Source organism: Xyrauchen texanus, chromosome 19 (assembly GCF_025860055.1).
Source record: "Xyrauchen texanus isolate HMW12.3.18 chromosome 19, RBS_HiC_50CHRs, whole genome shotgun sequence".
NCBI classification, from domain to species: Eukaryota; Metazoa; Chordata; class Actinopteri; order Cypriniformes; family Catostomidae; genus Xyrauchen; species Xyrauchen texanus.
Window position 1 is genome coordinate 24,197,753 of NC_068294.1, and position 72,089 is coordinate 24,269,841.

At 38.6% G+C, this 72,089-nt stretch overlaps 1 protein-coding gene across 3 annotated transcripts; it reads right to left on the bottom strand.

Annotated features, from left to right (window-relative positions):
• Positions 1-21,069: 21,069 nt before the first annotated feature.
• Positions 21,070-33,454, bottom strand: LOC127659562 (pituitary homeobox 2). Of its 3 annotated transcripts, none has more exons than XM_052149433.1 (4): positions 33,293-33,454; positions 29,371-29,439; positions 23,120-23,319; positions 21,070-22,225 (listed from the first exon to the last, which is right to left on the bottom strand). In XM_052149433.1, exons 1-4 carry the CDS (start codon positions 33,390-33,392, stop codon positions 21,674-21,676), a joined length of 921 nt encoding a protein of 306 aa, XP_052005393.1. In that variant the 5' UTR covers positions 33,393-33,454; the 3' UTR covers positions 21,070-21,673. The 3 variants fall into 3 exon arrangements, with proteins under 3 accessions (XP_052005393.1, XP_052005394.1, XP_052005391.1); XM_052149434.1 differs by lacking the exon at positions 33,293-33,454 and adding an exon at positions 31,507-31,852; XM_052149431.1 differs by lacking the exons at positions 29,371-29,439; positions 33,293-33,454 and adding an exon at positions 24,062-24,644.
• Between the last annotated feature and the right edge of the window lie 38,635 nt (positions 33,455-72,089).

The window sequence follows — 72,089 nt, forward strand, 5'->3', positions numbered from 1 at the left end:
ATTTATTAATAAATTCATTATAAGATAAAAAAATTCCCTTCTGCATCTAATAAATCTTGAATAAAAATAATGCCTTTGACATACCAATCACTTTTATAAAGAGACTTCCTATTGATAACTACAGACCTATTATTCAGAATAGTGGCATTGTGAGGGGTAAAGTTGTGGGTAAATATCATTTTCCAAAAAAGCAGTAGGCCTACCTGTTTATTAAAATTCCTTTGAAATATAATTTCAAAGGAATTTTAAATAAATCAATAGGCCTATTACTTCTTAACACGAACTCGGTTAGGAATGGTTAGGAATAATAATGTGGTTAGGAATGTATGTAGTTCTATGTATGTAGTTCCTTATTTATTTTTCCTTCCAGCAACATGCTAATGAAAGGGTGTCAGCAGCTATTCAGGCATCACAGTCTATCTATCGAGTAACTACCAGGTTGATACTGAAACGCAACGGTTTGGCGGGAGTTTGCAGTTTCATCATGGCGGAGGGAAGGTCTATAGCAGAGTTGCTCCGCGAATCGTTTGGAGAATCGTTAGAGCGAGATCATTTGCACAACTGTTTTAAGTCATACATTGTGTAAACTGGGTCCGTACATGTCAGTATTAAGTTATTTTGCGAATTTAACTCATCTTGTAATGTCTTGTGTTTGTACACAGATACAGAACACACCTGCCTCATCTCTGTTAACTTCTAAAGCGAGAAAAAAACAACACATGGAGGTATATACATCGATAAAGAGTTTTGTTTAGGTTTCTGTGATGTTTTATTTAATCAATGTAACTCTGATTTGTTTAAGATTATTGAGTACTGCTCATCAGCTCACTTCTAAAATGTGAAGAGAGGGGCTGCCTTTCTTTCTACATTTAAACTCCACCCTAATTGCAATAAAATATTACAAGTGACTTATTTGGAACACTATAGTCTACATATTGATAATATATGGTGAAGAGTTGTTTAAGGGAATGCACAGCTAGCTGGTCATTATAGCAAAGTAAACCCCAATCGTGTGATCCGGGAAGCAGAGGACATGAAATTGATAGATAATTTAGATTTTAGTTTAAAAAATGTTATTATTTGAGAAGGAAGAGGCCACGGACGGTTAAGTAACACTAAACCCCCGCGATTCTGTTCAATGTTCTGTTTATTTTGCCATAATGATCAGCTAATGCCTCCTACACACTACACAACTTTCAAAGACATCGGATCATGGTACCGTTCATATTACACAAATGTCTTGTCCCGGAAGTCGTAGCGTTTTCAAATTACATGACGAATTAGAGACAGGTGTGAACACATTACAAAATATTTACATTTACATTTATTAATTTGGCAGATGCTTTTATCCAAAGCGACTTACAAAAGAGGAAAACATAAGCGAATCATCTTAAGGAGACAGTGGTACGGAAAGTGCCATACTACAAAGTTTCCCTATCATCAGAATAGTATACAAAACAGATTTAAGTGCAACAAGAATTGTAAATAATATTTATTTAGGAAAAGATGTGTTTTTAGCCGTTTTTTGAAGATAGAGAGTGAGTCAGCTTCACGGATTGAGTTGGGAAGGTCATTCCACCAACGTGGTATGATGAAACTGAAAGTCCGGGAAAGTGTTTTGGAGCCTCTTTTTTTTGGTACGACAAGGCGATGTTCCTTAGCCGACCGCAGGCTTCTGGTGGGAACGTAGCTCTGCATAAATGTTTTTAGGTATGCTGGAGCAGACCCAGTGACTGTTTTGTATGCCAGCATCAGGGCCTTGAATTTAGTACGTGCATGAACCAGCAGCCAGTGGAGAGAGACAAAGAGTGGTGTAACATGTGCTCTCTTAGGTTAATTAAAGACCAGACGTGCTGCTGCATTCTGGATCATTTGGAGAGGTCTAATAGCACATGCAGGAAGGCCTGCAATGAGAGCGTTACATTAGTCCAGTGTAGTTAGGACAAGTGACTGAACGAGCAGTTGTGTGGCATGTACAGAGAGGAAGGGTCTTATCTTCCTGATATTGTAGAGTGTAAATCTACATGGTCTTGCAGTCTTTGAGATGTGGTCTGTGAAATTTAGCTCATCATCAGTGATTACCCCTAGATTTCTGACCGTTTTGGAAGGCGAAACTGTAGTTTGACAGCAGGGTTGGCTGGAAAGACAAGGAGTCCGGTCTTGGCTGGGTTGAGTTGCAGCAAATATTTCACTATTGACGAATCCACGAAGACTCTAGTTAGATTTTCAGTAGGAGGTACTTTTTCACATTGTAACCAATAAAATATATTATGCCTATAGGCGATTAAACACATCATATACTGAAATGCATAACATATGATCATGCATTTATTTTCGTATCCTCGAGTCCTCAATTAAGTTTCACATACGAAAACAAATGCTTGATCATATGTTAAGCATTTCAGAATATGATGTGTATGTTTTTAAAAATCTTGGTGAGTCAACCATATTGTTAAAGACATCAATATTTAAAAGATAGTGTGCCATATCTGTGCTGATTTTGGGAGAATTTAATAATATAAATTTAATAAATATTAATGACATAGGACTACCTTTTCATCATATCTATCTTTTTTCCAAGTGGCATTCCAGTTCAAAAGTAACAGTCAGTATCTGGTGTGGCCACCAGCTGCATTAAGTACTGCAGTGCATCTCCTCCACATGGACTACACCAGATTTGCCAGTTCTGGCTGTGAGATGTTACCCCACTCTTCCACCAAGGCACTTGCAAGTTCCCGGACATTTCTGGGGGGAATGGCCCTTGCCCTCACCCTCCGATCCAACAGGTCCCAGATGTGCTCAATGGGATTAAGATCCGGGCTCTTCGCTGCCATGGCAGAACACTAAAATTCCTATCTTGCAGGAAATCATGCACAGATGAGCAGCTCATCATACGGCTGTTGGCATTGTCATGCTGGAGGGTCATGTCAGGATGAGCCTGCAGGAAGGGTACCACACACGGGAGGAGGATGTCTTCCCTGTATTGCACAGTGTTGTGATTGCCTGCAATGTCCACAAGCTTAGTCCGATGATGCTGTGACACACCGGCCCAGACCACGACGGACCCTCCACCTCCAAATCAATCCTGCTTCAGAGTACAGGCCTCGGTGTAACGCTCTTTTCTTCAATGATAATAGCGAGTCTGACCATCACAACCTGGTGAGACAAAACCATGATTCGTCAGTGGAGAGCACTTCTTGCCAGTATTGTCTGGTCCAGCGAAGGTGGGTTTGTGTCCATAGGTGACATTGTTGCTGGTGATGTCTGGTAAGGACCTGCCTTACAACAGTCCAGCCTCTCTCAGACTATTGCGGACAGTTGGAGCACTGATGGAGGGATTGTGCGTTCCTGGTGTAACTCGGGCAGTTGTTGCCATCCTGTACCTGTTCCGCAGGTGTACTGAAACTGTGCAGGTGTTTTTACACTTGGTCTGCCACTGTGAGGACGATCAGCTGTCATTCCTGTCTCCCTGTAGCACTGTCTTAAGTGTCTCGCAGTACGGACATTGCAATGTATTTCACTGGCCACATCTGTAGTCCTCATGCTTCCATGCATCATGCCTAAGGCATATTCACGCAGATGAGCAGGGACCCTATGCATCTTTCTTTGGTGTTTTTCAGAGTCAGTAGAAAGGTCTCTTTAGTGTCCTAAGTTTTTATAACTGTGACCTTAATTGCCTAATGTCTGTAAGCTGTTAGTGTCTTTATGACCATTCCACATGTGAATGTTTATTAATTGTTTATGGTTCATTGAACAAGCATGGAAAACATTGTTTAAACCCTATACAATAAAGATCTGTAAAGATATTTGGATTTTTACAAAATTATCTTTAAAATACAATGTCCTGAAAAAGGGACGTTTCTTTTTTGCTGAGATTTTATAAATAAACTTTCCCCTGCAACTGCATACTCTTTGTCTACTATAAGGTGTGACGTTTGGCTTTTCAAATGAGCCTATTGACTGTTTTCAACAGGTTTCCAAAACATTCCCCCCATCTGCCATTGCACCAGATGCACAGTGTTTGAAATAAGCTTAAGAACAAGTAAAGATTGCCTTGCTGCTGATGAAACCTTAGTTTCAAAGGCTCCTGCATTTGGTTATTCAGTGCAGTATCATTCATTTCCTTTTTTCTTTTTTGTAGGCAATCACTCTGACCCACAAGTTTTCATGGAATTTATTTTCTGTGCCTTTCCTCAATTGAGAAAAGGTGGAGGATATGAGTTGATGAAAATTTCTGGAACAACACGAAACTGTGAACATGTCCAAATGATGGCTGCAATGTTAAATATTTCAAAGACCCACAGACCTACACAGGCCATGCCACCACCATGGAGGAATCTTTATCGCTCCACTTAAAATCTTGTAAGTCTTCAATAACTTGTCTCTGCTGTATTTGTCCATCCATCCATCTTCAACCGCTTATCCGAAGTTGGGTCACGGGGGCAGCAGCTCCAGCAGGGGGCCCCAAACTTCCCTATCCCGAGCCACATTAACCAGCTCTGACTGGGGGACCCTGAGGAATTCCCAGGCCAGTGTGGAGATATAATCTCTCCACCTAATCCTGGGTCTTCCCCAAGGCCTCCTCCCAGCTGGACGTGCCTGAAACACCTCCCTAGGGAGGCGGCCAGGGGGCATCCTTACCAGATGCCCAAACCACCTCAACTGACTCCTTTCGACGCAAAGGAGCAGCGGCTCTACTCCGCGCTCCTCACGGATGACTGAGCTCCTCAACCTATCTCTAAGGGAGAAGCCCACCACCCTTCTGAGGAAGCCCATTTCGGCCGCTTGTACTCGCGACCTAGTTCTTTCGGTCATGACCCAGCCTTCATGACCATAGGTGAGGGTAGGAACAAAAATTGACTGGTAGATCGAGAGCTTTGCCTTCCCGCTCAGCTCTCTTTTTGTGACAACTGTGCGATAGAGTGAGTGCAATACCGCCCCCGCTGCCCCGATTCTCCGGCCAACCTCCCGCTCCATTGTCCCCTCACTCGTGAACAAGACCCAGAGGTACTTGAACTCCTTCACTTGGGGCAATACCTCCTTCCCTACCTGGAGTACACACTCCATCGGTGTTCTGCTGAGAACCATGGCCTCAGATTTAGAGGCGCTAATCTTCATCCCAGCCGCTGTATTTGTATTACTAAAATTTCATGTGTAGCGGAACTGTATGCTGAGTGAGCTAATGTTGTGTAGGCATTCATTAAAAAAATGCTTTTTATTGCAAACTTGGTTCATTAATACATTCACCATTTAACCAAAATATGAGATTGAGACAGTCTTTTTGTTACATTGCAGTGTGAGAATCCTTTATGTATATATTTATATTTATTTTCTGTATTATTTGAGAGGATGTGTATTGTAATGCAGGTGTTGGTATTTAAATATTTATTATTAAATGTGTTGTTCTTGTATGTATGTGCATATGAACAGGAGTTCAGTGTACTGGAAAGGAATGGACTTAGTGGACCTCCACAACAGTGCATACACTGTGGAATGGAGTTTTCTTTTGCGGACATAAAATTGCACAGTGAATTGTTGGTAATTTACTATGTATGCATTTTGAAAACCTCTAAATAACATGGATTAGATTGGAAACGTTAAACCATACCGTTGCCATTCTCAATGTACATTGTAATTATTATATGGTTTTATCACACAGGAGCATTTTTAGGGGTCCAATCATGAAGTGCCAGAAACCCAATTGTTTTTTCAGTTGTCTCCATGATCAGTATTAGTGGAGAATAATACTTCTACTAAAATAATTGATAACTGATCATGGATAATTGCTGAAACCATAACTGTATTATTATTTTTTTCTGTGAGGGCTTCTGAGGAAGTTCATATAATATATCTTATAGATGAAGGGGCTTCAAGGAGTTCCACCAGTGCATCTGAGGCTTCAGTAAGTTTCATCTGTGCATCTCAGGCTCCAGGGAGTTTCATCAGTGCAGCTCAGGCTTCAGGCTTTCATCAGTGCATCTCAGGCTTCAGGGAGTTCCACAAGTGTATATCGGGCATCAGGGAGTTCCACAAATGCATCTCAGGCTTCAGGGAGTTCCACAAGTGCTTCTCGGGCTTCAGGAAGTTCCACAAGTGCATCTCAGGCTTCAGGGAATTTCATCAGTGCATCTCAGGCTTCAGGGAGTTCCACAAGTGCTTCTCAGGCTTCAGGAAGTTCCACAAGTGCATCTCAGGCTTCAGGGAATTTCATCAGTGCATCTCATGCTTCAGGGAGTTTCATCAGTGCATCTCAGGCTTCAGGGAGTTCCACAAGTGTATCTCAGGCTTCAGGGAGTTTCATCAGTGCTTCTCAGGCTTCAGGAAGTTCCACAAGTGCATCTCAGGCATCAGGGAGTTCCACAAGTGTATATCTGGCATTAGGGAGTTCCACAAGTGCATCTCAGGCTTCAGGGAGTTCCACAAGTGTATATCAGGCTTCAGGGAGTTCTACAAGTGTATCTCAGGATTCAGGGAGTTACAAAAGTGTATCTCAGGCTTCAGCGAGTTTCATCAGTGTATATCAGGCTTCAGGGCGTTCCAAAAAGTGCATCTCAGGCTTCAGGTAGTTTCACAAGTGTATATCTGGCATTAGGGAGTTCCACAAGTACATCTCAGGCTTCAGGGAGATCCACAAATTCTTCTCAGGATTCAGGAAGTTCCACAAGTGCATCTCAGGCTTCAGGGAGTTCTACAAGTACATCTCAGGCTTCAGGGAGTTCCACAAGTGCATCTTCATGGAGTTTCATCAGTGCATCTTAGACTTCAGGGAGTTTAATCAGTGCATCTGAGGCTTTAGGGAGTTTCATCAGTGCTTATCAGGCTTCAGGGAGTTCCACAAGTGTATCTCAGGCTTCAGGGAGTTTCACAAGTGTATATCAGGCTTCAGGGAGTTTCATCAGTGTATATCAGGCATCAGGGAGTTCCACAAGTGCATCTCAGGCTTCAGGGAGTTTCATCAGTGCATCTCAGACTTCAGGGAGTTCCACAAATTCTTTTCAGGATTCAGGGAGTTTCATCAGTGCATCTCAGGCTTCAGGGAGTTTCATCAGTGCGTCTTAGACTTCAGGGAGTTTCATCAGTCCATCTCAGGCTTCAGGGAGTTTCATCAGTGCATCTCAGGCTTCAGGGAGTTCCACCAGTGTGGCCTCCACTGGTGAGGCTTCAGGGAGATATATATTCAAGACAGGGAGGCAGATAGAGTTCAGGCATAGAAAATTATTTCATATAGTCAAAGTGGAGGTGCATCTGAGATGGCTTCAGATACTGTCGAGGAGTTGGGATTATTTAAATGTATTGTTTGATTTAGTAACTTGATATAAGTGGTTTTAATGCAGTTTAGCAGAGAACATACCCTACACATTTATGAAACAGGAAAACCACTTAGACTTCACATGGATGTCAGAGACACAGAAGAGGATTGTGAGAAGTCACTTCTGTCCTTTTACAAAATTTCCAACAGGGAATGGGCTTGTCCTCTCGAGTGTTTACTTTAAGGTAAAGTGTGCAGAGTATTTTTTTCCCCTGATCAAATGGAGTCTGAGGTTGGAGTGTTCCTTTTTTTTTCTTTGAATTTGAGTGTTACCTGTTTGATGAACAAAGTTTTTCTATTTCCCTTGTTTAATAGGTGATCCTGCAGTAGGTGAAGGAGTGAAAGACATTTCTTAACAACTATAATGTCTAAACTTCAGCATGGATTTCAACAATCTCTGTAAGTTCTACAACAGCTTTTGACACTTTATTGTTAATTAAAAATAGTTTAATTAACTTTTCGTTGACAAGTCCAAAGATTTAAACTATTATTTAAAAATGTGAAAAGATTAATGATCCCATGAAATAGTCTTTTATGCTCAGTGTTCTCTTGTGTTTCAGTGTGAACGCAAACTTGGGGTAGAGCATATCAAACGTTTAAAAAAAAAGAAATGTCAATAGCAGATGGGGGGGAATGTTTGGGAAACCTGTTGAAAACAGTAAATAGGCTAATTTGAAAAGTCAAACGCCACACCTTATAGTAGACAAAGAGTATGCAGTTGAAGGGGAAAGTTTATTTATATAATCTCAGCAAAAAAGAAACGTCCCTTTTTCAGGACATTGTACTTTAAAGATAATTTTTAAAAAATCCGTTATCCTAAGCCTGGCAAACCCAAACTTGACAGCTTATACTGATAATAAACTACATTTTTAAATATTTATATTTTTAATTTTAAAATAAATACAAAAACAAATAAAGATAGGTTAAGGGGATTTTGAGGCACAACATTCATGCATGCAGACCTGCCAGAATCAGAGGGTGATGAAAAAAGAAAACAAACTTGTATTTTTGTATTTCATTATATTGGTGTAAAGCAGTTAAAGGATGGGCAAGGAGGAGGCGAGAACGATATAATGATATAAATCATATTTTAATGAGAAACTGAAAAGACCACATAAACACACATGACGGACATGTCCGCTAACGATCTCTCTCTCCCGCACGGCCCTCTGCAGTCAGCCTTTAAACCTCACAGAGGCATAATTAGCCTAATACAGGACCGGTGTGTAGTATCACGACCCGGCCCCGCCCTCCGCCCTGCCACATTCCTCCCTCGTTCTCTCAGGCTGGGGAGCCCCCGGCCTGACTTACACCCCCTTTCCCTGGGGGAGGGCGCCTTCAGCTGTCTGCCGGCAGGTCATCCCCATCTACCTGGACGAGGGAGGGGACAAGGGGAGGGAAACAGAAATAATTAAAATGGGGGGTACTTCCTGTAACAGTGTAGTACCCCCCAAAAAACTGTAAAATTTAAAAGAGGATAAAGGCCAACGCAGAGCGACAGTGAGAGAGAGAGAGGAGAGAAAGATGAAAAGAAAAAATTCTTCTCACCAGTTCTCCGATATGCCGCAGCTTGTTCCTTGGCCACTCCTCCACCCTCTATCGGACGACAGCCGCGCCTCTCCGGGCGGATCCGAGGCAGTCCTCCAGCCCCTGGCGGACGGAACACCCCGCCGCGTTCTCGGGGAACAGAAGGGGTCTCCCCCGCCCCTGGCAGCGGTTCTCTCGCTCCAGGCGGTCACCAGTGAGCCCCTTCCCGCTCGGCGGCCTTAAACCCCGCCGCGTTTCAGCGGCCGGTAGGCGACTCCTGCGCCCCTGGCAGCGGCCCTGACCTCTCCAGGCGGTCGGCTAGGAGCCCCTTCTTCCCTCGCGGTCGGCGGCCATCCTCCTCGTTCAGGCGGCTGGGCTCCTCGTCCCCCGGCAGATGGCCGCGGCTGCTCCGTTGGGGTGGACGGCAGTGGCGAGAACTATATTACAGCGTATCCCTCCTCCTTCCTGGGTTTCGGCACCAGCGTAAAGGTATTCAATGGAAAGGAGGAGGCGAGAACCGGCTTTTCAATATAAATAATAGTTTTAATGATCAACTTAAAAGACAACACAAACACACACATGACGGACATGTCCGCTAACGATCTCTCTCTCCCGCACGGCCCTCTGCAGTCAGCCTTTAAACCTCACGGAGGCATAATTAGCCTAATACGGGACCAGGTGTGTAGTATCACGACCCGGCCCCGCCCTCCGCCCTGCCACAATTGGTAATATGCAGGTTTACTCAACTTTTTCCCCTCAATTAGTTCCTAGAGGTACACTGCTCTTTGAGGGTGAAGAGGGACATCTAGTCCCATCAACATCTTTGTTCCTCTTAGAAAGTGACCTGTTTGTTGTTGCCGGGTGCATGATCGGCCACTCATTCCTCCATGGTGGACCATGTTTAACTGGATTGAGTCCAGCTATTATACGTGTGTTGTTTGGAGGTTCACCAGAGACATCCACAATTGATATTAAGGACTGTGTAGATAGTGATATCCAAGAGGCCATTCAGCTGGTCAGCTTTTATATTGTGCACAAGAATATTTTTTTAAAACAATTAATGCATTTGCTACGTTTTAGATGGTGTCTTTGTTGATATTTAGCTGCAAGGCACTGCTGAACTGACAGAGGAGGAGGAGAGAACCATCACACAACTGGCTGTTTCCTGGGATCTGCCAGGAGTGACTCAGGAAAACAGACAGTGATTGATGGAAAAGATGGTTCTCCATGCTGTGAGTCTTTTTTTTTTTCCCCAACAGTGCCACATCTGTATACATGTAATTAGTTAATGTATATGTATTTTTAATGTATATGTATATTAATTGCTGCATTTGTTAGGTCATAAGACAAAACAGCCAAACCACAGAAGCTGCATTGTGGTTTGAAAGAAAAACTCATTTGGCCTCTGTTTATGGACAGGAGAGACACTATTCCCCTGCTTTTTCCCATTTGCTCAGACATGCTGTGCACTCCAAAAGTATGTGTGTGTAAATGTATATATTTACATATCTTCAATTTTATTGCATTAGTTTAGATTAAAGCTACATTTATTACAATAAATGTATTATGACATTTTTCTTTTACCATTTTAGTGAATAAACATTTCATAAATGTTCTCAATGTCAACTTTGTTGACATTGATTAAACTTGTCTGCCTTGATGTAAGTGATGTAGTGATTGGCAATTTTGTTTAAGATTCTGTACAAAATAGTCTGGCTGTCATTTGATGATTTAGATGATGACAAGGTTGTCTCACTTGAAGACATTTATCAGATTGTTGGCTTGCTTCATGATTACATAGAAAATGGAATGCATGAATGTGTTTTTGTTTTATTTCTATGATGGAGCACATTATTTGTAATTGATTAAATGTCTTTCTTTATAGCCCCTTCCAAAAGTTTGGGAGTTACTCAAGTTCTGGACTGGGTGGGAAGTACCACCTAAATCCCTAGACATTGCAGTTGCGAGTAAAGCTGACTTGCCTTAAGCATCAACATGCTTCTGTCTGTAGTAGAAATGAGTATGCAGTGACATGGCATTACAGTTAATCGTTTTTATTATCCATGAGTTTTGTCACATTGAAAAAAAAAATTGGCTTTGTTTAAAGTGTTTAAAATCTTGAAACAATGTTGTAGAAATGGCTATGCAGTTACATGTCATTAAACTTCAACACTTTTTTTCAGGGTTTTTATTGTTGTACAATGCTTTTTAAAGACAATAGTTGTTTCTACACAAAATATATATATAAAAAAAACTTTGAAAAAGAACTTTGTTCAAATAATCAAGGTTGCAGGATTGAATGTGCCAGCCAAACATCACTTCAGTCTATTATGAGGATGAACTGATGCCAACTCCAACCATAAGACATGGCATACTTCATATGACATTGCCTGAACCTTGGATAGACCTCATGAAATTACCAGCCGGTTGAACTGTGATGCACCTCACTGATCTCTGCCTGCATCACCTTGGTCTAATGATGGACTACACTCTTGAAATGGAATATACAGACTATCAATTAATTGCCAACAAAACCCTTCATCAGCCGATTAACACAGACAATGAATCTATGTGAACTTCTGCAGTTAATACAGGATGGACTTCAAAGATATTAGTCATTAATCTTACAGATCATACAAAATCTTTGTTTACACTTACTTAGTTTAAAAAATTTAAACCATGACATGCACTATACAACAGTACTATTTGCATTGTATTCATGATGTTAGCCAGATGGGAACTGGCCCCCAAAATGATTCTGGTTTCTCCCAAGGTTATTTTTCTCCATCTTATGGAGTTTTTTGTTCCTTGCCACATTCGCTTTTGACATGCTCACTGGGTTTCTAAATACAATTATTATTTAATTACTTATTTTTAAACACAATTCACAATCATATTTTATCAAACTACATAATGATGACTAACACATTATAGATATTACAGTTTATCTTCTGTTAATGCATGATTTTCTGTAAAGCTGCTTTGAAACAATGTGTGTTGTGAAAGGCGCTATACAAATAAAATTACTTGACTCTAGAATATTGCATTTTAATTTAGCATTCTCTGTATTAAGGCTACTGAATGTGTGTATATGTCCAATACACTGGTAAAAGATGCTTCTGGGTTTGGCAACCTCTCAAATTCTTCTTGTCAATGGGCATTGAAGTTGCACTTCAGGGATGAGGACACCTTGTTGATGAGGACTGTATGGACCTGCACAGTCAATGTCATAGTCAGGGTCAACCTAATAGAACAAACATTTAAAATATTACTGTATAAAAGTTGGGCACATATCAGGCTGTGAGGTGCATGGCTGATACAGTAATAGAGGTGGTTGGTAAATACAGTTCACTATAGCATGTCTGCCATACAGTATTTATTGACATATATATATAGTATAACAGTTTCCACTCCTTGCCTTTTAGTTTTAGATATATATGCAGTATGTACACATGACAAGCTGTAGACACACCAAAACGTTAAATTGTTAATTCAAGGATATAAAAAAAAAAAAAAAAACAATATTAGTAAGGTAAACCAGAGAAAGGTATTCCACCAGTCGACATGTCCAGAGTTGGTAAGGTGATTGATTGCCATCCATTCTGAGTCTATGGTGATTCCAAGCATCTTTGAAGAAGTGTATGTGTCTGTATGTGTGGAAGAAAGCTCCAGTGCAGTGCATACAGGTGAACGTCATTTGGGTTTAGTAGGCCCTCTTGCTCCAGGTTGTAAAATGTGTAGAAAAGATCAAGCATCCCTCCAAAAACATCTCCACAACTTTTCTATCCTGAAAAGAAGTTTTGAATTAACAGATTATCACAGATGTCTAAGAGGGTCCACCAATTATTGTTTGATCTCAAATTGTTGAAAAAATAAATAAAAATGTGTTGACTTCAAATGAAGTAAAAATTCTGTAAAATAATATGTGATATATTTAATAATTTTATGAAGAAATCAGGGGGAAATCTGGGGTGAAAAATGAAAATAGATATGCAATATTTTATTACTTTATGAAGATCAGGGGGAAATATGGGGGCAAAGTGAATATAGATATGATATATTTAATAATTTTGGGGGAAATCTGGGGGACAAAATTTATGTAGATATGATATATTTAATTATTTTATGAAGAAATCAGGGGGAAATCTGGGGGGGGCAAAGTGAATATAGATATGATATATTTAATAATTTTAGGGGGAAATGTAGGGGGCAAAATGAATATAGATATGATATATTTAATTATTTTATGAAGAAATCTGGGGGACAAAGTGAATACCATCACCAATGTCATGTTTTTATTTTGCCTTTGTGATGTTTCCAGCAACTGATTTGTACCTTGCATCCGGAATTGTATTTTATAACATTAAAATGTATATCAACCTGACATGAAAGTTTGCAAAGTAGTATATCATTATCATGCAATCTCACTGTCTCTCAGATTGGACGTGAGATCTGTGGTCACTTACAATGTGCTTACTTGGGTATACATGTATGCTGTTTTCTTTCCCCTACACAGTGTACTCATGACTACGAAAGGGGTAATCTCGTGAATATTAGACAGCACAGACACAAAACATGGTATATCAAGTACTGTAAAGGGGCTCAACCTTATCTTATACCATTCTATAACGAAGTGTCCTCTCGCAAACTGAAAATAACTCTTTTTTTTTTTTTTTTCAGGTGCTGTTAAATTGTACAATAAATAAGCCTCGATTGCACTTATGGGAACAGGCACGTCCAGTTACACCTCTGCTGACACCTGTGTGTCTTAGAAGTAGAGCAGCCTGTACCAAATTTTCGAGGACAAATGGATCTACATCCACGTAAAATGTAGCTGCTAGCTGACCTAAGTCGTCCATACATGCATCCACTCTGAAGAGTATATAATCAGATAATGTACTTCTATTTTCAACAGTCTCGGCGAGACTTTGTAAGTCTCTGGTTATTACTAGCCTGATTTCGTCCATCTGTCCTAACGTTAATGCGCAGGCGCAGGGCAGGCAAACAATCAAGAGCAGCATGTTTACAGCAATGATGTTTGATTGACATCCTCTCATTAGCTAAATAAATACCGAAATACATTCAGAAATATATGAACGATTAAGGGAATGATTATTTTATTTATTTGTTTATCTGCTCGCACATTTAATAATTGATATATTTATGCAGGAATATGTGGATTCATACGATCATCTATTTATTTATTTGTGTATTTATTAATTGCTTTTGTAGGTTTCGTCCTCCATACACATGCTAAGGGGTAACCGAGAGTTGTTAGGTTCGAGAGAGCAGTATTGTAATTTTACAGGTTGATTGCAGGTTACAATGTTTTAAATAGTGTTACATTTGTGCGTCATAAAATGGATAAATCTCCACTTTTAATTTGATTAGTTTGACTGCCCTCTGTTGGATGTGAAGGAGCATAACATTTTATAATTTCGCTTCAGGCATTTATGTTTTGGTCAGATGTGTGTGGTGGAGCTCTATATATTATGGTGGGAGGTATTAGATAAATGGAGTAATAAACACAATACGGTCAAACTTCTAAAAATGACACATTGTTCCGAAAATTTATTAAAATCTTTTGAACTGCGTTGGTAAGTGAAAAATAAAATTACAGGCGCGCACGTAGGCCTACGTACGCACGCACGCACGCGCACACACACTTTTTCAAAAATAATATTACATATGTATGTTTATTTTGCTTAATTGTCTTGCAAGGGAAAAACGTCATGGGCAGTAGGCGGAACTAACTTAAAAGCGCTAATCCCAACGCAGTCATCTTGATTAATATTAAGGAGCCCAACAGACTGCCAGGCAATTTACCTGAAACAAAACGTGGACAAAGAAGTAATCGTTGACTAGTGTAAGTTTACTGTTGTTAAACAAATGAAAACGTTATCATTTTAGTCAATTTTAGCAAGTTTTAAGTCTCTGGTCTCTTTATTGTTAGTCTTTTTCACTGAAACACTGAATGACCTGCATCATGTATTGTAGGCTACAACCACCAGCCAAATATGTGTGACAACAATAATCTAATGTCATAGTACCTAAACAATTATATTGTTATATTGACCATTTGTTTGGCCATTATATTGCATATCTATTTTAGAAAAGAAGAAGAAAAAATAAGATTCAGTGGCCAAGTCACCAGTGTAGACAGAGAGGTGACACAAGCTTCTGAAAATTTTCAGGTAAGATAATATTTGACACAGACATGTTTTTGTGCTTTGATTCTTTGCTTCTGGCTGACTGGACCAATGTTTGAAATGTCTGACAGTCAGTAAATTATATGATAATTATTTAGTTTATTATGAACATTTTCATTCATACATGGTTTCTACATTTAAGTTGCAATTATTAAAGTTCTATTGTAAAAAATCTGACGTTTCTTAAAAGTTCAGTTGATATGCTTTCTTTCAAAGTATATCACATTCCTAAAAACATAAAACATATCGTAAAAAAAAAATCTACAATTCTTTAAAACTGTCTTATTGTGAAGAGATGTGGATGAGATTTAGAATGTGCCCCACTAATTCCAATAAAATGTATGTGAAGGAGAGGCAGACAGGTAGTCTCAGTCTGCATACACACTGACACTCACATTCACATCATATTATGACATCAGACAAGCATTAATAGCATCATTAGTAACCTAGACGCATGTAATGACACATAAACCACAGCAGGTCAGAGCGGCCTGCTGTATGGTAATCAAAAATCACGGCTAAACAGCACCTGCTGCAGTATTAAGTTTGAAAATCAGTTTACAAGCTACACTGCCAAGGTATCATAGAGAGGCAGAGCTGATGGAGGGAGACATGACAGTCTGCCTAACTCCTCACCCCTTGGCCTTGTGTGTCTTACACTTCTACATGAACAGAGCTGGTAATGTTGATCAGCTCACGTTATCTTTCCACTGAGATCACAGGACTTTGGTGTGCAAACTGCGGAATGTAATGAGGATGATGTTTGTAAAAGAATCGCAGCAGATTTCTTTCACTGCTTCATTAGGCTGCCTGTGGGTTCAAACATATCTCCCCTTATGAAAGATTAAAATATCAGACAAAGGCTGATGCATTAACATGAACCTTACACTTTTTGTTGGAACATCTTGCATCTGAGCATTTTGTCTTTGATTTGTAAACCATAACTTCTTTTATATATTTCCTGATGCCATTGATATAGAGTATTTCTTTACCACCTAGTCAGTTGTGTAGTTAAGTGCTGTTACACTTGTTTTGCTTGAAGCTTAATGCTTTTCACCAGACATATTTTTGAAAGTGGATGAGGTTGAGAGAGCTGGAGTTTCTTGTTATTGTTCACAGTGAGTTTTGCAATGCTGTCTTTCATTGTCTTTGTACCTTTACCTTAATTCTTCATGCACTGCAGACAACACTTATACAAAACTTCCAAAACAAATGTTTAAGTGTGCTATTCAAAAGTTTGTATGGCAAGCGAAAGATTTACAGAACAATAGAGAAAAGGGTGGATAAATCTTTATAAATAGTTCCATCATAAAAAGTTCATTTCAAGAAATGTTCACTTTAAACAAAATATTTTTACAATATATTTATATAAAATGTACATTTGTGACTTATTATATTTGTTATTTTACCCTGGCATTAATAATAATTTTAAAAACACTACCGATAGTCAACACTGCTGCGATGGGGTTCTATACACAGCTGGTGGAGGACTGGCAGTAAATTTGGCATCTTTTCACTACTGTAATCCATATCTCACAATTTTGTTTTCTTTTGGAAAGTGTTGGAAATGTAATATTTGATTTTTTATTTTGCTTTTGGAGCAAATGGGAATGCAAAGCTATCATTTGCATTAACCATTCACCTCTAGAAATGTTAGATTTGATTTGAATGTGCTTTTAATGTTGCGTCCTGACAATATTATTAGCTTCATCATAATTACTATTGTTATTACAGTATGCAGCTTGCCTCTCTGTATCTAAAAAGTAAAATCCTCTTGCATAGGCATCAAATAGGCTCTAGAGCACAATGTTACATCATTACCCTTCTATCTCAAGCTGCTAATTTCAATGTTAAAGAAAAAGGTTGCATTAGGGACTTTTAAATGTTACCATCTTTCTAATTCCACAAACATCTGTGCTGCGTTACAGTTTCCATTGTGCAGATGTGCTCACTGTGTGTAATTCCTCATCAGTTTTAGAGTGAGAACATTTAAGATGTTTCTTTTTAATATAAGTTGAGAAAGCAGGAAATGTTTGAGTCATGATGGTTTACTCCATCTCTTTTCATTCACACGCTCCCACACTAGCACACGCCTGAGGCCAGAGGAGCCATCCTGCCCTCTCTCTCAGCTCATCAAAGACAGGGGCCATGTCAGATACACACACAAAGAAGAACACTCAAACATGTCAAGGGATAGGATATATACACAGACACACACAATATCTGGCACATCCTAAGAAAGGTTTATACACACTTTGACCCACTAAACACAAGCAACTCAGAAGAAAGGGTAGATATACATGTTAGCAATATGCCAGAACATTTTCAGAACACAAAAATAACAGACCTATGCACACAAAGCACTGTAAGAGAGAAGAAGCATGTTTACAGATGCAGGTACAGACACATAGATACAGTATAGTATGTAATGTACAGCATAGAAACAAGTTTACTTCTTTCACTGAATTGTCTGATTGTAACTCCAGGCATGACACGTGATATTTTCCATACACCCCTCCACACCCATAATCCTCATATTCTCTTTAACCATTTAAGCTCACCCCGTTGATGTTTGCTTATTCTTAAGAACACCTCACACTCAGTCATTGTGTCTGCACATACACAAGAGACTGGAAAGATCTACAGTCATTTTTGGTGCAACAGTGTGTGACTTCTACTTTATTAAGATTAATTTTCCAATAACATTAACATTGTAAGACTGTTAATTGGAAACAGAGAGATGCATTTCTATAACCTTTTAGCTATAGGCATCCTAAATGTCTACTTAATTTATTCTTATCCTGCTGTTAATTAATTGTAGTACAATACAAATAACTTTGCCTACAGGAAAGCACGTCTTTGTCATTTATGGGATTCGTAATGGTGTATTCCTCAAAATTGGACAAAAAAAGAAAAATAAATTACTTATTTCTTTACTTTCTTTTTTTTTTATCCACTGCCAGCGGGTTTTCAGTCACTCAACTCAGTAGGCACTACTATTCTAGCGCAACGAAATTAGCTAGTCAGTATTGCAAATTCCGAATGTGTTGCAGGTCAAACGGTGTTATTTTTCACGGAGAACTTAGTAAGCGCGAGAATGCACGAGGTCATTTAACCCCGACCTCGCGCTTAAAATTCTCCCATCTGATTGGACGGTCTGTGCTTTTGCCGCGATTGAGTGATAACAACAACGTTGTCCAGTTTATCAGTATAAAAGCTTGACTTCGATATAAAAACTTTGATTCGACAAACAAGGGTTAATAAAACGGGTGTATATTAAGCAGGTTAACAAGGCCGTTTGCTTTAACCAGAAGGTATATTGGCATGTAGTATTGGCAAGATGTGCGAATTAAATTGTATCTGATAAAATGGCATTGAATATCGTATCCTTGTAATATTACTAAACAGATGTTCTTATTACTTTTGGTTCACCGACGGTCTATCCAAATCATGAAAGCATTTATACGGGTAGTCATCGTAAACGTATTGTAATTCTAGCATAGCGTTTGTTTATTGATCCATCCATTCGTATGACACATTATAGTAGCCCCTACATATTTATTTAGCTGTCAGTTTATTTGTGAGTGTTTGACATGCCCAGATTTATTATACATTGCTGGATTGCGAAAAGCATGATTGGACTTGGTAAAGTTACAATTCGGAGTAGTGTTATGCGGCTGTTGGCTATTTCTCAACATGAAATAGCTACTGGGAAATATTAAACATGGTCTCCCATACAATTGATTGCAAACACGATATGAACGCTCTAATTGTTTTTTTTTTTTTTTTTTTTATGGCTTAACATTGCCAGTTTGATAACTAACTGGTGTTTTGTTTTTGTAAAACTCAGTTACACCAACAAAAGAAAACTAATGACGAGATAGCGCTTCAGGCATTTGAATGGCATAATTACCCATTATGGAAATGAGAAATTACACATATTGTCTATATTATTACAGTAGCCTACTAAAAATTACAATTTGTGTGATACAATGTGGGTCCAGCAAACCGTTAAAGGTAGCATAGCTGCATATGGAACACAAAATGTTGTATGCTATTCTATGTCAATATTTTACATATTGCCGAAAAGACAAACACACTAAGTGTTGTGGTAATTACTCTGGACAAAATAAATAGGCTAGAAATTTAATACATCATTTTAAACAGTCTCGAACCACTCACAGCGCTTGATACAGTAAACAAACCATTTAACAAGTAACCGTGGTGGTAGCTAATCCATTACAGTAGTTTTTTGCGTGTATTCGATTCAAGCCTAAATAAAAGAAATCTCTGCACCAACGAGTAGCCTTTTTGAATAAACATTCTATGGCTCACAAAGTCAAAGTGAAAGGTAATTTTGTAGCACACAAAATAAACAAGAAGACGGCAAAACAACAGTGCGCAGCAGAGCTAGGCTAATAAAGAAAACCTGAATTACAAATGAATGCTATCTTTTGGCTCTTCTCTCAGTCATGCAAGGGCATGTTTTTCGTTTGCTGTATAATTCCCATTTAAATGCCTTACCTTTATGCAGTCTTCAAAAGAATAGAGGGAGCAGCTTTCCCGGCTCTATTTAGGCCGACTGAAGGGTTTCTCTCTGGAGTTGTCTAGTGTATAGCTCCCCGCTCACAGTGTTTATTGAGATGTGTATTGGGACCACAGACCGTGATGTTGCTGGGAATGAATAATTTAGGCCTGGTTAGATTAAGAGCTCTTCACTGGAAGGCTCTGGGGTTTACCTGAAAAGGGATGATTTATGGTCTGTTGGTTTTAGACAAAAGTTGTTGTTTTAATGCAGACGCGTGAAATTTATCAGGAGGGTTACCTTTGGCCCAACAACTGCATACGTATGTTAAGTAACTGCAATCTAGTTGCATTTAATTTGACAATGTCCTGTATTGTTCTAGCTGTCTCATTAATCATCACCATAAACGCATTCAATGTAGGCCCTACACGCTAAACAGCACGCCTCGTTCCAACCTTTGGAGTTTAACACAACTTAAGTGAATGTTCATTCATTCTGTTCTGTACGCGCTGCGACATGACTTTCTTGGATGGATACACACTCACACACACACCTCTGTCTCTGTTGCATAGGCTACATGTCTTTGTTTTGATTGCTCTTCTATAATTGAGATTGCTTTTGTGCTATATAAGTATTTTACCCGTTAGTCATGCTTCAGTGCATGCAGTTAATGATGGACGACAACGGCCAAAAACTGTCGAGAGCTAACAACTGTGGCGGGGTTAATATTTAATTTAAATTTTAAGAGAATAAGACCTGCTTATTAAAAAGAAGTGTATATTTGTTTGTTTTTTAATCGGAGAGGCAGTTTTCCCCTCAAGGCTCTACTCGTTTTACTTATCAACTGTCAAGCTTTTTTTTAATACCCTACAGTACAGATGTTATGATCTTCCTTTGTTTACAATTCAGTCAAGTCAGTTGACACCGAGTGTCGCGATCACTTCTAATTATATGCGAAAGCATACTTTCAAACTGATACACAAATGCACAGTATTGTTTGCACAGTGGGATAGTATATGCTATTATTACAAATAATCCATCATTCATATGAGGTATGAACCTCTATTTTTGTCCACACGATCGGATGTCTTGGTGTTACTATGAAGGTAATACTGAATCGTCATATATCACTTCAAATTATACGAGATCATCTGGCAGTTGGCTTAGTGATGTGTGGTCCAGTCCGTCCTGATCTCTTTTGCAATGTTATTTCAAGCGTCAGTGATCACTGAAGGGCCCAGCCTGCAGTCAGTCTTGTATATTCGACATTTCACCCTCCTCATCGGACTGCACATGCCTCGCTTATGTGTATTAGATATACACCCCCCGCCCACACACACACACACACACACACAAACTGGCTACACACAATTAAGCAAAAAAAGTGTGCCTTTCGCTTATAGCGCCACTGCTTTCTTCCAGAGGCGAAGCCATGACGACAATGGAATAATTGTCAAGAAAACGTGTTGAAATGTTTTAGAACAATATATTTACTTCCATTAAATAAAGCACAATAGTTTATTTTTGGGATGTTGAAAAACGAAACAAAAGTTCCGTAACAAATAAGATACACAGAGCAAAACCAAGTTCATTTCGCAGAAACATTTGCGTATTATTACCCAGGGTTGCTATTCTAGTTCTATATTCACACAGACATAATAATAACTTTATAATGTAACACACGACTGGTGCGTTTAGTATGTACATTCTCTTGTTCGCAAGCAATGTTCCGGTGCGTTTTTCCACATGCTGTTAAACTGAATTCTTGAAAATGTTCAAGAGTTGGAGCTTTTGCCTCAACAAATTGGAGATGATATTGAGAGATATATATATATATACAACTGTTAATTACTGTCCAAAGATCGAAACGTCAAAATAAACGAGCTTTTTTGTTGTTAAATATTCTGGTATCCCAAGCTCTACACTGATTAGTGTAGGCCTACAGCACAAGATTAGAAACGGCATAATTGCGCCCGTTTCCGCTTGACATTCCATCACAGGATTTGATGCATTTTTCAGTGGTTTATTTTTCTAGTGTTCTTTAAACAAAAAGTGTAGTCTCTCGTTCCTGGGATTCGGGATTGTGAACTCTACAATCGTCTCTCACACCGGTCTATCCACTGCGTATTGGCAAGCGCTGAGGTTGGAGGCCGGGTTCTGCACACTCGCGTATCCAAAACTCGAGTGCTGCTTGGCTTTCAGTCTCAGACTGGCAAGACTGGAGTTACAAGTGTCCCGGTAAACATACGGAGGTGTCGGTGGGGCATAAGGACACGCCGGTGTTGGAACTCCAGAATTTAGCGAGGGGTTGCTGAGGTTGTTCAAGTTATTGAGGCTGTTTAAGCTTGATCCGGGGACAGACGGAACCATACTAGAGGACATGCTCATTGAAGAGATGGAGTTAGGTGGAGAGAACATGGTCTGAGACGACAGTGGATTGACGTTCATTGTATTGAAAAAGGGGAAGCTTTTTGTTGACAGGGAGGCCGATGTGAGCCCTTTTGCAGCCCAGTTGTTGTACGTATAGCTGGGATACATGTCATCGTAGGGCTGCATAAGTCCATTAAATTGCGGTCCGAAACCATTTTTACACAGCTCTGCCTGTTGATTCCTCTCCCTTTTTCTCCATTTTGCCCGTCGGTTCTTAAACCACACCTTTAAAAATATAGGAAAAATTATATTAATAAATAGCATATGCATCTGATGGTCACTTTCAAATAAGTTAGAAAAGTCAGAAAAACAAGAAAAGCGATTATTAGAAGTTTTCGGATGTGTAATTGTGGACATTAGGATAGATCACCAACAGGAGTTCGCTACTGGTGGGTTTGTTTTTGGTAGATAAACTGAACCCCACACCACCCATCATTATGGGTGGTGTGGGGTTCAGTTCGGATCCCAAGTCGCTGTTTATCAGTCACCCAGAATCTTGTCTGATTCCCCAGGAATCCGATGGGTGGTGTGGGGTTCAGTTCGGATCCCAAGTCGCTGTTTATCAGTCACCCAGAATCTTGTCTGATTCCCAAGGAATCCCAATACACATCCAGTCTGACAGCGGTCAATTGGCCGCCCGACTTTACAAATGTGTATTCTCCCTAAACGGAGACACATTAACCTTAAGGATACAACACGAGAATGACAATCACAAAATACAAGCTTGACACCTCTTTAACAGCAACTGCGGGACTCCATTAAGGCCTGTTAGCACTAAGGCGTCACTTGTGTTGATTGCAAACAATGTTTACCACCCATAATTAGACTTTTAGCAAACAGTGAACGATTTGTTATGTTGTCCGAACAAGTTATATTTAGCTAGTTAGTTATATGTATACTAACATCACGCAGTTTTAGCCTATATCTATATTAGACTATAATAAAATATAATAGGCCCTATATTAAATATTTATATAGCCTAATGTTATTAAATATTAGAATTAGTATGCATGATGGTACAAACATGTCTGGAGGGATATAACACGGTACAAAAGCAAGATCAAGTTTGCTTACATATTTAGAGCACATATTATTTCATTGTAATTTCATCAAACTTACCCTGACTCTGGCCTCCGTTAAATTTGTCCAAACGGCGATCTCCTCTCTAGTGGACATGTCCGGATAGCGGTTCCGTTGAAAAGTGGCCTCCAGTTCCTGGAGCTGTTGGCTAGTAAAATGGGTTCGTTGCCGCCTCTGTCTCTTCTTTTTTGATGGGTCATCAGACGAATCTTCGTTTTTACTCTGTCCCTTCTCTTTCTCTGCAATGGAAAGTTAAATAATATTTTAACAAGCAAGATGGGACGAGAAAGATGTTTTAGCCTCAGGTTTCAAGTTTTGATACGTTGGATGGGTCTGTTTGAGGAAAAATAGTAGGCCTAGTAGACTAACTATAGGTCTAATTAAATTTACAATGTTTGAAATCATTGTAGCATGGAAACTACTGATAGGGCTTAAATAAATTAATTGGCGGCGATTAGCAAGACAAAATTCTGAACTAGATAATCTAGTTTATTTTATTCTAAACTGAGGTGATTTTCTAAAAAGTTTTTCCAGCAAGACCAATATTAAATATCCACGCGCACGATTGAAATACGATTAGAGCTCATTAATTACATTAAACGCAATATGTATTTTCCAACATACTATGGATGGACACTTGAGAGTTTTGAAATGTTTTTATTGTTCTAAACAAAACGCTATTGTTACCGAGTAAACATTTATGAGAAGCCCGCGTTTTCAGACAATTCAAGTACTAAATAAAGCACTGTCAATTGGCATGACTAATGTAAGCTATAAAACCCAATGATTCAAGCGGCTAACTGTCGGTTCGATTTCTTGATAGGCTATATTTTCATGCCACGGACTGTCTGCAACTTCCCCCTGCTTTACATTGAAAATATATTTGAACGGAGGCTTTTTTTGAAGGCGGAAGACGAAACGATTGCCGACACCAAACTGAGACATTTTAGTTAAATGTCTCTTCAAAGGACCAGGGCTTACCTACAGACTCTGGACTGGAGGTGTCAGATACTGTGTGTACCTCCAGCCTGTGTTTTGAATCCCCAGACCGCTGAAGCGGTTGAAGACTAGAGGCCATCGTAAGCGGCGTGTGTTTACTCCCGGTTATGTGGTGATTGTGGTGATGGTGGTCCAAACTCAACGGATCCTTCATAGAGGTCATAGATAACGCAAGCGATTTATATAGGGTTCGTAAACAGCTATAGCTTCCTCTGCGAAAATCACAAAAAATGTAGACCGAAATGAACACGGGAAAAATAAAATAATTGTGTCCAGTGTAGTGAAGTGTCGGCAAGCGTTGTCAGGGTTAACTGGAACTGTGCTCCTTTCTCATTTGAATCACTCAAAACGGCACTCCTTAAACGACTTTAATCGTTTTAAAATAGACCCAGTGCTGAAGAAAGTAAGTTTTTTTTTTTCTTAGTTTCGGCTACGGAAAATGTATCTCAGTTTAATTCCGAGAGCTCCAATGAGAGCCAGAGTGACAGGCACAGGTAGCCTATGTTATATCCACTTGCATACACACACTCTCCTGCGCACCACAGCACTCCTCTTCATTTCAGCTCTCCCTCTACCCGTCCAACCGAGCTGCTCTATGCGTCCTGACGTCACACAGAGACCGCCCACAATCTGACGGAACATCTACATTTTCAGCTTTTATAACCACTAAAAGACGACCATAAGATATGAGAAAATATGCAGCCTGTGCAAGTTTGCGATGCTTTATTATTTTTCATAAAGACATGCAAAGAGAGTAACAAAGTGCATCCACAAGTAAATTAGCTTACTTGGCTTCCGATAAGGCTAAATGGATTTATGAGCATGGTTCCTAAAATCCATGAGAGGACACCGACGCTTTAAACATCATTCAAAACATGATGGTTAAACTTTTTGTCAGCAGGTATTATCAGAACACAGCGTTTTATTAACGTTGCAACTCAAGCAGAAATTTGTGTCCAAATAAAATAATCCCACAAGCAAGTAGCAGGACTATGTAAATAAGGAAACTCAGTAGGCCTACTCATAATGGCGTTCTCGGAGATGCTCTTTTAAATTCGAAGGATCAGATTTTGACACTTTTAATTGCAGGATTGGGGATCAAAGATCTAGTTACACATTCCTTTAAGATATAAAAAATGCGGTAGGCTTTATTACCCATTATAAATTATATCTATTGAATATATTTCCACACAATTTGATCATTGCTTTCATCTTATCAATTATTTTAGGGACTGAGAGCACTTTGGCTAGGTAAATCTCCGCGCATCGTCATTATTTCGCGTGAGTGAGCTCCCACTTTTATTTTCTGATTACATTTAATCTGATAAAACGCTAATTTGCTTAAGCATTTTCAACTGGCATCTTTAATGACTCCAGGCTTCTTCACTCTATTATGGTAAGTTCAGTCCGACGGGAACAATGCATTGCAACTCATAAGTCCTGTACTAAGACTAAAAACAGTCATTCTGTGACTGTAAACAAAATTAATTTATAGAAAAAAAGATTTCCCCACCATCGTGTTTTCAAAATTATAAAATTTAAATTGATCTATTAACATAATATTATCACAGGAGAAAATAATCGATGAAAGTATGCTTTTGGTTGGTTTTCTTCTAGAATTCTAGAAATGGAATATTAATAAATGCATAGGCTAATAATAGCAGTTAGTAAAAGAAGCGGCTGATTGCGATATCGTGCGTTCATTTGTACATAATATTGAAATGGTATTAAACATTGTAGTTATTGAAATAACTATTGAAAGCTGCCCCTTTTTCTTTGTACACTCCAGAAAAAAATTCTTAAGGTTCACGATATCCATTCAGATTTTGACTGCTAGTTCTGTGGACATGGCACTACCAGTGTGGTCCTAATTAGGTCCTGTAAAATGCCCTGAAACTCACTTAAAGGTCAGACTTAAGAACAACCCTGAACCAAATAGTAAAGACGCAGTGAGGTCAACATAGTCTCATGAGAATTCGTCACAATATCGGGTGGTGAGGTCCCTTCACTCACTTTAGAATGCTTATGAAAGTAACCCGGCAGATTGCTAATATATGATCCTGAAATCGACAAGCCCTGTATGAACACGTCTTATTTTGTATGATTATGACGTCGTATTCAATGCATAGCTATGCGCATAGCCACTGCACATGATTAAAGATCGGTTTTCGATCTGATTCACACTTGCCGTTCAGTTTTCTTTATTAATTTTTTGTGACATGGCTTCCACTTTGAGAAAATACCTGTTTTTCAGCAACCACGAGAAAGTCGATCTTAATAGCTAGATCGTTTTGATCAGTTCGTCTGGACCTGAGGTATCATAAAATGACAATAATATCCAATATTAATAATAATATAAATGAGAAAATGTCTTAAGTACGTACATATTAAATGTGCGCATCGAAATCTCCTAGGTAGTAAAAGTGGCCGAGCTCATTCTTGTTAAATATACGTATAGGTTTGGACTAGATTATTGTTCTGTATTTATTCTGGACCCTCAAAATGCTTCAGAGCGTTCCCCTGCCTGCTGTGGATTACTGGCCATGGTGCGCCACAGAGCCATTAATTACCAATTCAGTCAATATACGGGAGACGACAAAGCTTTTTCCATAGGATTAAGAGGACATTAGATTCTTCCATTAGTATATTCCTCCTCACGAGGAGGCTTTCATTACACATTTACTTTCCCCCCGAGTCTATCTAACAACCGCTGCATATATTACCGCTCAGGAGACGAGATTGTCAGTAATCAAGTCACTCGAGTGTCTTTTCACTCTTACTTTGCTGTTTGGATTGTATGCCCACTTTCTCCTGTATCTCTTACTCTCTGATGCATCCGTTCTATTCAAGTATAAAATCGTTCATACTAAATGACAACATATAGGCTCCCAAATATGATCAAATTACAATTAATTTATCTTATTAAGTAAAGAAATTTGAATGGGGGGGGGAAGCATGCATGCATGTATTAAACATTACTACAGAATGAATTAACAAAATATTATTCATACATGACAAAGGACGTCTTCTCTGATAAACCTTTTTCAAATTATTATTTCTTAAATTAAACTTACAGGCAGCACCAAACTACATCAGTCCTGACGGATCTCCTTAAGCCACTAATAATATATTGATGACACTTTATACTTCCATTTGCCATTAACAAACATATACTGTAGGTATGATTCATTATTAACAGATTAGTAGCTAGTTCATCAACATTTAAATCTTACAAGTTAAACTTTCATGACATTCATAATTACATTAATGTATTTTTCAGTTTTAACTACAATGCGTTGTATTCTGCAATTAAGCTTTTAATGGGTTATTCATGAGTTGCACAATGTTAATATAATTTATATGACATAACCTACCACAAAGAAGCAAATTTGAGTCTGTATGTGCTGTTTAAAAAAAAAAATGTATTGTTTTTCTATGAAAATATTTGCCAGATCAGTGGTTCACAACCTTTTTACCTTGAAGCCCCCTCTACTTGTATATAGTGTTTCACCGCCATGGATGCGCGCTCTCTCTCTTCGCTCTCTATGTGTTTGCTCGTGCGCGCGCGCGCGAGAGAGAGCGCTATCATCGATGGCCATGAGAAATGCAAAATTACGATTATAATACAATGATCTGTGGGAACGGGCATTGCCACGGATTTTACGTAACCGCGATTGACATGATACTTGATACATTTCTAGCGGTCTACATTTCTACTGGTCTATTACACATTGACGCAAGAGCCATGCAGTTGCTTGATGGTCTTCTTTAAAGCATCAACAAGGTATGAAGTTTTAAGAGGTTTTCACAGCCTTGCAGTGCGTGGTTATTATGTTATAATATTTTTATGATAATTGAAGATCCTAGAAAAAACCCCACAAGCACGCTGCATTAGAAGCAGAATACTGTACATTTGGTGCGTCATCCTCATACAGTTGTGCAAAGAGGCTGTTCTTGGTAGTTATATTTTTTTAAATATATTTTTTTATGTTTAAGGTTTTGCTTATCGAGTTAGATGATGACGATGCTGTTTACTGTTATCGCGTATATTAAGAATTCGCACATATTTCTCAGAATCTTGTGTGTGAGCACGAGATTAATCCGTCATTCAAAACGCAGACCGTGATATTGACACATAAATACAAGCAAGAAACTCCGCTTAAACTATCTTCATGTGGTATATTTCTCCCTCGGTCTCTGCGTGTGCGTGAATGAAAGAGATCGAGTGCGAGGACAGCACCCATGCGAGTAAAAAGGCGCTTATAAAATGCAAAAATAATTAAATAACTCTTTTTAAATTATTTGGTATATGAGGGATGATACATTTGGATACGTTTTAATTCTGATGGTAGACTGCAATAATAAGTTCATAACTTGGGGCGTTAGATCAGTTGTTAATCGCGCCAGTGCACCCAAATAATTTTCTGCATTTGCAAGCAGTAATTTTCAATCGCAAATGCAAGTAAAACGCTCGCACTGTAGAGTGCGAAATCATACGAAATAGCCAACTCGTAAAATATGTACGAATTTTCATGAGATCGGGTAGAGCACTGATTATTGTAAATGATTCACGAAAGTCACCGTGTCTTTATTATATTTACTAAAATAAAAATGCAAACATTTATATTTTTGACTTCATCTGGGGGGTCCCTAATGCCCCAACCCCTCACCGAGCACTGTTTAATATTGTCTGTGTATGGCAATATTACTGGGAACTTAATTTTAATCTACTGGTTCTACTGAATTGCAATTTAAACATTTAATATGCATTAAAGTCTCAGTGAATATGTGAACCATTGGTTGGCAGTATTTCATTTAGGAATCATAAATACCCCTACTAGCATGTTAAAAAATCTGATCAGTATTTTGTTTGAACGTATTCATGGTACTTTAAAGTTGTCCCCATTCTAATCACAGACTATGAAAATTATAAAACTACACAGTCCCTGAGGAGCTGGTATATGCGGTAGCAGGAAGAGGCTCACTCACCCATGTATGATTCTGTCCTACCACCAGATGTCAATCTTTGACTATAAACGTCTAACGGTTCCGCTTTCCCCGGAACCAGTCATTTGTCAAACACCATAGGTGTTTGCTCACGCTTTACTTATACCGTAAGCTACTTGCGATAACTGGGCGGAAAAACATGGGCCTATATATTATACTGACCAGACAATACTCACTGTAAGTAGCTAGGAGGTTAATTAAACCAAATAAACCATGAATTATCCCAGACCTTCTCCTCAGACCTAAAAAGCGGGGTGCCTTGTCATTCGCCAATGCCTTCTTACCTAATTGGGCACACGTTGATGCAAGTTTGCGGCAGTGGGAGTCCATTTGACAGATTATGTGTTGAGCCCCTGTGCAAAAAAAATAAAAAATAAAAAATAAGAGAGAGAGAGAGAGAGAGAAAGACGTTTAACAACATATATAAAACGTTTATATTGGAATGATCATATTTGTAGAACAACTTTGGTCTGTTGAGTAGATTGCCTGCTCAGTTTTCAAATGTCACATACTGTAGACTATGTCCTTCACTTTATAAAGGTTATGAAAATGACTGGTCGGATGGGCCTCTCAGTAATGATATATTTCAAATCCATTGGCATATATTGGATATTTCCTGCCTGTAATGGGATGTGCACATTCCTCATCGTTTGTTTTGAAATCCCTTAACGCTTGCTTCGAGTCCCTCCTAATTAAGACCCGTGCCTCCAAACGCACACGAAAACAACGCACAAAGAGGAGACGCGCGTGTGTGTTTGTCAGTGAATAAAGAAAGACCAGTTTGAGCGCGAGAAGTTGAGTGATTCCGCTGTAAAATCAGGGGATTAGTGTCTGATTGAGATGTCTGTAGGATGGATATTACAAAATTCATTATCGCAGCTCTATACTAACCCGATATGAAGTAACACAGATGGGCCTTTATTAGCCCAGGCTTCGGCTGTTTGCTTATGATAATTTCCGACTGAAATTTGCATGCAATCCTGCTGTTAACCGTTTTCCCTCTCAATTTTTCTCTTTCCGAAAGCAACGCTTTGCCTTAGCCCTCCCCTTCTATATCACCTGCCTCGCATCTGTCTTTAGTCTAAGGCCTGAGATCGTGGAAATTTAATTTACGCCCAGAAAATGCGTAACTTGAGGGAGAAAATCATTCATCAAAATACTATTTTAAGATGTAGCAAATTTTTAAAGTAGGCTAACCAAATTATTTGCAATTTAAAGTAGCCTATAAAATGACCAACTAAAGTTGCTACAGTTTTCTTCCGTTCTAACTTTCCTGAGTGTAATGAGGCTTTGCGCTCCGTTTTCATTTAATTTAATTTAAAAAAATGTACTTCTATATCGATTTGATTAAAAAGACATATTTGATTAAAAAGAGATAGGTTTTTTTTATAGAGCAAATTGCAAGGTACACAAATATTTTGTGAGTTGAACAGCAAATTTTGAGTTGGATTAATGCTGCCTCAGTTACTTATTTATTTGATTATTAATGTAATTTGATTCATTATAGGGAATTATTTAAATTCTATTTTATAACGAGAAAGGAAAAGTCCCGCATTCTGTGGCATGCAAAAACATTCAATATATATTGATAAAGAGACGCTTCGGTCTCAGGCACTTACATTTTATGTTATAACAACAACTGATCCAATAATAATAATAATTATTATAATTATAATAAATATAATAATAATAATCCTAAATGTATGTATTTATTTATTTTTGCTAATTTTGTTCCTGTGATTAATTGGAACAAATTAAGCTCTTTTGTTTTCATGTAGGCTAATGTCGGTAATAGAACCAAAGCTCACACTTTAGTGTTGTTTTGTGAGTGTGTGTGTGTGTGTGTGTGTGTGTGTGTGTGTGTGTGTGTGTGTGTGTGTGCGTGTTTTAAGATGAGATACGTTTAAATTACATTTATTGTTCTTAAGTATAAAACAAAAATAAGACAGGCGCTTCTTCAAATTATGGTTAATTAGTAAGCTACTTAAATATACTTTTGTATTGTATTGGTTAAGATTTTCAATTATTATTCAATTTATTTAAATTCTTAATAATTAATTCAGTTAAATGTTTTATCGCAAGTGTCAATAGACATAAGAATAGTGTTGTGTATTTAAAATCACCGGCCGGACAGGCCGTTTTGGTAGAAGATTTCTGTTCATGCCAACTAATCATATTTGTATTAATGTTAATTATACGCTCGAACTATGAAGTTTTCTTTGCATCATTTGGCTCACATTGTTAAATATACATATCATTATCAACAGCAAAGTTAAGGTGTAACCTGCCAAAACATCACTTATCGTGGCTCACCATCTAACAACACTAAATCTGAAGTTCACCCATGGCTTGCAACCCTGAGGTGGAACGAATTCCTTCACTTGCATTATCTCACATTCAAGGGTGTCATGTGCACTTACAGTAGTTGTTGAAAAGCGGCGTTTTGCGGCCGTCCCAATCTTGATTTTCTTTTTTAAAAGATTAATTCCACACCTCTGAACAAGCTTATCTTTACTCTTGAGGATGTCCGGGTGCATAAACTGTTGCTACCAGGTCCAAAACGAACGTAACCTCTTCCCCTGCTTAGATCTCTGTGTTCTTTCAAATAACACGAAAACATGCATATATTACCTTCAACCTAGGTTGTCACGCGCTACAAACTACTAAGTTACTTTAGTTGCTCATATTGTCTGCCGAGCCTCCACGACTGCAACTTTTTTTCCCTCACAAAGACGCAGAGAGTGGTGCATTTCCCCCTCTCTCACGAGCCTAGACTGTCAGCGCGTGGGCGTGAGTCAGAGTTTGTGTGTATAAGCGCGTGCGTGTGCATGCGTGCTACAGTGGGTGTGTTTGTATGCTCAACCGACACGTAGAGTGTGTGAAAGGGGTGAACTTAGTGATGTGGGAAGTCTGTTCGCTGAGTATAGATATTTCAAATATAAATTAACCAGTAAAATAGGAATAAGTTAATTCAACGAACGAGTTAAATCCGAAGAACGCTAAAATAGGTATCGAATAAAGATTTTAATTCTTTCTTGTTTTTGTTTTACCTTTTTAACTAGCTGTCAATGCATTTCAAAGTGATTCTATATAGATATTATGCTGAAGCATAAATCTACCAACTGAAATGAGTTGCAAAAAATGAAATGAGATCTTAAAAGAAAAAGGAAGCTAGTTTAAAGTGCTTAAATTTTCTGTCTTTTCCATATATATATATATAGAGTCTATTGGACAAACAATTTAGTTTTTTGGAGTCATATAATAATAATAGCCTAATTATAATAATTAGTAACGTGTTTATAAATAAGGGAGCAATTCAACTGAATTAGATCTATTTGTACTAATAGCTGTAGCAAAAAACTATTTGGGCTAGATAGTCTTTTGACTTCGCGTGAGAAGGCCAGCTATGCTGATGTGACGATGACCAGCTACCGTAGGCCTATAGTAGCCTAATGTTGAGTTTGATTTATTTAATTTATACCACCAAGTCTGCAGTTATTTAAAATACCATATATTCTGTTGAAGTGTTTGTGTTTATGGGTGTGCTTTCTCGGTGTCGGTCAGGCCTAGAAATTAAGTGAACAGCTGGCTTGGATGCAAATGATCTTTAAAGATCCGCGTGCAATTTCCATCCGCACCTCACGCTAGCAAAGCAGACCGGACGAAGGTTTCACGCGCCTAATCCGTTTTTTACATTTTGGGTCATACATCCATTAAGCGAGTAATTAATGCGCCTGGCCACGAGGGAATTCTCAAGCCCGTGTAGACTCAGAGGAACTCGCGCGTCTTGTGTTGGAACACCCCACTCACCCTGTCACAGCTTTAGGCCTGCGTGTCTGAAAATGACATGCACGTTTATCTATAATTCTGCATGCTGACAGCTGTTATTATCTAGCTACCTCGTGTATTGAATTATAGATAAAAACATACCCACCGCTTGACTTTATTGTTACAAATAAAATAGCTACTAAATGTATTTTTAACACTATTTTCTAGACTCTTATTAGAGTTGTATTTTTTCTGAATATATTTTAATAATGAAAATGATTTGCCACATCTATGGTGTTTTCTCTCGTCCTTATTTTCAGCTGTAAAAAGCGCAGAAGCATCGTAAATCTGCTTTACCATGCGCCTGATGTCCATCTCTACTGTCTTGTGTCAAAACAGCGGTTCTGTGGGAGAGATGCTTCCTTGCAACGGTCTTACCCTCATCTGGCAGCAGCCGGAGCCTTCGCGTTCTCACGCTGAAAAAGACTGCAAAGGAAAGCCCAAAGTTCAGAAAAAGGGGTCGCTCGAAGATCTTCATGCCTCGGGGGCAGACCGGCGGCTTCTTTTCATTTCTGGCTCGTTATCGATTCCCTGTTGTCATCTTTGGCGTCGTAGAAGGACACTTGAAAGAATATCTGACAAGGCTCTGATGTGCAGTCTTAAGTGACCCGAGCAAACTCTGTTTAAAGACCTTACAGCCACGTAAACCTCTCCACTGCAAGATGGTTGACACTGATGTGGTGATGCATATAATCATTTTATATGCAATATATTGGTCTAGACACATGATTAAGTGTAAAAAAAAAACAACAACTATTGAGTGATTTGAGCATGCATCAAATAGATGGTACTTGCTGCAGCCAATTAGTACAAATGCTCATCATCCAATATTCAGTATACCATACAGAAATGTAATATATGGCAAAATATGTAAACACACACACACACATATAAAATGTATGTTCTTAGTTGGGTTTCACTTATAGAGGATAAGTCACATAATTGTACATATATGCAATGTATATATTTGTATAAATGTATCATATATATTTTCCCAAATATTAGTGGAATTTGTATATGTACTGTACATATATGCCCAAAGTACTATAAATGTAAATGACCATATATCACATTTCTGTGTGGATTAATTTATATATATCAGTAAAGGGACTACATTGCATAACACTTTTTTCAACTTTTGCTTAGGAGCAGCATGCTTAATTCTTGCCTCTTGAGGGGTTGAGGTGTGTGAAATGCAGTTTCTTTAGTAACTGAAAGCTTATGCCAATGATCGTTTATTTAAGTAACGATTTAAAACAGTTGACAGAATATATCTCATCGCCTAGTAAAACAATTATTGGTTTTCATCATATTCCTCAGTGCAATGCCATGATTTGACTAATATTGGAAATGGACAGAAGGTGTGAAAGATCTATTTCCATCACAGTTTAGAACCTCTGACATGCTTGGTAATTGCTTCAGTATAACAAATTATTTTGCATGGTTCACTTTGGATTCATTAAGGGTGAACAGAGTTTCACACAAGGAATCAATTAAATATGACTTAGTGGCTATGTCAGGCTATGTGCCCAATAAATAATTGGATGTTTCATTATGATGGCATTCAACACATAAGTTCATTTTGCTCATCCAGAAAACTGCTCTGTTGTCAAATACAGTCTGACAGATTATCGGTGTAACCCAGATTATAATCGCAGTGTTGCAACAAGATATATACTCCCATATAGTCAGTGTAAATGGTGGATGTCATACACTGCTGTCTTGTTCACACAGTGTTTTTATTATATTTCCATAGTTATGCACACAAGGCTGCAAACCATTCAACAAATACATTTATATACTGCTAATATGTTAGACCAGAAGTATTGGCATAAAACAGACTTTATTGTGGAGAATATATTTCTGGAGGGGAGGGATGGAAAAGTGGAAGATGAGGAAGGATGGAAATGCAGAGAGAGTTAGGGAGTTAGAAGCAGCAATAGGAAAGAAAGTCTCATATTTTTAGAAAATAACTTAATTTGTAAGATTAGCTAATAGTCAAAAGAGCCCCTGTGTAGCCCGATGGATGTTTTTCTGACAGTTCTTGAAATAGTTAAAATGTTTTAAAAATTAGCCTCCACTGTTCACCATTTTCACAGTGTGAGAATAGACTGTAAAGCATACGATGCCATCACAGACATATACATTATGGTTAAAATGTACTGTCATGATCAGGCCTGTGAAGGACAAATATGGCATCATCAGTACATACACAGATAAACATAGGCACACGCACACACGCACAACACACTTAACCCAACAAGGTTGAAACATATATTAAAAAAAACACTCAACTTTTTGTCTAGGGACTATATTGTGTTATTGTCTCATTTACCATGATAGCAAAAACTATCACTGATGTAAAATGGTTTTGAATGCTAAATGATTTAATATCTTCTAGTTTTGTCTAATGATTGAAGATTTTTCAGTTTGTATATGTATATGACATAAAATAAAAAAAATCTCCATATATAATACATACAGTGATGTTGAAATAAGCACTGTATTTAGCTGCTCAGGTGTATATTTTATCTTGACAAAAAATATAAATGTGAAAACATGATCTTAATAACCGATGCAGGGGGACCAATAAACAGCGCGAGTGAGCTTTCTGATCGCTGACAGGAATGGTTATCTGCGGTGATGCCCCTGGGTTGCCAGAGGGAAAATTGTCCAAGAATGAAATGGAGGTAATGAGACAAACATGATGGACGCCAGCACCCGGTCATCAGCTGAAGAGATCAGATGGTTACTGAATCATTGACAACCCCTGCTCAGGTGTTCCTCAAACCTACACTAGAGTCAGCTTAGTGTTTAATTAGTCCACTGTGGCTGAGAAAGAGAGACAGTGTCAAATGTAAAGAGAAAAAGAGTGAAAGGTCATATTATCCATATATAAAATGCAAGCTTCTTTTTTAACTTGATGCTTTTATACTGCAAATATTTCAGAATTATCACACCATGTTACCTTACCATCATCCAGGGTTCTCCAGAGGTACTTATGATCTTTGGGACAAACAAATCAGCTCAGATTTACTATTTGTCTGTGCACTAATCCTTGGGTGAGACATGGTGTGAGTGTTTGTGTATGAAGGGTAGAGAGACCGTCTCTTTGTAGGGGGTTGCTTAATCCAGTCCCTATGTGAAACTGTTGACATTTGTGCCTTTTTTCCCCCTTCATTATGTGCCTGTGCCTGTTTTTTGCTGGATTAGCCCCAAATCTCCCATGCAGCACATTCTGCATGCCACTAGTTTAACTTCATCAATAATAGATGAAGAGATTGTAATCTGAAAACATAAAAGAAAGTGATAGAAAGAGAGCAAGATAGGTGCTCTCTAACTGTGCAGTTTTTATTTTAAGTCTACCTGTAAATTGATGGTAGCGACTACAATCATTTCTTCAGGCTATAGTTTTTGTCAATCGATACTTGCAATATGGCAGTGGAAGTGACTGTGGACAGTGTGATGGGTGGCAGGAGGGAAAGTGGGGTGTGTGCTCATGTGTGTGTTCACGTTTGTCAGTGTGTATCTTGCCTGTGTGTGCTGCACAGTTTCTCATTGATTGTGTTTACTCAAGCTTCTCATTGCTGACTATTACTGGAGACAGGGAGACACGCCCTGCCCTGATGCAAGGATAAAGGGGATTAATACACACACACACACACACACACACACACACACACACACACACACACACACACACACACACACACACACACATGCACTTTAAATGTCTGATTTCAGTCAAGCTAAGCAGTAATTCATCTTTTTAAAACTTTATGTAAATGTGTTAGTTCAGCTGAAATTGTACCAGTCCTTGTTTTTGGGAAATCAAACTTACAGACCTAAATAATGAGATTCTTTCTAGCAAGAAACACTCATACTGTACATGTAAATGTATATCACCCAACATCAATCTTTGCAGTTGTAATAAATGTCTTCCTAATAAAACAAGTAGAAAAACATTTTCATAATCTTACGTGGACTATTTTCAGACATTCCTTCATAAAATACAATAAAAGAGCGTAACAGATGCATTCAATCTCATGTGGATTTCATTTATAGAATGAGGCAGAAAACATGATTTTTATTGAATATGCAGCCAGAAGCAGATGACAGGTACAGATACAGAACTGTTTAAGTATACAGTAGAGAATAGAGACAACAAACATACTGTATAAAAATACCAGCGATTGCTAGGAAAATATAGACAAACCATATATTTTCTTAAAGGAATAGTTCTCCCAAAAATGAGAATTCTCTCATTATTCACTTACCCTAATGCCATCCCAGATGTGTATGACTCTTTCTTCAGTAGAACACAAATGAAGATATTTAGAAGAAGATAGAGCTCTGTCAGGTCCTTATAAGAGAAGTACATGGGTGCCAGCACTTTAATGGTCCAAAAGTCATATTTAGGCAGCATAAAAGTAATTCATGTGACTCCAGTCAATGAACGAATGCCTTCTGAAGTGAATTGATAGGTTTATGTAAGAAACAAGATGATAATTATAATGTTTTAGAATTATTTTTGTATAAAGCTAATTATAATAACTTTAGACTGAACCTAACCCTGACAGAAAACCTTTTGCTTTTTTAACATTCATTAATTTTATTATTGGCTTATTTTTCCAAATGTTGATATCCCAAAATGTCCCCAATGGTAGTTTTGTCCAATTTAGCTCACTTTGGTACAAATGCATAAAGAGTCTCAGTCTACGGCATTCTCAGTCTTAACTTTTAGATATTTAGTACAAATAGGCATTGGTCACTAAGAGTAGATTAGGTTATGATGATTCCACAAGACTCATGTACCTCAGCCATCAAAGCCACTTTACTATGGATCAAAGCCTTTGTGCTTGTGTATATGTGCGTGTATTGTGTGTGCGAGATTCAGCAGAGGCCAGGGTTAAGCATCATTCAGACTTTAATCTAGCATGCACTGCTCCTCTGAGCCTGTTCATTGTTGGTATGATGTTTCACTTACAAACATCACCACAATGCGTTTGAAATGTCTAACATACTTGTGTGCTAGTAGTGAAATTGTTTTAAACTTTGCATAATGGTGAAAGGATATTTCAGTAAAATATTGTTATCAGAACTATTTTACTTATGTGTTCGATTGCTTTTACAATTATTATATTTTAAAGTCGGCATGAAATTAAAATTCAAACCCATCTATTTTCTAAATGCATGTTAATGATCTAATTGTGAATGATTCATCCATGCATATGTTTTTTTTGATCTTGTAATCTTTAATCAAAGTGTAATAACTCGATCTTCTGGTGAAACGACAGACTTCTCTCTGGTGACATATGCAGGGCTTCTCCAATCATTTAGTCCGTTTAAACCATGCTCCTTTCCTATAAATACCTTTTTTTAGATTTGCACTACGTGTGTGTATGTGGGTATGTATGAAGGTGAGTGTATGTACGTATATGTATAATTATTTATTTTTTATTATTCTTTTTTTTTTGTTTTGTTTTTAATTATCTATATCTTGTTGCTGTTTTTGTATTGTTGAAAACTAGAAGCTCCTGTCACCAAGACGAATTCCTTGTATGTGTAAGCATACTTGGCAATAAAGCTGATTCTAATTCTAAGGTCTATCTTCAAAACTATCTATCGTTCCTTAACCCAAACTTCCTTGGTTACAGGTCAGCAGGCTTGAATTTACATTTCGAATGAGGAGGAATAATGGTGAATTTGCGGTTTTGTTTGAGACATTACACGTCTGAATTGCTGAAATGATCACTAATGAATACAATGCTTTGGATGCCTCTGCATTTTATTTTTATTTTTTAATGCAGTTAACTTGGGATGCACAGCACGAGCAGTGTTGGTTGTAATGCATTATTAAGTAATTAATTTTGTAATTAAAGGACTTTTTCATTGAAAAGTAAAGTAAGGTATTACTCTTAAATTTTCAGTAATTTAATTACAGTTACTTCTGATGTAATTGCGTTAAATACTCTATAGACTGTAGAACAATTCTATATACAACAATAGTTAATTTAAAATAGAAATGTAACTTCTAACGTTAAACTATATGTTTTCTAATTTAACGCTGCCCCCTTAAATTCTTTGGCCAGTTCATTAATAATTTATAAATTTTATATGATTTATTTGAAAGAATTACAATTCTTAAAATTAAAAGTTTCATGTCTAACCTTGTATTTTTCATCTGGTCGAGGTTGAGGGTTTTAGAAAGTAAATAGTAATAAGTAATGCAATTACTTTTCATACAGAGTAATTAGTACAGTAATCGAATTACACTGTAGAAGATGTAATTAGTAGTTAGTAATTAATACTGAGCATGAGTAAGTGTTTTGTTTTCCTTTATATTCAGTGTATTGTGATTCAAAACGTTAAAATATGGTTATCTTTTACTCTTTTTTTTACTCATGGTATTACTCACTCTTCGTAAGCAAAAACCATGATGTTCTTGTGTGTTTATGTTGTCAGTTTGATAATAAATGTGTTTAGATTGCTGCTTAATTTCACCGATAACCAGCTCTGAATCTAGCACCAAGTGGTAGAGGTGTGTGAAAACTTGCATTCAGACCTGCCTCCATTCTGCTATGCAACGGCCATATTTTCCACAATCCAATTAACCACCAATGTATAAACTAAAATACCCACCCTTAATTTTTTTCTTGTTCGATAAGCTGTTTCACTTATCATAATATGTCACAATACGGAAGTAAAGTTGGTCGCAACTTCCATTTCATGCTGCTTTAAAAGGGAATTACTACTACTAGTTATAACAGACATCGCATAAAACAAAACACAGCACAGCATAAACAACAGCAAAATCAATCCAAGCTTCCTCTGTGATCTCTATGAATGGTCATCTTTATGACAGATGTCTCTGTTAACCCCTCAGATCTGCACTCGATCCCATGACTAAGTCCTATCTGAAAAAGGGAAGTGCAACAGGAGCAGCATAGAGATCCACAAAGCCACTATTAATATCAGAACCTGAGAAGTTTTTCTTGGCACATAAACAGGGTGCTGCCCACTTAGGACACAAGCTTGTGTATTTGCATTTAGTAGTGTTCCTGCATGATTTGCCATGCAAGTAGACCCATTGGTAACCCTATATCCACTAAGATATCTTATTTAATGCAAAACTCACCTGTAAATATAAATAATAAACTGTATAGAATTCTCGCCTTTTTCTTAGTACATATTGCAGTTAAGTTTCCTCAAGTAATTATCATCGGTGTAAAGGGGCAACCATCAAAAATTTAAAATATTGAAGGCACAGCAGTGCCATTTAATGCACGGCAAATGCATTGAAAGTTTATAGATGTAATGCATGGACTGCAACGGGCATCATACATTCAATTCTGACTTTCTGTGATTTGTTGAGTGCCACATAGTTCTAAATAAATGCCTAATGGGCCAAGCTTCGTCATTGTAATAATTTACTTTGATGGCAAGTGCCGACCTTGTAAATTTATTTTAAAATAAAGTGTTTCCAAGAGGTCTTGATGGTACTTTGATCTTCCGCATGACAAGTAACCCCTGGTATGTACCAAATGCAGCCAACCATCAGGAGGGATCTCCAAAGTTGCTATACAAACACTCCCTAAAATTTTAACATTTTCAGTTATTTTAACTCCAGTCGAATTGCTTAAACTGATTTATTCGGAAACAACAATATATATTATATTTAAATGCTAGCATGTACTAATATTCCAGTACCCTGGCATAAGCCCCATTATACTAAATTAAAGACAAGCGCCATCTCCCATCAGACATTTTTGCATCAGTTTAGATATGTTTACCATCTCCAGTGGTGTGACCGGGAGCATGTTGCCTCAGAGTGTGGGATACCCAAGTTCTTGTTTTGCATTGAAACTAGGAATTAATCAGGTTGGCATATTGAGTGACGACCACAATTTAGATGTTCCAGTTTCTCTCTAAGTTTGCATTTTTACTCCACAGATGGTTAGGTTTAGGGTTGGGGTTTGGGGTAGAGTTAATAAAATACAGGTATGCTTCCTCTTCACGGTATTAAATCCTTTACAGCTAAAAATAACTCTCTTTACAACTCGCTTTTGGCGCCCCTCTGTGGGCATTTCACCCAGAAACTGGAGCCCACATTAGCACTAATGTGCAAAAACACATTCCACTTCGGCCACTGGGGGCAGTGCTAATAAATTCTGTCACCATCAACTGATTTTAGTCACCCTACTGGTTCCGTATTGACTGTGAGATCAGTCTATGTCACCCTTTAATTATTTAAAGCAATTCTTTTTAATAGGACATTCTGGGCTACAAAAGCCACATCTGCCTTTCAATAAGTGGACATGGAGACTGAAGAGAGAACTTTGCAAAGCTTCTTCCTGATTGGTGGATGGCAACATGATGTTCAAGGCTACTTTGAGTGTTCAGTCTGCTCCCTGTGTGTGGCAATACTATGCTAACAGTAACAGTTCTGCTACTGTACAAGTGCCCTTCAAAAATGACATATGCAATTCAAGGTGTTTGGAAGTGCACATACCAAACATATATTTTTGTCTGTGACACAAAGTCAAACTGTACTGCTAAAGAGGACAAAAGCCACTCTGATTGTGTGTCCCTAATATCACACACACGCTTACACAGCAGTTATTTGTCAAAGGACATTTAGACTTATCACCTTCTCAAAAGCTCTCAGAAGATTCACACATGCAGTTGCTATAGACAAAATCCAGCTTCATAAAATTACAATATGGATGAATTATATCTGTTTTAGGTTAATCTGTGTAGAAAATGACTTCATTTTGCATGTCTGGAACAGGGTGAAAGGTTTTGTCTCTGACCACAGTCACCCCCAGTGGGACTTAATTGTGTGTCCATTCTCTTATGTGATGAATATTTACCCTGACAAGAAAGAAATTCCATTATTGTCATTATTTGTTCTTATTGCCTCACATTCCTGTAGCGTGAGTCTATGCAGCAGACAAGCCTTTGAAATCACCTTGTGTATCTTGACAGAGTTATCTGGACTCTGACATTGAGGGGTATTTGAGAGGAGGATGCTCTCTGATATTTCTGGCCTCGGCTCACTGTACTTATGTTGCAGATGAATAGCTCTCTACTGATTTTAAGAGGAAAAAAAGTCACATTTTCACCCTTACCCAAATTTAGGCTATAGTAATTTAAACGCCTAATTAAAAAGTCAGTTCTCAATGCACATTTCTGTTTGTATCTTTTTTAAGAGATGACTGCAAAATAAATCTATATGCCCTTTACACAACAAAAATGCTTCACACAAGTTTTTCCAAATAAAATTTGAATAACATTGGATTTTTTTTCTCTCCAAATATATTGGTGTGTGTATGTGTGCGTGCATAAATTTGTTTCTTTCTTGATGTTTCAGTTCCACATAAAAATCTATATTACCACAGGCCACATGTCCCTAGTTTTGTGGCTTGTAAGTGGAAATCCTTTAGGTTGTGGTAGGTTTGGCTGGGCTGCTGTGTGCTGGATAACCTCTGACCCCTCTCGCAGGGGTTGATTACTGAAGGATGGAGGCCAGTTGTGACACCAGCAGGGTAACTTTAGAGCCCTGAACCAGCTGCCTCAGCACAATCACACCCAGAGAAGGGGCCAATCGATCCAGTATTCCCAGTCCTTCTTTATGCAACCTGGTCTTATAGTAAAAAAATACTATTACTTCATTTTTGCAAAATCACTATTACATTCACTGTTCTGCATTTTGATTATGGATTTCTGATTAAATAAACACTAGAGGCACTACATCAATCAGTTTTATTCACACTCACAAAAATCATGAGTAAAATAGCAAACACTATTGGTTAGGTTTAGATGTAGCATTTAGGGTAGGGACATCAGTCTTGCTAATTTCAAAATAGAAAAAAATCATCATCTCACTGTTGCAGGGCAGAGGGTGGGGCCGGGTCGTGATTCTGCCCACCCGGCCCCTAATCAGGCTAATCAAGCCTCAGAGAGGAATAAAGGCAGACAGAGAGAGAGAGAGATTCACGGACAGCTGTCTGACACCATTGTGTGTTTGTCTTTTTGTTTCAGTTTTATTTAAAACTATTATTTATATTGTCAAGCCGGTTCTCGCCGCCTCCTTTCCCTTAATCCCTTTACGCTGGTACCGAAACCCAGGAAGGAGGAGGGATGCGTCGTAGTAGAGTCCTCGCCACTACCATCCACCCCAACGGAGCAGCCACGGCCATCTGCCAGGGGACAGAGGAGCCTGCCCATGGAGGCTTGGCTGTCGTCCATTGAGTAAGTGTTTTTTTTTCTCTTTCTCCTCTCTCTCTCCCACTGCTGCTCCGTGTTAGCCTTTCCTTCTCTTTTTAAAAATGTTTTGTTAATTTGGCACGATCGTCGTTAAGGCGTGTAGGTGCCACACTTTTATATGTTTCCCTCCCCTTGTCCCTTCCCTCATCCAGGTAGACGGGGATGACCTGCCGGTAGATGGGGCGGAAGGCACACCCCTCACCAGGGAAAGAGGGAGGGGGAGGTGTACGTCATGCCTGGGGCTCCCTGGCCTGAGAGAACGAGTGAGGAATGTGTCAAGGTGGAGGGCGGGGCCGGGTCGTGATTCAACACACCCGGCCCCTAATCAAGCTAATTAGACCTTGAGAGGGATAAAGGCCGACCGAAGACGGCAGTGCGACAGGGAGAGAGAGATTTACGGGCAGCTGTCCGACACCTGTGTGTGTGTGTTTGTGTGTGTGTTTGTCTTTTTGTTTGAGTTTTGTATTAAACTATTATTTATGTCAAGCTGGTTCTCACCTCCTCCTTTCCATTAATCCCTTTAGACTCACAATTGCTTTTTTTGACACTGTTGGTTAGGATTCTGTCAAAATTTTAGGTTAGGGGATTTCTTCATTTAAAGAGCATTAACTTTAACCTTTCCACACATGAGTTTCTCCTGTACTGATGAATCACCCAGTGAATTCTTTAATGCCCGCTCTAATAAAAAAAAAAAAAAAATCTTATTTTACACTTCACTGCACTGAAGGATATATTATATATTATCAAACATATAATGTGTTTTTTTTTTTAGATGTTTATAATGATTTATTATGATAGATAAGATGTGATCGTGAATGCGCTTGCCATCTATGCGTGAGACCATATTGTTTACATTGCAATTCAGCATGGTCTTCTGATTTGGTCTTATCATAGAAGCATAGAAGGTTCTAACACTCTAGCCCTTCCACTTCCCCAGCACCAGAAGTGGTTAGAGTGAGTGACAGATGGAATGGGAAGAGGCTTGAGTGGACTGGCTTGTTTGTGTTTTCTATGTTTGGTGTCAGAAAACATGACCACATCGCTGCATCAGAACAGTCAGCTGACAGTAACATCTTTAAACATTTAGTTAGTGATTGTTTGAATGTTTGTTACATATAAAGATAAAGATTGTGATATTGAAAATAATATTTGAGCAGCTGGTTCATTATGACATCTGCATAGCTAATGCAGATCGCACCAGTTTAATCGTACGCCTCTGAGCACAGCCTAGTGTAATCACACTGGTTTGATCGATGTGTGAAAGGGTTAAAAACCTCATATATTTGGGAGAACATTAAACTCGCTTTTAGTGCCTCTCAGTGGACAGTTCACCTTGAAACTGTAGATATGTGTAATGAACTACGTAATAAAAAAAAATAAATAAAAAAAATTGCAACAGCCATGTAATTGTCAGGAGATAAGGGTGCATTCTTTAAAACAAATACACTACCGGTCAAAAGTTTTGAAACGCATACTCATTATTTATTATATTTTTTTTTTCTTCACATTTTAGAATAATAGTAAAGTCATCAATGTAATAACATAAATGGATCTATGGGAATTATGTTGTGACTAAACAAAATAAATAAAAACCGTGTTATATTTTAGCATCTTCAAAGTAGTCACCTATGCCTAGAATTTTCAGACATGTACTCTTGACATTTTCTCAACCAACTTCTTGTGGTATCACCCTAGGATGCTTTTTAGAATTAGTTTTAGAATTAAATAAATTAATATGGTGGCACAATTATATTTTTTTCTACAAAACTAATTTCAAACATTTAAAAATACGTCTTCAGATCAAAAGATTTTTAAGATCATGAGAAACGTTTCAGTCAAGTGTTTCAAAACTTTTGACCGGTAGTGTTTACATAACTTAACAAAATCACTGTCAAATCTGTTAAATACAAAAAACATCTCTACATCTCTCTTATCTTGAAAACACCTTTAAATAAAGAATAAATCTTTTTAAAAAAATACAATTGAGCATGAAAAATGTGAATCTAACATGGAAAAGAGTGCATTGCATTGATTGGACCAATCAACCTTTGATGGTGATTGGACCTTGTTTATTGGATGATTTGTCTTGTTGGGTACTTGGAAACTCATCCTTTATGAAAGCTTAACAGTTTCTATATCTTTTGTCATTTCTGTCTGTTTTGGTCTTCTACTTCATCTCCTGCCCAGACAGAGCAGGTACCCCTGCTGACCTAAGTAATGGCGCCATGGCAACACGCTGATGGGGCTTTGGGGGCTTGCTAGACCAACACCTGTTGGACACACTGCCTTCCTCAATTTTCCTTGCTCTCCCCTTCCTCTCATACAACACACTCCTCACAAAGCACTTTACAAGGTGCGAAGCGCCTGAGCCACAACAATTGAAATCCGAGATGAACGGTCAGCTGTAGTCATCAATCATCCTTCAGTCGATCATTGTCGCCCCTACTGCTCAGCGAGCCCTGCCATGCAGCCACTAAGAATGTTGGGTAATGAGGGCCGTCGTCCTATTGCACCTCACACATCCTTGAGGGCAAGAGAATGAATGTTGAATGCAAAGAACTTTCCACCAAGGGAAAAATGAGTACTGTCTCTCCAAAACAAAAACATGGCAACTGTGGTAGATAGATTATACTGTTGTTTTATATTCTGTGTCTCACTGTAATATTCTGTGTGCACTTGTTTCTCCTATCACCAAAAAAAAAAAAACATTATGTGTACGTGAAAACACGTGGCAATAAAGCTCATTCTGATTCTGATTCTCATAACTGATGAGCAAGGATGAAATCACAATGTAAAAAAATTATCCTGTTGTTTTTACAAAAAACAAAACAAAACTGGCAGCTGTGTTTGCCAGAATAATTATGTAAAAAGTACAGTAAACTTTTAAACAACTTTATAGAACAAACTGTCCATTTCACAGTTTAAAACTGATGTTTTTACGGTATGTTTTACAGTGCAGTAATGCTGTTTATATTATTAAATGATAAACTTAATATGTTAAACTTCTGAAACTGTAAAAATCTTCTTTTCTCTTTATAATGTATTGTTAATCCCCATAGTAATTACAGAAGGGCACATGAAGATATGAATTTCATCAAGAGTGGCTCTTCCAGAAGCAATGACAATAAACATGTAGAGACAGTGCTCAGTGTCACTCACACAAACACTAAACACCATCAAATTTAAATTATGCAATATATATAAATGAACTACATCAGATATTACACAGAACACCCCATAACTGATATTAAAATAAGAAGAAACATAACTATTCCCATGAAATATAATGAAATTTAATAGGTCACGCAGGGAATACTGGGAACGCCCGAATAGTGTTTTTTACTGTAATTTTAACAATAAATTACATATAAAAAGTACATGTACTCTCTTGTTAAACATAATATAAATTTTAACCTATAATTATTTGGGAAAATCATACTTTTTACATCTAAAAATGTTTATTTTTACATAATTTTACTGTAAAACTTTATGTATTTTCTTTTTAAATACATTAAGCATTTTTAACATATATTTTACGGTAACTGCTCGTTAACCAATTTACTTTTTTATAGCATTTTGCAGTCTTTTACCATTAAAATTACTTAAATTTTTTACAGCGCAGCTTTAGAGACTCACATTCACATAATCAAAGATGAGCGCGACTGATGGTCCAAGTATACATTTTTAGGTTTATGGTTGGGGTTTGGATTAGGATATATGTTTAATAAAATATGCATTCCTGTTGACTGTAGTACACTTGCTTAACAAGTCACTTTTGGCACCACTCTGTGGACATTTAACCGGGAAACTGGAGCTCACACTTGCTCATACGTTTAACAACACTTTTAGCTTTGGCCACTAGGGGCAGTGTTTCGAAATTTGGTAAGCACAGACCAATTTCAACAGCAGAACGTTTGACTTACTTTTGCCAAATTCAGAGTAAGATCAGTCAGGTTATTTTCCTGTACATTTTTGCAGAGAGAAAATAACCTTTTTTTCTCTTTAGTTGCTTAAACAATAATAAATATTTTTTTTGGCTTTCTAATACCTTATACATAACTACTCGCTTGACCAGCACAAAATTGATGTGGTTTTAAAGTTTAAACTGAGTACTTTACAATGTATTTAGGAAATGTGAGTTTTTCATTTTCATATCTTATGAAATATGATTAATTTCTCTGCACCATACTGTCAAATATATGGTAAGAACATCATACAGAATCGGAAAGGTCTTGAGTATAACACAACAAGCATTTTGTTTCACTTGCAGACCAAATATATAGAGTAAAACCAGTTGAAGCCCAGAGTTTATCATTTTTCAACAGTTGCTTTTTATCTTGTTTTTGCTTGTAATTTCAAGAAACATTAACAGAATATAAAAATAGCAGACGCTCCTGATTAAAAAAGCCCAAATACAATATGATATGAAGCATAGATCTTAAATAAATATTAGAGAAAATGCGAAGCTGCATCAGATATCTTTTTAAATACCCTGGTGGACGGTCTCTAGTTACAAAGTAGACCAATCACAGTTTTGTGGTCGGTGTAGACGTAATACATAGTTACATTTTTGGAGATGTGCACATCAGGCTATGGTATAGGTTTGACACAAAAATATAAATCAGCCTTTAGACCGAAGAATTCCACATTTCTTGATTGGAACTGTCACAAAGAGGAGAGACTTACTGGAGCTTCATCTAGTTTATAATTCTGTAAGTATTGTTTTGAGGATCATTATCAAGGATGAATTACCAAACAGTCTGTGACCTCTTTGAAAAGGGTGGGAATGTCTAATAAAAATGAGTTGGAACATTTAAGCAGAAGTTTTGCTGGAGTGATCCATAGAAAGTTAATTTATTTCCAGTACCCTAGAAATTTTTGGACCATATCTCCAAAAACTTTTAAACTTCTGTGTGCTTGGTTAAATTTGTGGTATAGTTGGTGTTTGTAAGAGATCAATGTGATTGCCAGCAAGCAGACACTGTTAAAAAGGACACAACGTGAAATGAACAGTAATCCTTAGTCCTGAAAAAACGTCCACACAGCAAATGGGAATTCCATCAGAAATTTCAGGATCATCTATTATTTATTGTGTCCCTATGATGTCTCGAGTATTGGTGATGCAGAGATGAAATGTTGGAAATGGAAGTATATCACAAATTATTAGTTTCAGAGCTGCTCAGTCAACTGGAAATACAAGGTTTTAAAATTATATCTGCTTATGTGCTTTACATTATGAAGAAAAAAGATACGCATTTACCTTAAATATGGATTTTCGCAAAGGAACATTCTCTGTTGAAATTGTACATCCACAGTATCGGTTGTATTTAAAGGCTTTACCTCATTTATGGTGATTTGACGGTGACTTGCATCATGAGAGAGATTCTAAATTAAGAGCTTACTAGAAAATAACATCTCACCCAGCTTTCCAGAGATGCTGGTGATACAATTTCTTTGATCTCCATGCTTTCCAGTTGCTGTTATTCTTTGAGCTATTGTGGTGCTATGGGAATTTGTCTTTGTGTGGATATCTGTCAGATTTTGACACATGGTTTTGAATCTGCTATATTTAGAAAATGTTTATTTTTATTTTTATTTTTTACTGAATTCAGAGGGATCGCTATGAAGGGAAATCATTGACATTTTGGTGTCCCCCCTCTGATCATCTATAACCCATTTGGAGGCAGAGAAAACAAAGAAGTCTCTCATTTTAGACATTGTAGTTTTGGAAACTTCCACTAGATTTAGATCTCCTACTGGTTTGGAAACCAACCCTTGTGGTTTTGAAAATTGACTTGTCTGGGATGCAGTTTTTGTAGCATTTAGCCAGGTTTAAAGCATCTCTAGTTTATAGGCCATGTCACATTGTTCTTTGTTTCCTTTTCTTAAATCTTTCTTTTGGTATGGCTGTCTTTAGTAGCTTGGTAGCCTTGAAGGTTTTTGGTAAACCGTCACAGGGATTCCTTCTGTCTAGTTAGACTTTACAGGCATGGTATCCATCACTCTCAGCTTTTCAGGGCCATCTCTGCCAGCTAGTCCAACTCACTCCACAGGAATGTGCTGTCCTCCAGTCTTTTCCTCTCCATATCTTCTTTTGCTCTGTGGCAAGACAGCACATACTTTGTTTTCTTTTTATAATCTCCAGACATTTTTTTTAAAGAAATTAAAATGCAAATGGAAATAACCTCCTCCTATCTGTCATTTTTGTCATTCTCCAGTTTATACTCCTCTCTGTACTGTCTGCTCTAAAAAGTACATGGGACTGTTTTAAGGAAGCACATTTGATTACCAGACATTTGCTTCTCTGGAACATATTAAGAAAGTATATTAAGTATGTTCCCACACAGTGTGATTTGTAGTAACCCCTAACTAGTATCAAGGCTTTTGTAGATGCAGAGCCCTGACAGGAAAGTGATCGCTTGGATTGAGATAGTTCATGTTAATGTTATTGTTTTTGGCATCACCAAACTGTCTCCTGCCCCCTCACAACGATAGCCCTATTCTCTATAAGTGTGATTCGTGCTGCATTCCCTACAGATGTTACAGTCAGACATTTAGCATAGGAGTAGTATCCTTTACCCAACAGAAAAATATCTGTTGAGCAATCTACTTTAAATTCATCAACTCAGGCCTTAAAGCCAAACATATTAAAGGGATCTGTCTGTTCTTTTCTGACAAAGACATTGAGAAGCTACCCTCATGAAAATTGCTTGGAAAGTAAATTATACCTCATGTTAGGGAGGGGCCTACAGACCCAGAGGGTTACACTAAAATACACAAGGCTTTGCATCAGTGGGATATGTATTCCGACAGTGTGTATTGCAACAGGCATCTGCTTTGTGTGCTTAAACAGAGGCTGGGCTTGTCGGTAGAAGAGCTTTAGACCAAGTCAAGTGTTGACACCTCCAGCTGTTTGTGGCATGAAGTAGAGATTCGACACTGCAGAGAAAGACACTAGTAAGACGGGGGCCAGAAGACGTGAGAGGGATACCACATCTCCTTCTCCCATCCTCAGACTTTCTCTCCTCTCCATTTTCTTTGTCTCTTCCTGCCTCACTCTGACCCTCATCTATATGCTTGATGCTCATTTATTATACACTGTTTGTGCCAAATCAAACTGTGGAGGTCAGAGAGGCACTGGCAGTCTCTCCTCTCCTCCCTCTTTTCTGTCTTTTTAAGCAGCAGTAGCTGATGTTAGTCCTCTCCGTTCCTCCTCCACTCCACTCTTGAGTGCTCCTCACTGCTCTCAGCAAGCTGACAGCTTTAGGGAAGTTATAAAAAGTGTTGATTGTGCAGAAAGGGAAAAGGAGTGATGCTGTGGCTGAACGTCTTGGCCAAGGGAATATTTTAGTGTCTGTTTTTTTGTATTTTCCACATCTGAGATCACAACCCCAGATGCTGCTGCTCAACATTTACATCCCTGAAGACCAACAGTTTTGAAAATAACCTTGGATTCTGTCTGTTTGATGTTTCAGGTTTTTTTTGTTTAGTTTTTTTTTTAGTAAGCTTTACTATACAATCAACAAGTACAACAATGAGCTGGTTGACCAACATGACAGGAAATCGACTTGTTGCTTATGAAAGTTAATGTATCCTAAAATCAACCCTATTCTGCCAAATTACTGACATGTGCCATCCACCTTCCAATTTTTTTTGCATCAATTTAACCTTCTCTCTAGCACTACCGATCGCAAATTGCGCAAGCCATCTCCAAGAAACGGGTTCTGATCCCATGGAACACATGAAGTAATTCGACACACATAAAGAATTCTGAGCGTGAATTAGAGGCTCTAAAATGACACTTTTACTCCACTGATTGTTAAAAGGTTGGTTCACCCAAAAAATTTAATTATATAATCATTTCCTCACCTTCATGCCATCCAATATGTGTATGATTTTCTTTCTTCTGCACAACACAAATCAAGATTTCAAAAAATATCTCATCTCTGTAGGTCAACAGAATGTAAGTGAATGGTGACCAGAACTCCAAATGCTCCAAAAAGATGTTAAAGTCAGCATAAAAGTAACCAGTTAGACTGCAGTGGTTTAATCAATGTCTTCTGAAGCGTTCCAGTTGGTTTGGGCGAGAACAGACCAAAAAATAATTCCTTTTTATATCTTGACAGCAGTCTTCTTGGCAATCATGATTTCAAGCTCAATTATACTTCCTATATTGCTATTTAGAGCTCTGTGTATGCATTCAAGCCTAAGAAGTGTAATCGAGCTTGAAATCCTGATCATGCTTAGAGACTACAGTGACAATATGTAATGAGGGAAAGGAGTTATATTTTGGTCTGATCCCACCCCAAACTGACTGAATCGCTTCAGAAAACATGTATTAAACCACTGGTGTCATATTGATTAATTGTATGCTGACTTTATCTCCTTTTTGGAGCTTTTTCAGTTCTTGTCACCATTCACTTGCATTCTATGTACCTACAGAGCCAAGATATTCTTCTAAAAATCTTCATTTGTGTTCAGCAGCAGAAATTCATTCACATATGTGATGGTATGAGGGTGAGTAATTGATCAAAGAATACAAGTATCTTTTTTAAAAGTATGATTTGCTGACCATGAAATCAATAACTGTATGTTAACAAGAAAATTTAATCATTTGTCATTTAAATTTAGTAAGCAACATCTTACACAACTGTGATCCTCGCTAAACATTGCCAAAGTAAATTGGTAAAAATGGGCATGTAAAACTTAAAATGAGCAGAACATTTCACCCATAAATTTGCCATTGAATGATGCCAGCTTTCTACCAATTGCTTCACAGTCTGTTAGTGGACAAATAAGTTGCCAGAAATGGCTCAATCAGAAAAGCTTATATGCAATTAATGTGTAAAGTGTCTGCAAAAGTGCAGCAGAGGCAGTTTGCCCGCTGAGCAAGAGAGTGCTGTGGCATTTTTAAACTTGAGATGTCTGTAATCTTAGTCCACAGCCTGTGCTCTGCAGACCAGAAGCCTTCGTCATTTGAAGTTATCCTTCGCGTCTCGCCAGGAAACATTTTCGTTTTCTCATGAAGAGGTCCTTGTAAATTGTTATATTTGTGCTTGTCTATGATTGTTTTTGAAATAACACTTCATGTAGAAATAAAGTAGTGTTGTCAGTGTCACATTAAGTAGGCATCATTGTCTTTTTACTGTAAACATTATTCTCTTTCTATACTGCTGCTTCCAAGAACGATAAGAGCCCAGGAAGGAATCCAAGTCAATTCTAAACATTAATAAAGCACAGAAATCAGTTTTACAAGTTATGTTTGGCAATTGCAGATGATCTAAGGCCACCATGAAAGCATTGTTTCTTTGAGTGTGAGATGTACATGCAACTTTATAGACAATTTATTTAATAATTATTTTGGAACCAAGACATTATAACCTTAATAACAAAATTGCTCTTATGCTGCTATCAATTTACCTTAAAAACAAGTTGTGATTAAGTGCTCAGATTTCTAAGACTCTCCTTCTCTCTCTATTTCTGTGAGTGCCTCCCTCTTTTCATAGACTCCAATGGTAAAAGTGCTTGATGAGTGCTTTCATTGATTTCTGACTGTGGAATAATTTTCACTTTTATAGCATTACAATGTAGCATTGCTCCTGCGACACAGTCTCCTGTGTGGCTTTAGAAGTTCAGCCTGTGCAAGAAATGAACTCAGATGTAATTTTTGGGGAAATGCTGAGGTTGCAGTAAATTATTGCATACGTGAAAAAGAGAAAAAGCAAAGAAAATCCAAATTACAATAATAGACAGTGGTGGTTCACAGCCAGATTTCTGTGGTCGATCGGCAGACTGATGTATCAGAGTTATAGAAGCTGTTCCAAAAATCCTGCTGTTTTCCTCCTTTTTAATGTTTCCTCTCTCTGCTGGTCTTAGCTGTTCTTTCAGAGATCTCTTGTTCTTTCCCTTCTCTGGAACTTGAGCTATTTTGAGCAGAATCAGGTCAGGCTGAAGAAAAAAAAAAACATTTGATGTGCTCAGGTGGAGCTGGATATGTGTGCAATTTACATTACATAATCTTCCCTTTGTCATCATCTGTGCCAATCATTGTTACACTGACCCCGTTGCATTATCACTTTGCTTTCTGGGAACTACAGCATGTTGTGCAAATGCAGTTCCTAGTCTAAACATCCCTTCCCAAACTCACATATACCTACGTAGAGTCAGTACACACTTTGCATCAATAATACTCTCAGCCATAATGATAATTTTATCGACAGTGGGAATGGTGTCGTTTTGTATTTATCACTGTCTAACCAGAGCTTGTTTTATGAGAATTGACAAGGACAATTATTTATGAGAAAAGGTAGTGTGCCTAAGAAGAGCAGAGAGGGCTAACAGACAGAATAAGAGAGTATTTATGACAACCCAGTAATTCTGCCTCCTAATAAAGAGTTGATAGTAATCCAGTGGCTAAACATTCATCATTCTTCATTCATCTTGAACTCTCAACTCTTTAAAAAATAAGAATGAGTCCCAGCAAATGGTTGAAAATACATCTGATTGAATTACTCCAATTAGTTAATAAATATATGCCAATCCCAATGGCTAATATTAGCAATATGTTTTTCTCTCCCCCCCCCATCTTATCATTAAACTATCAGAGTTTGGAATCAAACTCAAAACACATGTGATATACAGTACACTTTTTCAAATCATCAGTGTTATTAGTTACAGATCTAACAAAAAATATATACAAATGTATTTATTCTGAAGAGAATAAGATACTACAGAAAGACTATATATTTTAAAGTTGTATGTACTTTTAGTATGAGGTGTTTAATTGTGTGGGTTGCCAGGTCTCCAATATTCCCCCAGTCTCAGCAGGGTTTGTGTTTTTTGGAGTCTTGCCTGTCCAGATGCTTCATTTTGAGCCACTGTAAGGGATACCACCTAATGCAGTGTAGTTTTTTAGAGCCAGACTCAACACCCACATAACACCATGTTTCTATAAGCAGAATCAATATGGATTTAAAGTAATATTTCATCTTTTATGATTCTTTAAATGCCACACTCCATCTCTTTTTACAAATCATGGCAGACAGAGTAATATTTTACATAAGTAAAGCTTAAGTTTATATGAACAAAACAACAATAGCATTAGACAGTCAGGTAATGGGCTTCTCTCTTCTAATCAACTTCTCTCTCCCCATTTCCACCGATGTCTCAGTAAGTTTTTATTTTTTTACACAATATGGCAAATATTTACTTGTAGTTTAGTAATTTATTTGTCTGCTATTTGTGCATAAATATCATTTACATTTACCTGACAGTTCTTATAAAGAAACTACACTTTTTGTGATTAACAAATTACCACTGGTTTCTGTTTATATATTATAATATTTAAGTTTAAAACTGTAGAAATGTGTGTGTGTGTATATATATATATATATATATATATATATATATATATATATATATATATATATATATATATATATATATTATGATAGTACTTTTACTTCTACTTGAGTAATTATGTTTTTGAAGTAAATGTACTTTTACTTAATTACAGTTTCTCTCTCTCTCTCTCTCTCTCTCTCTCTCTCTCTATATATATATATATATATAGAAATATATATAAATATAAATATATATATATATAGAGAAACTGTAATTAAGTAAAAGTACATTTACTTCAAAAACATAATTACTCAAGTAGAAGTAAAAGTACTAGCATAAATAATTACTTGAGTAAGAAAGTATCCAATTAAAAGAGTACTCAAGTAGTGAGTAATTCGTTACTTTCACAAATGACATAATAGACGTCAACTCCCCTATATTCCATTGCATAATACACATTGAACATGTACTACAGAATTATTATTATTATTATTAATAACGGAAATTCTGTCATAATTCAACATCATGTTGTTCCAAACCCATATGACTTTCTTTCTTCCATACAACACAATAAGGAGATATTAGACAGAATGTCACTATTTACTTCCAGTGAATGTTTTTTCAATATATATATTTTGAAAGTTAATGGTGAATGAGACTGTCAGTCCCTAACATTCTGTCTAACATATTTTGTGTTTCACAAAATACAAAGCCTCACACTGGTTTTGAACAATATGAGGGTAGAGAAATGATGACAGAATATTAACTTATGGCTGAGCTATCACTTTCAAGAGATAGTTCACCCAAAAATGTAAATTCTCTCATCATTTCCTCACCCTCATGCCATCCCAGATGTGTTTGACTTTCTTTCTTCTGCAGAACACAAATTAAGATTTTTACAAGAATATTTTAGCTCTGTAGGCCAGTATAAAAGTAATCCATAAGACTCCAGTGTTTTAATCCATGTCTTCAGCAGTAATAGGTGTGGGTGAGAAACAGATCAATATTTGTCATTTTTTGCTAGACAGCGGCGATATGTAGAAAAGAATGTGAATCACCAAAAACACAAGAAGAATGTGAAAGAGATCTGTTTCTCTGTTTCTCATCCACACCTATCACATCACTTCTGAAGATACTGATTTAACCACTAGAGTCTTATGGATTATTTTTATGCTGATTTATGTTTGTTTGTTTAGCTTTAAAATGTTGCCACCAGAATATGTGAGCGGAGTGGAGTGGCAACAATTTCCCCTCCACACTCAAAGCATTCTTTAATCACTCCAGCTCCACTCTGGGTTGTCCATTTCCCACTCCTCGCTCACTCCACGCTCCTGGATTAGAGAAACCCTGCTCCGTGTTCGCTCTACCTCCTCCACTGTAAAGTTGTTTCAATATGCTTTTTAATATCACAACCTTCCATGCAAAAGGTGTATTAAATGAAAAATACATACACAATACTAGAAGAAAAGCTACAATGTGCTTTATTAGAACACTAACATTGGCCCAAGACTAAATTAAATAATTTTTATAGCTTACTTTTTAAACATATTGGCAGCATTCTCTGGGTTTGATCAATTAAATAAATTGCTAGATGCAAAAAAAAAAAAAAAGAAAAACATTAAATTAAATTAAAAATATCAATTACCCAAAAAACAAAACAAAAAACAATTTCCAGAACAAAAACAAAACATTCAATTAAATCAAATTAATAAGTTCAGAATTTACAGACAGAATGTTCAGAGTTCAGAACTCGTAGGTCGAGGATTGGCTGCAACCCACTGCCTTTTTTGGGTACAATGAAGTAGGGGCTGTAAAACCCCTTCTTCACCTCGGCTGGAGGGACAGGCTCTATCGCACCCTTTTGCATAAGCGAGGTGTTTTCCGCACGCAAGGCAGCGGCGTTCTCGCCTCTCACCATGGTGGAGCGGATGCTGTTGAACCTGGGTGGGTGCCTGGCTAACTAAATCGCATATTCGAGTTGGATGGCCCTGATCAACCAATGCGACAGGTTGGGGAGCGAGAGCCACGTGCCCAAGCTCCGTGCGAGAGGGACCAAGGGGACTGTAATGTTTACGATTTATAATATGTGACATTATGCTTTATTATTTCCACATGTGATGTGTTTTAGTTTGAAAGCGGACATTGTTTATCTAGTCCACAAGAGGGCGTTTGAGTTTCAAAGTTAAGACTGCGTAAAGAGGGGGATTTTAGTTAACGAGGAAGTTAGCGGGAGAAACTAGAAATGGTTTGTAACTGAGATTAATAAATTCATTAAAAAGTCTGAAAGCTACTTTATTGTGTCAGAGTGATATTCAGAAACATTACACTGGCAACGAGGATCTAACTTTTACCCTCCTCGAACATGGAAGCTGCACTGCCGTCATTCACTGCTTTTGATATCGCTGATGATCAAAACTCCTCCATCCGCTGGAAGAAGTGGTTACAGTGTTTTGAAAACTTCATCGTTGCTCTGGATATAAAAGATAATACAAGAAAATGTGCAATGCTTTTGCATTATGCTGGGGATGGTGTACAGGACAATTTTGACACACTTTCTGACACCGGAGAAGCAAAGGACTATAAATGCGCAAAAGACAAGCTAAGTGAATATTTTTCCCCTAAAATTAACATCGCCTATGAGACTTACAAATTCAGACAAGCTAAACAACTAGCAGGGGAAACACTTGACTCCTATCACGTAAGGCTACGGCACTTAGCAGCAACATGTGATTTTTCGGATGTTGAAAGAGAGATTAAAACTATGATCATTCAAACGTGCACGTGCAATAAATTGCGGCGTAAGGCATTACAGACACCAGAGATGATGTTGACGGGACTTCTGTCACTTGGCAGAACTATGGCACTCGCTGAGATTCAAGCATCAGGAATAGAACAAACACTACAAGGTGCAGTACAAGAAAATCCAAGAGAAAACGTTATGGCTGTTGAAATGGGAAGAGGGGTGGGAAAGAAAAGATGCTACAACTGTTCCGGTATATTTCCACACCTTGAGGGAAGAGAATGCCCAGCACGGGGGAAAAGATGCAACGCTTGTGGAAAGCAAGGACATTTTGCCAAATGTTGTCGCTCTAAATGGCCACAAAACTGCATCAGAGGCAGACATGAAGTGCACTATTTACACACCAGTGGACGCAGCAGCACTATATCTCAAGCAGCAGGTACCGCAAACACAGAGTCCTCTGAGGAATATGTATACACTGTTACCCGACCAAAAACGAATCTCCCACATGCAAAGATAAAGGTTAGTGACTGTAAGATACAAGTGATGCTTGATTCTGGGGCAACTGTAAATATCATTGATGAAACAACGTATCATAGACTGAGACATAAGCCCTCACTCACTAAATGCACAGTTCCCATCTTTCCGTATGGTTCAAGCACCCCACTGCCTACCCTGGGAAAATTCACCTCACTGGTGGAATCCAAATCACGATTCACAAACGCAACCTTCCAAGTACTGCAAGACAGTAACGGCAGTTTACTTGGCTATGACACTACCAGTAAATTGGGACTAATCAAAGTTGCTAACACACTCCACACAGCTCCAGAACAGCCAGTGCAGGCACTACAGCCTATGACAATCTCAAACCAGACAGAGATGAATGCCATAGATGATCTCCTCACGTAGTATGGTGAGCTCTTCTGTGGGATGGGAAAATTAAAAGACTTTCAAGTCAAGCTGCATATAAAGAAAGACGTTCCTCCAGTCACACAACCTCACAGAAGAGTACCGTTCCATATCAGGAAGCGAATTGAAGCTAAATTACAACGTTTAGAGGAACTTGACATCATTGAATAAGTGGATGGGCCCACTCCATGGGTTTCTCCAATTGTTCCTGTTCCAAAGCCAAAAGACCCAGAAGCAGTACGCATTTGTGTGGACATGAGGATACCAAATCAAGCCATCGAGCGAGAACGACATCTCACACCTACAGTAGATGATATAATACAAGCACTCAATGGAGCCAGGTTCTTCTCAAAACTGGATTTAAACTGTGGATATCATCAGCTGGAACTGGAGCCATCATCACGATATATTACAACATTCTTCACTCATGTAGGACTGTGACGTTATAAAAGACTGAGTTTCGGAGTTTCCTCTGCAGCAGGGGTATTTCAAAATGCCATTCAGCAAGCCCTGGATGGTATCCCAGGAGTCATTAATCTGAGTGATGACATTCTGGTGTTTGGCAGAACAAAAGCTAGTCATGATCAAGCTCTAAGGACAACATTTCAACGACTTAAGGAGAAGAACCTGACTCTTAACAAGGCCAAATTGTTTTGCGCACAAAACACTTTAGATTTCTTCGGATACACATTCTCAGATGGTGGTTTCTCTCCTGATCCCAAGAAAGTTCAGACGTTACATGATGCTGCGGCCCCAACCAACACCAGCGAGGTCCGCAGTCTTCTCGGCATGGCAAACTACAGTGCCCGCTTCATCAAAGATTTTGCCACTATAACTCAACCTTTGAGGGAACTTACAAAAAAACATGTTCACTGGACTTGGACAGAGAAACATCAGAAGTGCCTTGATAAAATGAAACAAAGTCTAACAAGTGATGCTGTCATGACCTATTTTGACCCTTACAAACTAACTGAACTAGTGGTTGATGCAAGTCCTGTGGGTCTTGTGGCTGTGTTGGCCCAGAGAAGGGGCCCACATGAACCAGCCAGAGTGATAAGCTATGCAAGCAGAGCCTTGTCACTCATTGAACAAAAGTATTCACAAACCGAACGTGAGGCTCTTGCCATTGTGTGGGGCTGTGAACATTTTCACATGTATCTTTATGGGGCACCATTCACCCTTGTCAGTGACCACAAACCTTTGGAATGGATTTTCAATAATCCCAAATCCAAGCCACCTGCTCGTATAGAACGTTGGTGTCTACACCTTCAGCCTTACAACTACACAGTCCGTTACAAGTCTGGCAAGGACAACCCAGCGGATTATATGTCACGCCACCCCACACATATTTCACATAGCTTTCAGGAAGTTTCTAACATTGAACAACAAGTGGATGAATACGTGAACTTCCTTACTGCAAACGCCGTCCCTAAGGCAATGACATTAACAGAAATTCAGAATGCAACCACAGCGGACCCCACTCTATGCAAAGTCATCCAATTAATCAAAGGAGGCTCATGGGAGTCGCTGTATGAAAAACAGGATTTTGCTGATTGAGTTGATGTTGCTGCAATTAAATCATTCCACAAAATCAAAGATGAACTGACAGTAACCGCAACTGATGACACTGTACTGCGTGGCACAAAGATTGTTATCCCTCATTCATTACAAGTCAGGGCAATATCACTTGCACACAAAGGCCACCAGGGGTTAGTCAAAACAAAGAAACTGATAAGGGAGAAAGTTTGGTTGCCTGGCATTGACAGACAGGTAGAAATCATGATAGCTGAGTGCATCCCATGTCAGGCCATTGTGCCCAATCACATACAAGAACCTCTCTGCATGTCTGAACTGCCTTCATCACCGTGGGAAAAAGTTGGTGCAGACTTTTGTGGTCCATTCCCCTCAGGTGATTACCTATTGGTGGTCATTTATGAATACTCCAGATATCCAGAGGTGGAGATTCTGCAGTCCACGTCAGCCAGAGCCACAATTCTTAAATTAGACAAAATATTCTCGACACTGGGAATTCCGCTGGAGGTTAAAACAGATAATGGTCCACCCTTCCAAAGCTCAGAATTTGCAGATTTTGCAACGTATCTAGGTTTTAGACATAGGAAGATAACTCCACTCTGGCCTCAGGCTAATGCAGAGGCTGAACGCTTTATGCGTACCCTTGAAAAGGCCATACGTGCTACACATGTGGAAGGCCGCCAATGTAAACAGACTCTATACGCATTCCTATGCAATTACCGTGCCACGCGTCATTGCTCCACTGGAATGGCTCCTGCTGATGTGCTGTTTGGGAGGCCCCTTCGAATCAAGCTACCCGGATCTCCTCTTTCCTTCCAGTCTCTGACAGATGCACCTCTACGACAGGCGGATGCCTTGGCAAAGAACAGGATGAAACAAAATGCTGACCGGATGCGACGTGCTGCTCCGGTGACTCTGAGAGTGGGCGACATAGTCTTGTGTAGTCAAAAGAAGGAAGGAAAGCTATGCCCTGCCTACAATCCCCAACCATACAAGGTTATTGCTGTTAAAGGTTCCATGGTGACAGCCAAACGCAATAATCATGTCATCACCAGAAATTCATTTCACTTCAAGACTCTACCAGAAAATGCAAATCACTTCTCTCAGTCGTGTGGTTTGAAGGTCATGAGTGGTGGACGAGATGCCATGAACTGGACTGAAACTCTTCCGGAACAAATCCCAGAAGACTTAGCCCCTGACCCCCCTGGGTCACAGTCACCTGTTCGTAGATACCCAGTCAAGATGAATAGAGGACCCCCATCACACCTCACTGAGGACTTAGCCCCTGATCCTCCTGTGTCACAGTCACCTGTTCGTAGATATCCAGTCAGGATGAATAGAGGACCCCCATGACATCTCACTGACTTTGAATAATGTGGACAGTTCTCGTTAAAAGAAAAAAAAGAAAAAATTAACGGAAGGAGGGTTGTAATGTTTACGATTTATAATGTGTGACATTATGCTTTATTATTTCCACATGTGATGTGTTTTAGTTTGAAAGCAGACATTGTTTATCCAGTCCACAAGAGGGCGTTTGAGTTTCAAAGTTAAGTTAAGACTGCGTAAAGAGGGGGATTTTAGTTAACGAGGAAGTTAGCAGGAGAAACTAGAAATGGTTTGTAACTGAGATTAATAAATTCATTAAAAAGTCTGAAAGCTACTTTATTGTGTCAGAGTGATATTCAGAAACATTACAGGGACTACAGCGTCGAATGTACCTACAGGCGGGGCCTCGCAGTGGGGCAGGGCGGAGCCCGAGGTGCTGAGTCTAGAGACATCGAAGCACTTACCTGGCTCCTTGTGACCATTCCCGGAACAGCCTGGTACGGGAGAGGAGGTTTTCCATCCTTGTGGCCTGTGGAGTCCGTCGGCTCGGGGACGGGCTTGTGCCATGGCTGGGCACGTGGAAGTGGTAAGTCCGGTTGGTAGCTCCGCACCGGGGCCGGCCACGAGGGGCGGGCTGTGGCGGGGCTGGTGTCGGTGTCAGCACCGCAGGGGGATGCGCTGGGCTACCCTCATGCAGTTCCCTGAGTGCCTTGGCTTGGTGCACTTGCAGGAGTGCCATGGCATGCAAGGCAGAGGCGGCGCATCCAGCGGCACTGTAGGCCTTCGCCATCAGGGACGACGTCAGCCTACAGGCCCTGGACGGGAGCCACGAAAGGTGCCTGCCACGAGCGCGTGAGTTCATCATGCACCTCCAGGAAGAAAGGAACAGGGCAGAGTGTAGCTGTAAGCGGCGCTCTGGCCCCAGGAACCAATCGTCGAGCCGCGAGGTTTCAGAGGGGGGCGGAGGGTTCCACTCCAACCCGACACTCGCAGCTGCCCTGGCAAGCATGGCCGTCAGCTCCGTATCGGACTGCGACTGAGCCACCGCAGTCCTCAGCGTCAGACATGACGAACCCGCTCTCCGTTGCCGCGATCAAAATCTCATCATCGTCCAGCGCGCAGAACGAGATTGCGGGTCCGCCACGAGATTGCGGGTCCGCCGTGAAACTAACCTGCAACCTCGCTCCAGCGCTCGGTAGGAGCATACGAGCGTGACGGGGAGTGGGAGGTCCGTGGGGGATTACCCGGCGGAGAGGCTCCCACTGATATCCCCATATCACCCCCAGTGCTAACGACCCCGCCTCATACCCGTAGGTAGAAGGACCGAGTTGGGGAGCCGCTGTGGTGGCTTGTGCTCTTACGAGGGCAAGCCGCGACCGCAATGTAGCCATGGTCATGCCCTCACAGTGAGGGCACAGTGAGGGCATGAACCATCCACGAACGGCAACTTCTGAGAACATGAGAAACAGATCAATATTTAAGTCCTTTTTATATTCTAAATCTCCACTTTTACATCTGAAAGTCACATTTGATAACTGTTTAGTTTCACTTTCATGTCTGAAAGTAAGTTTAAGTAATAATAATTATAATAATTAATTACATTTATATAGTGCTTTTCTAGGCACTCAAAGCATTTACATAGTATAGGGGGAAAATCCTCAACCACCACCAATGTGCAGTATCCACCTGGATCATGCGATGTCAGCCATAGTGCGCCAGAACACCCACCACATACTAGCTATTGGTGCCATAGGAGGCCATGATTGATAGGGCTCAGTTGGTAGAGTGGGTTGGCGGGTTCGAATCCTGGCCCACATGACTCCACATGCTGAAGTGTCCTTGGGCAAGACACTGTACACCAAGTTGCTCCCAATAACAGGCTAGCGCCTTGCATGGCAGCTCTGCCACCATTGGTGTATGAATGGGTGAATGTGTCACAGTGTAAAGCGCTTTGAATACCGTTAAGGTTAAAAAGGCACTATATAAGTGCAGACCATTTACCATTTGATAAGGGCCAATGGGGGGAATTTGGCCAGGACACTGGGGTTATATCCCAACTTCTTTAAGAGAAGTGCCCTGGGATTTTTAATGACCACAGAGAGCCAGGACCCCGGTTTAACATCTCATCCGAAAGACTGCATTTTTACAGTATAGTGTCCCCATCACTATACTGGGGCATTATGACTCACACAGACCACAGGGTGAGCACCCACTGCTGGCCTCCCTAATACCATTTCCAGCAGGAACCTTGGTTTTCCCCAGGAGGACTCCCATACAGGTACCAGGCTCAACCCTGCTTAGCTTTAGTGGGCAACCAGACGAGAGCTGCAGGGTGATATGACTGCTGGTGGAGATTAAGTGGAGATTTAGAGTAAAAAGGGATTTAAAGATTGATCTGTTTCTCACCCATATCTATTATGTAAGACATAGATTTAACCACTGGAGTCTAATGGATTACTTTTTGCTGCCTTTATGTGCTTTTTGGAGCTTAAAGATTCTGGCCAATATTATGTAGCATTTTATGGACCTAGAGAGCTGAAATATTCTTCTAAAAATATTCATTTCTATTCTGAAAATTAAAAAAAGCCATATTTCTGGAATGGCATGAGAGTGAGTAATTGATGAGAATTTTGGGTAAACTATCCCTATAAATAAAAATAACTAGACAATCAATATAAAAATGTATATATATATATATGTGTGTGTATGTATAATACAATAGTACATGTATAAAATCGTGACACCCCAGAGAGTGTACGCTACTGCTTTCGACCACAAAAGATTACTTCACAAATATTCTTCCAGATTGATCTCATATACTCAGTAAGCCAAGAAGTCTAGAAGAACTTGATATATGAACAGAAAATATAAATAAACTTCTCTAGCACTCTTGATAGTGTTGCTCCCCTTCAATTGAAGACAATTAAAGAAACAAAACATGCACAATGTTGCAATGATCACACTCATGCTCTCAAGAGAGCAGCTCAGAAAATGGAGCACAAGAGCAAGAATACAAAATTAGAGGTAATTCGCGGTTCATGGAAGGATAGTGTCTGTAGCTACAGACAGGTACTAAAAGCTGCCAGGTCAGCATATTTTAGCAAACTCAGAAAATAGCCACAATAATCCTAGGTGTTTATTCAGGACTGTGGGTAAATTGGATAGGAATAAATCCCCGACTCAACCAGATATAGACTTCATGAAGTTCTTTACTGATAAAATTGAAATCATCAGAAATAAAATTGGAATTATGCAATCGTCTGTCACAGTACGTCAGAAAACAGTGTCTCATAATTTTCCTCCCTAGCAACTTCAATCCTTCGCTGTCATAGGTCACGAGGAGCTAACAAAACTTATCAAAACATCAAAAGCCACAACATGTATGTTAGATGCAATACCAACTAAGCTCTTAAAAGAGGTATTCCCTCTAATATAAGAACCTCTTCTTAATATTAAGAATACTTTTTGCTATCCTTAGGACATGCCCAAAGAAACTTTAAAATGGCAGTTATCAAACCACTCATTAAGAAGCCACAGCTTGATCCTGGAGAATTAGCTAATTATAGACCAATTTCAAATCTCCGTTTATGTAGAAAATACTAGAAAAGGTAGTGTCCTCCCAACGATGTTCATTTCTACAGAGAAAAATTTCAGTCAGGATTTAGGCCCCATCACAATACGGAGACTGCATTTATCATTTACAAATGACTTGCTATTTTCATCTGATCGCGGCTGCATTTCTCTTCTAGTGCTTTTAGATCTTAAAAATGATAGATCATTACATTATCTTGAAAAAGCTTGAGAAGTAAGTTGGTATTTTTGGACTTGTGGGCATAGTTTAGGTCCTATTTTGCAGACTGCTACCACTTTGTCTGTGTAAACGAGGAATTATCAAATCAAACAAAAAGTTTTATATGGAGTGCCACAGGGATCAGTTTTAGGGCCTCTTTTTTTCTGCTTATATATGCTTCCCCTTGGAGAGGGGAATCATGGAATAAGTTTCCCTTGTTATGCTGAAGATACACATTTTTTTTAATTTCTGATCCCAGGTTACCAGAGCCGGCCACATCCAGCTCTGTTCCTGATTGGTGTTGGACTCCACTTCTATGTGTCTTTGAGTGATGATGACTAAATGCAGCCGATGCCAGCCAGACGTCACTTCAGTCTATTACGATGGACTTCAGAGGATAAACTGATTCCAAATCCAACCATAAGATGTGGAATACTTCATATGCCATTGCCTGAAACTTGGACTTGGATAGACCTCACCAAAATGACCTGCTGGTTGAATTGCATTGCACCTCACTGATCTCTGCATGCATCACCTTGGTCTAATGATAGACGACACTCTTAAAATTAAATATTATCAATTAATTGCCAACAAAAGCCAGCTAACAAAGGACAATGCATTTATGTGAACTTCTGCAGTTAGTCCAGGATGACCTTCAAAGACATTAGTCATTCATTTTACAGTTCATACAAAATCTTTGTTTAAACACTGGCCATTATTTATTTTACTAATTTTAAACCATGACTTGCACTGCACATAAATAACTAATATTGGCATTATATTCCTGCTGTTTAGCCAGAGGGGAACTGGCTCTCACAGTGATCCTGATTTTTCCCAATGTTATTTTTCTCCATTAACCAGCATCTTAAGGAGTTTTGTGTTCCTTGCCACAGTCATCTTCAGCTTGCTCACTGGGGTTCTAAATTCAATTATTATTTAATTATGTCTTTATTTATTTATTTTTATACACAATTTACAAACAGATTTAATAAATCTACACAATGATGACTTAGACTTTATAGATACTACAGCTTACGTTTTTTTTCTGTTAATGCATGATTTACTGTAAAACTTCTTTGAAACGATGTGTGTTGCTATACAAATAAAAATTACTTGACTGAATAAACTTCTTAAAAGGTGGAGAGGAGGTAAAGGGTAAGGACAGAAAGAAAGAATAAAAATGAAAAGTTGCAGCAAATGGTTAGCTAATCCAATGTCACAATGAAAATGTGTGAGCTTGCAAGAATGACCATTTGAGGACCTGTGGAATAGTTTGTATAAGCACATAAGAATAAGTATAGCATAGATAGCTTTAAAACAATGTAGCACAAGTGGCTCCTATTTGCTTGATGTTCGGAAGAGGCTTCATTTCAGTCATCAATACTTGTCATGACGCATGAAGAGAGGTAGTCCCATCGCCATAAAAAAAAACATACCAATGCCATGACAGGCTTAAGTTATGGCTATCCTAATGGGTCAATCTCCTATGTCATAATAAATAAGGGAGCTTTTCTTTTGAAAATTTGCCAATGTTTCTTTTTGATTAATTTGTGCATCTCAGGTTTCTGTCTCAGCTCTCTCTCTCTCTCTCTGTCTCTCTCTCTCTCTCTCTCTCTCTCTCTCTCTCTCTCTCTCTCTCACACACACACACACACACACACACACACACACACACACAAACACACGCACGTGCACGCACACAGGTTTTGAAAATACAGTAACATATATTTAAGGCTGGACTTGGGCTGGACCTTGATTTTGCTTACTGTTTTGCCAACACTTATCTAATCATTAATTGAGGAGGGAGCCCTAGAGGCATCCCTGGCAGATGGTTATGGTCATTGCAGAGTGATTGAGTCAGTCCCTACATTGTTCGGCATAAATGCTTTGGTCTTTAAATAGACCTCTATTGAATCCTGCTATTGTTCCAACAGCAGATGGTCACATCACCCAACATACAGAGACTCAAGTGCAAGTTTGCCCATCATGTGTTGCCAGAGATGACTCAACTTGCTGCAGTCATTTATGTTTCAACAGTGGGAATTGAGCATTCCAAATAGTGAGAAAAAAAAGGAAGCATTCATTTTAGTAGATATCAACATTATAGTTAAAAACACCTAAAATAAGAAATAGGCTTAACTGTGTGCTTAATGAAGCTTGTTACAAGCACTTGACTCAAGTAAATAAGTGGAATTTAGCAGGAAACAGGAAGCTTGACCCCTTATCACAATGATGGGAGTTCCACTCAAACTCATGTTTTGGACCTGGTCAAGTCATGTTAGATGGAGTTTCCATATTCCTGCCCAAGCGTCTCGATTGCAGGTGGGTTTTAAAGACCCCGCGGCACAGCCTTGCTATGGCATACCGCCTTGGCAACAACAGGTGGGTAAGACGGGCTCCCCTTTTTTTTTATGAGGTCCCTACTCTCTGTCTGGGAGGCAACACGAGACGACAAACGTGCCCTTTGCACCAGCAATAAATAGAGGTAGAGCAAGCAAGGCAAGAGGCATACCGTTGGGTTTTTGGTCTTTTTTTTTTTTACCATGGATTGAAGAAATTTTATCTACAATACAAACAGACTGTGCCTCACTATAAATGAAGTATAAGTGTATTTGATGTGCTTAATATAGAATTACGTAACTGAAGATTTCCTGAGAGGCCTGTGGCAATGAAATGTTCAGGAAACTTGGATGTCCAGTGCTGACTAGAAAGTCAGTGAGACAAAATGATTTACAGGCTAAAATCAAGATTCCATTCATAATCATTCAAGACTTTAAAGTCAAAGTTTAAACAAAATGTATTTTTGGAACAAAAAAGGACATGTTGGGCAGAATTTTAGCCTTTGACTTTCATTGTATGCAAAATAAAACATGCAATGAAGTGAATGGTGACTGAGGCTAATATTCTGCCAAATATTTTGTGTTCCACACTAGAAAGAAAGTCTCCTGGGTTTGAAACAACATGAACATGAGTAAATGATGAGATCATTTTGATATTTGGATGAACTATCCCTTTTATAATGAATAGATGAAATGGATGTCATCCCATCTAAACGATCAGTTGTATGATGAAAGCTGTCCCATAGCTAACCTAAAAGTCCAGAACTGAGATACATTAGCCATATTTTTTAGGTCTCCACCAAGACTGTTTTTGAGCTTCCAGCTGCCTCTGTGAGACAGTGCTGGACTGAAGAGAGAGAGATGAGTTATTATAGTGAGAGAGAAAAAAGGCAGACAGCCTGCTCATCTGCGCCATCCATTTTATGGTAAATTATAACAAAGTCACCAGTACAGAGATACAGCCCTGTCAGATGTTTGCCAGTATTTTGTCTGGAATTTGAAGCATCCTCTTTCTTTTCACAGTAACAAACAATTTAATCAGGCAGCAGAAAGTAAAGTAATGGCCACTATGGAAGCCAACAACTGACTTGAATTATTTCGAAATCTCCCTTATTAACACGTTGAATGTCAGACGTGAAGCAGGAGCCAAGAAGAGAGTTAAAGGAGGAGGTGCTGTAGAAAGCAAGGGGACATTTAGCAGCTAAATGATAGATACTTTACGCCCCGGCCGCAAGATGTCTCAGCACAACCAGCTTGTTGAAGTTGGGCAACGGCTGGTTGAGCGTCCTAAGCTCAGGCAATCCCCTCCAAACTGGACGGAAAATAAAACCCTGCCCCTGAGAATTTCCACTCAGGAAGATGGGCAAAAAATAACCTGACCTGAGGATGGATCATTTCCTAAATATCTCATGCCCAATATGAGCAATAGATAGAGGCCAAAACATTTTGGAGTAAGAGTCTTTAAATATTTCTGAAGCTATCCAAACTCATATATTTTGTATTGCTACTGCTGGAATTCTTTTGAGAGCCTAAGACTATGTGAGATAATTGATAACAATATCCTGTTCCATATACATGCTTTCTGTCAGCACTGATGAGCAAGAATTATGTCTTAATGAAATACTTTCCATGCCTCATTAACATTTCACAAAGATCTTATATAGTTGCATTATCCGTTCATTTTGACTGTCGCACAAAACGTTAGGTGCCTCGCAACACATCCACTATGTCAATTGCATTATCAAACAAAATTGATAATAATTTTTTCCCGCATGGTGGCCAACTTTTAATTAAACCAGGCGCATTCTCAGGAGGCATATTTTACCCTCTCTGCTATTCAGAGCCTTGGCTCACAGACTCTCAGCCTTTTTGAGCCTGATTGGGGCTTAGCACCTGTTTTCCCCCTGTTGGAGAGTGCAAAGGGTGAGATGCGGATGAGTAAACATCCCTCGTTTTTATTTAGGTGTTCAAATCCCTTTTGCAGGGTAAGTGGATGTGCTTCAGCTATTTTAAGGTTGTGTGTTAGCGTGTGCAGTGGGTACACTAAAGAACACAGTGCTTGTTACAGTCTTGTTCTGGTGGCTAAAAATAAAAAGACCTCTTTCTCCTTTGCAGCCTATTAGTTTCTGTGATATCCCAGCTGTGAATCTGTATACGTGAATAAAGTATGTTTGCATTTATTCCCTTAGGCACGTGTGTGCTCATGCTGTGTCTATGCCCGAAGGTCTATATATGTGTTGATTGAAGTTAGTTTTAAACACAGTTACATAGAGTATTGTGGTTATTTGTCTGCAGTGCATGCATGTACACTGGGGTCCAAAAGTCTGAGTACAAAATGAAAATCTGGGATATAAAATGTATTTAAACATAACATTTAAAATTAATTGTGACACTGACCCTGTTAGCTTCTTTAGACAAAAACTCAGATTCCCTTGATTTTTGAAGTACACAAAATGCTCTTGGAACATTCTCATATTATTCTGGGATAACAGTGGTCATCAGATTTTGCATATGCTTGTGGAGTCTATGCCAGCTCAAGGTGATGCTGTCATTAAAGCTCAATACTAATAAATTATGAAATTCACATTAAATTTTCAAGTAAATTTTTCACTCCATTTTGTATGCAGATAATGCAATAAATAAAAAAAAAAACAAATAAATAAAATCAGACAATTTCAAATTCAAATCTCAAATTTTAACCAATAGTCCCAGACATTTGGACCCCTCTACATGTGCCCACATGGGTCGGTGTGCATTGGTTTAGAGTGGTCTCGGGCCAGTGAGAGACAGCTGTAAGGATTATGGATTGTGAAGGTTATGATCACAGTGCTCTCATAAGGACTTTATTTCAGCTCAGCCCAACCCCCCATAGTCCACAGACAGGTGGGCCTTGGGTCTAGTTTCAGAACTTTTGCCCCCTCCCCCTTTCCTTTTTGGTTTATTTTCTTTTCATACACCCGCCTCTGCAAACTGAAGGTAGTGATCGACATGATGGCTGAGATGGGTAATAGGTGGATTTGCCTGTCAATCATTGAACATTTCCTCTTTGGTAAATCACCACTTTCATGCATTTACATTACATCCATGCACTTGACAAATGCTTTTATACAAAGCAACATTGCATTAAAGCTATACATTTAATGTGTGTTCCCTGGGAATCAAACGTATGAGTTTGCCATTGCTAGTGCCATGTTCTACTATTTGAGGTACACGAACGCTTCAAACCTCCTTCACTGTCACATTGTAACTGTACTAATGATTAAGAGATAGTGACATTTAGAGAATGTGCATGTGTGTGTATGTGCACATGACAACATTGTGTGTGTGTGTGTGTGTGTGTGTGTGTGTGTGTGTGTGTGTGTGTGTGTGTGTGTGAGGATATTTTTTGTTTTTGTTTTTTCTCAGGCCTCTGCATTTCATTTGGTGTGAGTGTGAGCATGTGTGTTAAGAGTAAGCCTTGGGTTTAGTTTCACTGGTCTTCCACCAAATCTCCTTTTGAGTGAAATTATGGCAGCTATAGGGGCAGACAACCTTTTTTAGGAAGGGTATGTGTGTCCAATAAGACAGAATTCTTTTGTGATTTTGTTTTGTACTGTATAACATATTTGAATTATACACAAAGTACTAACTTTACATAATTTGTTATACTAAACAGTTGTTCTATTTTAATTCTATTATTTATGTAAGAAACAAATCAGTAGTAATAATGGAATTGCTTTAAACTAGAATGTTTTTTAGCTTTTTAGGTAGTTTGAAATTCGTTCAAATTCAAGATGTCTTCAATATGCAAGAGGAGAGCACAGCAGTACTTAATGAAAGGCTTGTCAACCATCAGGTCACAGGATGTTGTTAAATGTCAGCCATGGTAAATGTGACTTCAAGAGGATCCTAATTTAATTTTAAAACCCACTACTCTGAAGTACCTCTATTGCCCCCGACTTGTCTGTCAGTGTTATAGTACTCAAAGGGAAATGACACAACTTTTTATTAATATTTCTGAATTGAATTTAAGTTGGGAGAATTTCCTCTCTGAAGAAAAAGCTCAAGTCCAGTTTAAAATTGAACAACTCATAAATGAGGACATAAAATGAAGGTAGAGTTCTGGTGGTCTCATCAACAACATTGCTTGTTATCTCTCAAGTAATTAGTCTCTGTGGTGTGTTGAAAGCTGTTAAACCAAATGCCCTTGCAGACTGTGTGATGAAGCTTAATGGTGCGTTCACATACAACATGAAGAACATTTTCACCTCGCATGGCTCACACGAGTTTGACCACTGGATTATATATTTGTGTTTAAACTTGGGTTTGCGTGAGTAACGCGAACCCACGAGTATTCCCCCTTCTCTTCCAGAAAAGGACAGGAGGAGGGGCTTCTACGACTTGGTTCATAGTAAAGTACAACCAATAGCTGGAATCAAGTAGACGCGCATATTTTTTCAGAACTTACCAGGTATTCCCACGTCCTCGTTCAATTTTTGCCAAGCAATGTCTTTTTTCATCTGGTCTCTATACATGTGTGACGTAGTGTCATACAATTCCGGGTGCCCACACACCGCTACAACAGTTTTTTTCATCAAATGGTCTTTTTTGAGGAGACAGCTGGTTGAGATCAATGTATTTGCAGTGCAGCTAATGTTCCCTTGCCACTCATAGTGCACTTGTGTGTGTTTGTGCAACTGATGATGTCACCATGATGAAATCAGCAAATATGCATGCACAAGTTATTTTACTTCCTGAACAAGTGTGGACCCAAGTGCAGGTTGCTTTTTCACTCATTCGAACTGTTCAACAGCTCCATTGCAACCGAGCTCAGGTAGTATTGGGTTCATTATCACAATCAGCTCCCGGTTTACAAAACAGCATTGGTGTTGCAAAGCTGCACTGCCGTGCAGAGAAGGAGAAATCCGCTGATATGTGCCGTAGATC

Excerpts from the sequence above, each read along its gene's own strand:
- LOC127659562 (XM_052149431.1), bottom strand. The coding sequence starts at position 24,242 with ATGACCTCTATGAAGGATCCGTTGAGTTTGGACCACCATCACCACAAT. Across the intron at positions 23,320-24,061 it reads CTCCAGTCCAGAGTCTGTAG|AGAAAGAGAAGGGACAGAGT; the intron begins GTAAGCCCTGGT and ends TTTCCATTGCAG. Across the intron at positions 22,226-23,119 it reads TAACGGAGGCCAGAGTCAGG|GTGTGGTTTAAGAACCGACG; the intron begins GTAAGTTTGATG and ends ATATTTTTAAAG.